We start from the raw sequence: 72089 nt of genomic DNA on the forward strand, positions 1-72089 counted from the left end.
CTGGAATTAGAGGCTGTGTTAGGGGCCAAATCAGGTCCAGTTTCTTCTGCCAGTTTGAATATTTGCAGGTTCAGATCTATTTGCAGACGCAGCTCCAACCCAAATCCTTGGACATACGCGTTCGCTGCTGAAATAAGCTGAAACTGAATCTCCAGGTTGGTTGAAGCAAACTCTCTGGCCTAAAACCATTTAAATCCAAACCGATCAGTGCATCTGCTTTGACCTGTTCCTTTGTGATGAGGAGGGCCGAATAAAGACATCTGTGATAAAATCACTCTCTGTGCGACTGTAGGGATGCTCCAATGGGAGGATGAGAGTAGGAGAAGGGCTGGGGGTGAAAGCAAGCTGTGCCCTCAGTCTCTCTGAGGAGCCAGTGAGCTACAGTAGCTGTGATAGCCAGCATCCAGAGTGAAGAATGTCACATTTATCACATCTGAGCACTTTGCCTTTCATTGCAATTACAGTAAAGCAGGCTTGAGCTATGCAGACATACTTCCCACATCCATTGACCTCGATGGGAGATCCATAGCAAATCTTAGGGCAGAACCTGCTACACAAAAGACGTGTTAAAGACAGAAGCACTGTCATGCAGAACAAGCTCTTAGAGTAGAAGAAAAGGACTCAGCGTTTGGCCAAGGAGAGGGGTCATGCACTGAGGGTGCTTTGTATTCTGGGAAGGACGTGGGACGATGACTCTCCAGGCTCATGGGGAGCAAAAGCAGAGGAATATAGGGTTTAGGGAAAGCGAAAATGCAAGAGATTCTGAGCACTATTTCGTCTGGCAGCCAAATCCACAATATGAAGGTTTCTGCAGAGGAGAGCACTTATATTTCCTTCTGTTTGATAGGAGTGTAACATTGTCCTTGAATTAACTGGAGCAATATTCCTTTGTTTGTTAACCCAACACCAGTAAGAAATCTCCTTCTGCTGTTTAGACTCAAAGTCAGTTCAAATCTAAGTATAACCAAATCAGATATCCATTGTGTGGTATGCTCCTACAGCAGGACTCAGTGGATCAGGTGAAGAAAATATTGACAAAGGTGTTTTCACCAGTATATTTTGGATTTGTAGTCATAAGGGATAACTCCCGATTCTGAAAATTAGAAACGTACACCTGTTATTGCAAGAAACTGTGGAAAGATTTGATTTATACAATTCTGTTGCATTAAATTCTACCTCTTGATACTTCCAATGCATTTTTAGCTGTTTTCTATGAAAGACTGGCAGGAACAGGACCTGTCTGATTACTTTTATTAACAATACTTGTGTTAGAGTTGGAACTCAGAAGCTCACCAGCAGCACAAAGAGAACAAGCCAAATAGTCAATATTGAAAAGGAATCTTACAGACTCCTACCTTTCAATTAAAATCAACAGCACATGCCTAAACAACTGTTAGTTAGATGTTAATTTCTATTTCAAGCTCTTTAAAAATGAGAAATAGTATGGGGGGAAAAAAACTACTAAAGAGTCATTAAGTGTTTTCATGTATTCAAACTGTTAAAAGGTCTTCAAAGCCCTGGTCCAAATACTTCCATACTGTTTAACCATTTTACCCATGGAGATAGGTTTGACTTCATTTTTCTGGCAAAGCCAATGTGAAGAAGTAAAGGGAAATAGAATGGGAGGAAAAAGGATGGAATAAGCATGGCATTAACCTTGACAATGACAATTTTCATTCATCTGTATTAAAGCTAGTATCTTCTGGTCTTTTATTCTTATGAAGGAAATAATGTAAAGTCTTGGAAAAATTTCTAGTGATTCATAACATCATATGTACACTTTACAATTTTTGTTTTGCTTTTAAATCTGAAGATTATTTGAAAACTCAGGAACCATCACAAACTTACACCCCATTTTTGAAAAATGCGTATTTGCAAAATACATCCATGTTTGGATCCAGCTGAAGTTTGATTAAATGAGTAGAGATGGGATTCACTACACCAGCAGACACCCAAACACAAGTATCCCTACACAGGCTAAGTTGGGGATTCAATTGCCCAAGGATAAGTAAGGCATCTGTCACCCCTGAGGCATCTGGGCTGGGGAGAGAGCCCAGGCCCACAGGAAGATTCGATTCTTCTCAGACTCTCCCTCATGCCAGTCAGCCTCCAAGGATGCCTTTGGTGCCCAGAGGCACCTATAAAGCCTATACTTAAGCAACTAAGCAGGTCTGCATTCCTGCTACAGGCAATGGAGATCCAAGGCTTTATTCAGTTGCCTACATGATAACACCTAAAGCAGTGTGAGAACCCCTAAGGTTCTGAGACACCTGCCCAGAGCCAGCAGATATGGCACAGGACATATGGGAACTGATGCATTTCCAGAAGGATACCCACAGACCAGGAAGGACATCCCACAGTCTCTCAGGCAGCACTCGATGTTCACAGAACTGAACGAGCTCTTTGTGAGTGGCTTCAATGGAGACTGCATTCTAGAAATTAATTGAACCAGCCATCAGCTCTCTGCTTAGGGCCAGCCTAAGCAGAGCTGCAGTGCTCAGTTCAGCACCCAGCACCCTTTGAGAAGTCACAGGTTAGTTAGTCTCCAGCTTGTCTCCAGCTGCTGTTCTAAAAGGGCATTACAGTACTGCAGGTCACATCCCAAGTGGGCCACCCCTTTGTGAATGTCTCACAGAAGTACCTCAGGTATATCTGACACAAGTTCCCCCAGACCTAGTTGGAATTAAAATACTTAGTTCATATGCAGACACCAACATGTATGAGTCTTCATCTTGAACTGAACTGCAGCCCAAAAGCTTCACAGGCACTGGAGAAAATCCTGTAATTTGCAGGGTTACATGCAGGATTTCTCTTTGAGCCCTGAATCTGTTTATAGATAAATTGAAGGGGGGTTTTTGTTTGTTTTTGGTATTTTTGGGGTTTTATTTGTTTGTTTGTCTGTTTTTGTTGTTGCTTTTTATCAATAAACATGGAAACACAAAAAACTCCCACTAAAGATGCTGCATTAACGTAAGCATGCAAATATTCCACAAAGAGGCAAATACTGGTGCATATGTGTATTGAGCTTTTAGATATGCTTTCCAAGATTCACCTCCTTTTGCTGTTTTAAAATGCTCCCACTGTTTTAGAAAAAAGTTTTCTATTTATCATCTAGGACTGAACTAGAAAGCATCGAGCTGCTCATATTAACATACGTAAATTTGTAATTTACTACTGGTCCCCTCCTGTCGTCTGTTTTCTGTGCCTCAGATGTGCAATTAACTCCATGTAGTCAGGCCCATCTGCCAACATCTACACAGAACACGACGGTACTGTTGTAAAGCAACAGAACAAATTTCCTAATCACCAATATTGCCTTGCTCTTCAGGGAAGATGGCTGGCTCTACAAGAGGAGAATTTTCGTATAGGAGCAACTTGACATCAAGACAGATCCTGGTGCAAGCAGCGTGGGTGCAGGGAGAGTGAAAGCAGAGCAATGACCTCACATCAGAGCACTGTGGCTGCCAGGATGACATCATACCCTGCAAGCTCAGGGACATGCAATACATGAGCACCACTCCTAACTGGGGAGCTGCAAACAAGTAAACCTGTTCGCACCAGCAAGAGCAAAAGATGACTCTGTTTAAAGCTTGCTTTCCTTTCTTTAGCTTACATAAGACTTTCTCTCTTTCCCTTTTCACCAGTTTTGAGCATTCAAACCCTAAATCCAGACCCAAATCTACTGGAGAAAAAGACAACAGGTGTCACACCAATTCTCTTTTCAGATAGACCCAAAAGACTTGGTTAGCCCACCACTTTGTTGTTCTTAAGTATCAAAAACTATTACTACTTTATAAATATGTTTATATTTGACAGAAATTTGAAATTTCATACATTAGCAAAAGTTTAGATGTCTCACTTGGAATAATAGCTTATGATACTTCTTTCTCTCAAATGCATTAAGTAAATTTGTCTCCAGTTGTACTAATGCAGTACTTGTATATAATTCTAGCAACCATTTAAAAACATGTTAAAAGGATTTGCCATATTGGAACATTTTAACTTTAAGTCAGAGGTGATGTTTCAGTTAGAGGTAGTTTTCCCCTCCAGAGAATGTTTTCACACATCATAGGAAGTTACTTATTACTTATAGGAATTTATTAGATTTGTTTGCTTCTTGACAATATATTCTGTATGTCATTCATTTTTATAAATGCCCAGTGAATTCTAAATTAAACTACCTTTGGGAAATCAATTTCTGTCTGTCTCAATAAATCACGGCATTCTAAGTGTAATGTCTGGATGGTGGAAATTACTTGAGTCTTGTTATGTGTCCCCAAGGCTCAGGAATTCTCTTATCAACCTTGAATGTTTTTAAGGTGGATGTTACGTAGAAGAATAAATACATGATTCAGAGAAAGGTTAAAGGAAGGTGAAAAATTTTAAGCAGGATCTCACTAAAGGAACACATGAAGCAGGGCAGATATGGTAAGAGCAGCACATAGCAATTCAGCGATTTACTTGTTATACCAAAGGCAAATCTCAGCTCCAAATCGATGTTTTGCAATGGATTAGCCAATGTGGCAGGAACAGAGATTGAAGTCTGCCCTAACCCAGCAAGAATAGGAAATGTGCTTAGTGAATATCAGCTTAAAAAACTTAAAAAAAAAAGAAAAAAAAACAACTAACTTTATTCTGTGTTAAATCAGATACTTGCAAAGACAGCAGAGACATGGCAAACCTCTGTTACACTGGAACAGGATTTGGACATATAAGCACTATTTGATGAAGGAGAAAGGGTGCTTGAGAGATTATAAGACTGCAGAAACTAAAATTGGCATAAATAAAAACGAATTTTTGAGGCTCATAATCACTTTGGGAATAGCTGCTTAAAGTGGCCATTTAGGATATAGAGGGAGCTGGTGACAAGGCCTCAGGCTGTGTCTGAGTGAGCCACCGGCTGGGAGTGGGGTAAGTATGTGCATGGCTGAGAGCCACCATTTCCCATTTGCATTGCTGGCCTCAGCCTTCCTGTGAGCAGCCCAGATCAAAGTCTCCTCAGGATGATTAGGAAAAACAGGGTTTGGGATTCTTTCTCAGTGCCCTGGATGGTAATACCCCGAGCCCCAAGTGTACTTCATTTACCCGGGAAAAACGTGGACAAGACCTCCAATGTGTGCAGAGGCGTCTGGAACCTGGACTCCTCCTCTAGAGGCTCCCGGAGCTGAGGAGCCCGGGGAAAAGCTGACTGCAAAGGCAGCTGAAGAGGTCGCAGTAGGGATGGCGAGTCAGCCTGGTCCTGAGAGCAGATCCAACATCCACTCCACCAATGCACAGACACACACGCAACGGGATTGAGATCCTGAGTGTGAGAATAGTGTCATAGGATTCCAGCAGGAAAAAGCTGGAATGGAAGAGTTAGTTTGCCAACCATGACTCAAGAAGAAACCGCTACTGTTAAAGACGGATATAGGAACTTGACAAAATAATTATTTGAAAATTGTTAAAGTTGGATTGCAACACCTAATATGCAAATATGCATATGCAACATGCATATGCATATGTATGCTCATGCAAATACATGGAATATATGGATATGCAAATATGTGGAATCACTAAACATGAACAATTCCCCTAAATATTTTTATTAGGCAACAGTATTTCTCACTTTATAGTTAGAACTTTGAAACAGATTTGAAGCCTGGTGACTTCAAATGTATACATTTTTTTAAAGAGCTTCTGAAAGTACCATGACAAAGTGACCCCGTGGACAAATGGAATTGTGCCTCTTGGCCACATCCTGCTAATACCATCTCAGCAGCCTCATCAGCAACAGAAAGAATGGGAATCCACTACTGGAGCAGAATTGAGGCAACCAGGGCCTGAAGATTTAAACGTTTAAACTGAAACACATTTTCTCTGATGACACAACTAGGAACACAGAAACAGATGTGAGAGATTTTGACGTTGTCATGAAAATATCCCAGTGCATAACGGATCCAAAAAAAAAAGGGAGGAGGAGGAATCTGAAATGCTCATGCTCTGCATCAAACCACTGCTTGTTTATTGTGACTGAGCGGCAACTCACACATCACAACTACATTTTGCAACAGCCAGCAGCACCACACACAGACTTTCTGAGCAGGTTCACATAAACCACAAGCCAGCCTGCTTCAGCATGGATGAAGAAAGTGATGCTGCCCAGTCAGGAGGGGGTTATCACCAGGCTCCTCTTGTCCCAAACACAGCCTGCCTGTACACAGGGCAGAGCAGAAGGCATTCAGAAGTGTAAATTAATTCAGATCTGGCAGAACTGGAAAGCAGATAAAACCAGTTGGCTGCACAACAGAAACATTAGTTCTAAAAGTATCAGCGTAAAGAGGCATCAAATTTAAAAACCAGGACACCTGCAGGACGTGAGTTTACAAGTCTTTTGCCTATTTAGGTATCTGTAATGAAACCTGAGACTGAAAAACTACTCAGTAAATGGGTAACGGGGACCTGATAAGAGATTGGGGTTTTTTATCACGTGAGCTGCCTTGCAGAAATTTCCACAAACAACGTGCACAGAGATACGAAGGAGTTTCAAGAGCTGAGATCGCCGGTGTGGCGTGTGACTGTTGGGTCCAGGCAGCGCCCAGGCCAGAGATGGCTCCTGGTGGCACCTTCGAGCCAGGGAGCCACCGGGCGAGGCCTGGGGCACAGGGCAGCGCCCACAGAGCTCCCGCTGTAAGGACGACGCCACCCATGACAAATCACGGGTGAAAATGTAGGAAGGGAATCTGGACACCCACTCCTGGGGGGCCCAAGACCTCGCTTCTTCCCGGCTGGGTACAGAGCCACCTGAGGGCAAACAGGTGCCCCGCGGGCAAGGCCCGGGGCGGCGGCAGCTCCTCGGGAACTGGCTCCCGACGGCCCCCGGCGCTCCCCGCTCGCCTTCCCGCGTCCGGCCCCGCGGGACCGGCCCGCTCGGCCCGGCGGGCGGGGGAGGTGGGAGGAGACGTGGGAAGGACTTCGGTTGCCACTACAAATCTGGTGACAGACCCGCCGCCGGCACATGGCGATGGGCAGGTGGGTGCGGGGCGGCGGCAGGGCCCGGGGCGGCCGTGGGGGTGAGGGTGCGGGTACTGGGCGAGCGCGGGGATGTTCGCGGCGCTCCCCCGCCACCGCCGCGCGTTTCCCCGCGGGCCCCCCCTGCCTGCCGCTGCGCTCCCCCGGGCGGGGGCGGCCCCGCGCGGCACTGACGTCGCGGAGGGGCCGCTCCGAGGCAGCGGCGGCTCGGGGCGCCCAAGATGGCGGCGGGTGAAGGGTGCGTGCGGGACCGGCGGGCGGGAGCGGCAGAGGCGCGGCGGCGCTGCCAGCCCGCCCAGGGCCGGCCTGAGGGGAGCAGGTGCCCCGCGGAGGGGAGCCCGGGGCGGGAGACACCGGCGCCTTTTCCCCGAGGAGGGACGGCAGCGGCGGCGCGGTGCCTGAGGAGGGGCACCTGAGGAGGAGGCGGGTCGAGGCGGGCGCGGCACGGCGTGGGGTCGTGGGGAGCGGGACCCTGGTATCGGGCACCCCCCCCCCCCCCCCCCGGGCAAGCAGGGGTTCTGCCGCGCTCGGCGTGCGGCGGGGGACCCCCGCATGGGGCCCGCTCCCTTAGACGTCCCTGAGGGGCCGAGAGGACGTCGAGGTGAGGGGGAGCGCGGGGAGGAGCAGTGGGCGGCGGTGAGCAGGGCCCGCTGCTCTCTACTCCTGCCCGTGTTGGCCAGAGGCGAAGTCGCGCCATGTCGCGGTGCGCCGGGACCGCCGGACCTGCGGGACCGGCCCCGCGGCACCGAGCCCTGGGCCAGCCCCGCCGGAGTGCCGGCGCTCGCAGGGGCTGTCAGAACAGGAGCTGTCAGAGCAGTCCGAGATGCTCGTTTTTCTGAACGGGATGAGCTGTCAAGTGTAACTTCAGATCAGTAGGAAGTGCCGTGTTTTTCGTGCTTGTGTGAAAGTGCTTCAAATCTGTACTGTTCCTTTGTCGTGAGGCCTCCACTGCAGGAAACGTGCGGTTATTTGCAGTAGTAGACATCGAATGTGAAGCTGTACCGCTGTCTGTGGTGTCTTGGGGTAAATGGCCACTTCTAGGCAGCGCACTGGATGTACATTCTTCAGCTTGGAAAAAAAAAATAGAGCAAAAAAAGTTAAATGGCGATCTGCACGGCTCTAAAGAAGGGAGACGGGGGGGGGGATTTCTTGTCAAAGGCTGTTCTGTTAGAAATCGGAAATATTTCACAAAATTCCTTTTGGAAGTGCTGCTTTGATTTGAAGTCTTAAATTGTTACGCCGGCAGGACTGTACTGCAGCTGGAAGTTACACACATAAATATTTCGTTGGACTGTTTTCTTAAAGATAATTTGTTTTAAAAAGCAACAAAGCAGTACATCTGCCTTCTAGTTGGTGTATTTGTTATCAAAAACTTTGAGTTAGGTACCCATGATCCCTGTGTTTTCAGATATTCAACAGGTACTTTGAGCCTGATGAAAATTAGTTTGCAAACAGTCATCTGATTTTAAAGCCAGAATATAAATGGGGCACAAGGGTGCGCGCACACACACACACACATGTGTAAACAGAATTGTAAAATTCTGTACTGCATTTCTAGTCTAATGTTTGAGACTTCTCATTTGTGTGTCAGGCAATTAATTACACGAGTAGTGACTAAAGGTAAAATACATAATTTTGTTTATAGTTACGTTTTATAAATTTATCAGCTGTGGAAATGACCCTTACATTGTTAAAATGTTGATTTTTCTTTTTTTATGGAACAGAAATAGAAGAAAATCCTCAATTTTCATGACTTCTAAGTTGGTTTTGGCATCAAGTACTTTTTCAGCTCATAAGTTACTCAAAAATGTACATTTTGCCAGCCATTCTTGAATGGAACAAAAGGAATGAGCATGTCAGTAAGGTTGAAATATGGTACAATAAAAAAAATTGCTGTTCTATATATCTTTGTTTCTAGCTTGTGAAACTTTGGTGCAAGAAAAAACTTCTGTGTATCTCTCTTTTTCCAGACAACTTAATACTTTCAATAGTGCTATTCCATATGCTAGTAGTTGTTATTTTGCTTACTACTTCAGCTCAGGTCTGTGGTAAGAGCACAGAGGGGGGCTTGATCTCTGAAGTGCTGGTCAACTAATTCAGAGTTTCTTTGTGTGTGTGCACAGAACTGAACCTCAGGAGAGAAGAATGCAGAAACCAGGGCTGAATAACTTCCTTTAGGGAATTTTAACATCAGAGCATTAGATTGTACTATTTTATTCCTGTTGCAGTTTTCAGGTGTGGGAATGAGTATGTAGTATTTTTCCTGTTTCTTCCACCATTATCTGTCATATCACTCCTGTTTTTACCCTGAGATTTTTTTGCCAAGTTTTAGTTCTAAGGTACAGTTTTTGAATGTTGTGGGTTGATGCAGTCTCAGTACTTCCAACATTCATAATGTCAGTGTGCTGCTTGACATTCATCTGAAGTTTTCTTGGTTTCACTTTTGTACTCCTAGCTTTTTTTGCAGTGTTTTCAGATATTGCTATCTTTTTTGACTAAACTGCATTTTGATTTCTTCTCTTTTTTTTTTCAAAGGAAGACTTCTCCCATGCCAAGATGTTTCCCCCCCCCCCCCCCCTCCCCCTTCCACCCTGTCTCTTTTCTCCACACATCGATGTAGGTGGGAAAATGTCATGCTGGCTTGGTTGCTGGTGGGGGATCTGGGGCTTTAGGTTTTTCTCTTCGAGGTGCTGATCTTGTGCTTTCGTAGAATTGTACTGCTTTTGCATGAAGAGCTTGAATATGCAGTCCTGATTTACACAGTGTCCAGAAATCAGTGGACTACTTTTGTCCTCAGTCCTTGCTTTGCTGAGGCATGCAAGCAGTTTTAGTCTTGAGAATGTTTTTAAAAGCGTGAAAAAAGTAATTTGATTATATAGCATTAAAAGAAAGGAAAAATAAGGCGCAGGGTTTGCACAGTGACTTTAACAAATCCAGAGAGAGTTGACCTGTCAGATTCCTCTGACTGACAGCATTGCTGTGTGTGACAGCCCTGTGGGGAGGCAGGGTTTAGTGTTCTTTTCTGGTCTGCTGGAAAAGGCTGTTACTAATATGTTATGTAGTAGAATCTATGTATGTTAGGCCAAAAACACCAAGAAGAGTCTTGTCCCTTAAAATTCTCTCTACCACATTTAATTATTGCAGCACACTTTACGTACATATTACAATTCTGAATTTTATCACTGTTACAGAAGTTCCACTTTGTTGTGGAAAAGAGGTTGTCTGACTAGAAGACATGTGATAATGCTGATGATCTTATTTATAAAGCAAACTTACCGTGCACAGCAATCTGTAGCAGAATTTAATTGGTAGCCCGCAGATAAGATTGCAGTTTAGAAGGAATGAATATTATGGGTGCAAGCAAGATGAGAAAGTTAAGCAACCATTACTTTTGTGATCTGTTGACCATGGCACACAAGAGATCTCGACCTCCCCTAATATGCTATGGCTGGCACTTGATCTGGGAGCTGCTGAATGGCCCCCTGGAGGTTGTGGTGCCTGAAGTTCTTTGGTGCCGTCCGTATGGACTGGAAACAACTCTTAGCCAGAATGAATGAGAGATTAATAGGAGCATGTGAAACTGTGTACAGTTTTTTAGTTTCTCTACAGCTGGTTCAAGCTTTTCTTCATTACAGAATAAATTCTATACAGCACATGCAATGCTGGGTGCTGACTATATGCTTTGAGAATTATTACAGCTCTTATGTTGGTATCTGTATTGTAACATTTTGAAACGCATTAGCCATGGGCCAAATAACCAAACAAAGCTATTTTTGGTTGAATCTTTTAATGACAGTTTTTATCAAAGTACCAGATGAAAATTAGAGCTTCTTTTCTTGCCAGCTGCAGCCTTTTACCTGTTTCCCTTCCTTAGTTGTGTCATGTCATTATACATTAGGATTCACTCCATCTGATGCTTATTTTACATTAACATCTGTTCTATATTGAGTAACCTATTCTTGTGTGTAGGACTGTAGAAATTGATAAATATTAGCATATTTAAGGCTAATAGCTGGAATACTTTTCTTTTTGTTCTATCCAGAGTTGTGTAAATCACTCCGTTTTGTAGTATGGCTTATGCTGTAAAGCTTAGAATCCAGGACCTCGATACTGTACAACCTAGGCCAGGTCCAGAGCATGTATTTGTAAGACCAAACTCATCTCACTTGGCATAGATTAAATATTTGACAGAACCTTGAACTCCTCAGGTGAATTAATTGTTTCATCTGGCAAGGGCTGCGCATAATGGTACTGGTGCTGTGTACTGGGCTCTTTGGCCCTTCTGGTCAGTGATGTGCTGGGCACAAATGCCCCAGATCAAATGTAATTACTCCCTGATGCATCATAGCACCATTATCATTTATCTATAGATGTTATATCTAAATGAGAGAGTCAAAGGAAATGGTAGAAATGAGAATGAATCACTGTCTCTTTAATTTTTTCTAATCAGAGACTGTTTTGGGTAAATGCACCTTATAGGAGGAAGCAAAAACAGCAGGTTTGAACAAATAGACGCAACCATACAAACTTAATAAAGGATATAAGCCAGTGGTAACCAATGATCTTTTGAAGACCTGGCTTAGAAAGTTTTTAGAAAGTTTGTGGTAACTGATGTAGATATCTCCTGTATTTGTCTTAAGAAATCAAGTTCTGCTTTGCCAAGTTAGGCTTTCAGAGGTGTTAGGATGACGTGTTAAAATGTAGGTATTTAAGATACATTATTGTAGAAATGGTATAGTGGAGTTTACTGAGCACAGAGGGGCAGTGATTTAATTAAAGGTGTGGATTAATTAAGGGTTTGAGTTGTATAAAGCCTCATTTGTCTGAATTGTTGGCACTGTGTAAACATAATAAATTTAAGTGAACTTTGCACTACTTCTGCACCTGTATGCTTAGGGGTAGAATTAATAGGAGAATTTTGGAATCACAGAATGGTGTGAATTGCAAGGGACCATAAAGATCCTGCAGTCCAATCCCCTGCCATGCACAGGGACACCTCCAATTAGACCCAGTTGTTTGAAAGTCCAATCCCACCTAGCCCTGAACAGTTCTCTGGATGGTGGCATCCAAGCCTTCTCTGAGCAGCCTTTCTCAATTGAAGTTGTGTTTGTATCCAAATTCTGTAACAGCATCTTGTAACAATATCAGTGTCCATTAATTAAAAAAAAAACAAAAAACCAGGCCTAAAATGTAGCTACTATACTTCAGTCCTGAACCACAAAGCATTGGGAATATAAACAGTGGTATGCAGGTAAGTTAGTGTGAACGTGGAACTGCTGTTGAAGGTGTTGTGTGTGTGTGTGTCGCTCCACATGACTGATTTCTTTTATGTGTTTGGTGGGACTCAGCTGGATGATGATAGTGTACCAAATTAATACTGAGATGAAGATCACTGACTCCCTCACTCCTGTGAAAGGGATACAGTTGGGTATTTATGAACTATAACTTTTTTTTTTTTTTTAGTTGCAGATTGAAATATCATGGACAGAAAATAGTTTGGATGATGTGTTTTGCCAGCATATCCCTGCAATTTCAGTTTTAACAATGGATAAGTGTAAGCACGTAGGACGTCTGCGCCTGGCCCAAGATCACTCCATTCTCAATCCTCAGAAATGGCATTGCATGGACTGCAATACTACGGAGTCCGTGTGGGCGTGCCTCAGCTGCTCTCATGTGGCCTGTGGAAGATACATTGAAGAACACGCACTAAAGCACTTTCAGGAGAGCAGCCACCCAGTGGCGTTGGAAGTAAACGAGCTGTATGTTTTCTGTTATCTCTGCGACGATTATGTTCTCAATGACAACGCAACTGGTGATTTAAAACTCTTGCGGAGTACCTTAAGTGCAATCAAGAGTCAAAACTATGACTGCACTACTCGAAGTGGGAGGACTTTGCGTTCTATGGGTACAAGTGATGATTCCTACCTTGCACACGGTGGTGCCCAAGCCATGCTTCGGAATGAAGATAGGATGTTCACAGCTCTCTGGCACCGACGGCGTGCGGTCCTTGGCAAAGTGTTCAGATCGTGGCTTGAGTTGACACCTACTGGAAAAAGGATTTTGGAAGAAGAAAGACGTCAAGAAGAAGCAGAGCTAAAAAAGGACAAAGCTAGGAAGAGAAGACAAGAACGAAAGCGTGAGCTGAAAGCAGAGATGGAAAAGATGCCTCCAAGAAAGAGCAGTCGTTTACAAAATCAGATTAGAATGTACTCAAAACCAGAGCCCCGCCCTCAAAAAACATCACAGAGCATGGCATTTTTGGCAGAGTTGAAAGAAACATATACCTCAGAAGAACTGAGATTGAAAAAAATAAGTGACTCTCCAATTAAACGAAGGCCTACGGTGACTCCTGGAGTAACAGGACTGAGAAATCTGGGAAACACGTGCTATATGAATTCTGTCCTGCAGGTATTAAGTCACTTACTTATTTTTCGAGAATGCTTTTTAAAGCTTGATCTCAACCAAACTCAGGAACTGCTGGCAACAGCAACCAGTGGTAAAACAAGATCTTCATCTAAACACCTGTCAATAGCTGCCTCAGCATTACGCGTGAACGAGAACCAAGAGAAAGTAAAGGGATCATACTCAATGAGGCGGCCTAGTTTATCCTCTGGATTAAGTGGAGGAGCATCAAAAAGTATGGAACTTATTCAGCCCAGGGAGCCCAGTTCAAAGCATATTTCTCTCTGTCATGAGTTGCATACTCTGTTCCAGGTTATGTGGTCTGGCAAGTGGGCACTAGTGTCTCCTTTTGCCATGCTTCATTCTGTGTGGAGACTAATTCCAGCCTTCAGAGGGTATGCCCAACAAGATGCTCAGGAATTTCTCTGTGAACTTTTGGATAAAGTACAGCAGGAACTGGAGACTACAGGGACCAGATACCCAGCTCTCATCCCTGCTTCTCAAAGAAAACTTATAAAGCAGGTTTTGAATGTGGTTAACAACATTTTTCATGGACAGCTATTAAGTCAGGTATGTTTTATGATTACTTTTTTAAAGATGTTTAATGATTTCTGGTTCTGGATTTACTCCAGTCAGGGACGGACATACTTCAAAGGTTTATACATTTATAACTATTGAGGGGGGAGATGGTGAGGACATACTACACAGTTTCAGAATAAATAGTACACAGTTTGAATAGAAGCCATCCTGTAAGCCGCCTGCTACCAAAAACCAGGCCATTCAAACCCAATATACCTGTTAATCATGAAAGTCTTAAATTTGTTATTTTAAAATACACCTTTCCACCTACTAAGAAATACTTGAATTTGCTGTTAAGCACCAACTCAGTCGAAGGAAAGAAGGATTTACAATTTTAAGCATCTGGCTTATCACTACTGTGCTACTAGATAAAAGGTGTTAAGGAAGGTGTTAATCTCATGTAAGTGGAAACTGATTAGGTAATGGATATCAGGATAATTTCACTAGGTAGCTTGAATTTGAGATTGATTACCAGTGAGTAATTGTATGTTGTGATTTTATGTATAGAAATACTAATACTTCTTTTCTATTGCAACACAAAGATACGGAAAGCTCTGTCAACACATGAACCAAATTTGTGGTGTGGAGGCAATGGTGGTTTTCCTTCTTTCTGCATGACCACTTTTTTTTTTCCTACTTCTCAGCTCCCTGTTAAGTATTTCAGTGTGTTCGATGCTATTATGCATATCCCAACAGTGTGTGTGTACAAATGTCTGCATACTGACTGAACAAACAAATGCTTGTTTCTGTTGAATTAATCTGAAAACTAACCACATTGCAGCAGGAACAAAAGTTGGGAAATTCCTGGCTCCTGGAATGGATCAGTAGTATACATGAATATGTTACTGAGGGAATGTGGAAGCGTTTGATGAATTTTGTGTGTAAGGGAAAGGCTTAGCACAAAAATGTCTGTTCCTGGTATTCTGACTATTTGATTGATGGTTTAATGTTTTACTATATAAAACTGGAAAAATCTAAGAGTTTTTTAACTAAGGTAGGATTATTTACTGCTATGATACCTGTAAACTTCATAGGAAGGTAACAGGGTTGTTTGCAGCATATGTCAGCCCTCAGTTATTTTAGGTTTTGTGAAACTGCTGGAAACTGTTAGATTTAACAATAAAACTCCATCACTAGCTACCTTCTATCTGGCACAGTGTACAAGCACTTCTGTGGCATACTTCCTTTCCTTGGGTAGTACCTATCTAGTATCAGTGTTGCACAACTCTAAGTGTTTAGTATATTATGTCATTAAAGAGCTTTTGTTTGAAAATTCCATTCCTCTCCAAAATAGCAATTTTGTCAGCAAAATTAAGTAACTTTATAGGAATTCTGACAAGGTTTGAATCCTCCTTACAGGATTCATTGCTGTGGTAAGAATTTTCAAGCCTCTAAAGCAGCAGCATTTCTTCTAACAGCGTTTCAGTAATAACTACTTTCACATATTTTTAGCTTTATGTGAAGAGGTTTGTGACTGGTAACCCTCCCACCTTCCTGAGACCAGGAGGGGAGTAGTGAGAATTCACTAATGAGGAGACTAAAACAAGCAAACAAACAAACAAACAAAAATACAAAACAAAAAAACCTCCTATTTTCCACACTATTGAGTAAAATAGAAAGGGAATTAAGTAGCTTTGAGGTATCCTGTGACTTCTGTGACTCCATACAGTTCTTGCTGCAGCTGCTCCATGTCTGTGTGCAGAATACAGTTTTGATGAACTCAAGAATGCCTGAAGTGAGAGGAACAAGGAAAAGATCATTGAGGCTGTTAACTCGTAATTTCTCCCTGGCTCATTAGGCAGTTCCCACGGACTGTTCAACACGTTACCCCTCCCAGTGTTCCCTTTATCTTTTGCCACTGCTTTTTTTTTTTTTTTTTTTAGTTTAGTCTTCACTTCTGGTTTTGAACATGATAAATATTGTAAGGAAAAGGTAGCCCTGAAGATTTATTCTGTGTAGAACATGTTTCAGGTCATCTTAATGATTTAGTCCCTGGTGTTTGCACATGGAAAGATGGACTTTAAAAATTCTGTTATGCAGTTGTTTTCCTTTCCTCAGTAAGATTCCTACATCATGATTTCACTCGGCATTTGTCAGAACTGCTTTAATTAAATTAACAAAAAAGGCAAGAAAACAGCCATGCAGGGCTGAAAAAAAACCCCAAACTTCTTGCTATGTCATCGCATCTTGGACAGTGTTAGCTCTTAAAAGCAAGGAGTGAATGTTTGGTCCTTACAGCCTTAGCTTTATCTACCGGCAAGATAAAGTGATACTGTGATAAATAAAGTAATAAAAATAAATTAATATGCAATACTGTGACAGTACTACAGTTTCTAGAAGATAGTTGGAATTGTTCTCAGCTGCCCTTATTAAAAACAAGACAGGATTTTGGTCTAGCATTTTAAGTTACATCTTACTTCATTGAAAAAGGGGAATTGGGAAGCGTGCTTCTGTGTGCTGTTGCCTTCTGTTTTAGAGCCCCTAAAATGTTACTATATTTAGTGGTCCGTTTTACAGAAAATACAAGTTCAATATACTTGTTTCTGTGAGATACTCAAGTGCCATGAAGTCGATCTCCCTGACCTTCAAACCTCAGTAATACTATGAACTACTCTTGATAAAGAAGTACACAGAGGATCCCTTACAGTGCTGATAAACTCTGTGTTCACTTAGGTATCACATTACTTCACATGTGCAGCTAAAGTTTTTCCCCCCTTCTTCTAGTTCAAACTTAACTTGAAGGGAAGTTATAATCCTGAGTTTGCCATCAGTCTGTTGCTATTGAAATGCCTGGTTCAGCACTAACTGAATTTAGGATATACGATTAAGAAAGATCAAGAAAGCAGAGAACTGAGTGTTTGAGAATCTTATGCAGATTACTTTTTGGTAACTAGAAGAGGTTTTGGGTGATGTCAAAACAACTGAATGTTTTATGAGGTAGTTGTTTTTGTTTTGCTCTGTTCTCAGCTGATTTAAAGTAAGCTGTCTTCATCTGCTCCTTGAAATATTTTACTATTTTATGGAGTACTAGACTAGGTAATGGGTAACTCCAGGAGTAGCATGAGCAAATTGCCTCTAGTTTTCTGTTTTATATTCATTCTACTACCCATTTTAGGATTTCAGCTTTTCACATTGTAGTACTGTGAAACTGCAATACCCGGTACATCTAAGAGAAGTAAAGATCTGCATTGTAGGTGCAAAACCCTTCTGCTCTGTTCTGTCTTTTCACATGCTAGTCTTCCTGCAGCGATTGTCTGGAGAAAGTGGCTCTCAAATCCCTTGGCACCCTGAGGAGATCCCAATATATCTATTGAAATTCTAGTTGTTTTCAGTCCCTCAGTGCTTGTACTCTTGTGGAAGGTACTTACTGTCTCCTGTCCTCAGTCCTTCAATGGGAAAGGAGAAACTACTGTGCTATGAACTCATGTGGCAGTAGCTAGCTCACAGATCTCTAAAGTACACTTCAAGAACTCAAATAAGTTAGCTGTAGTCTCAAGAGTTTTTTGGCTTGTGTTTTTTTAAATGCTACCAACTAAATAGCACAGTATGCAACAATTTTTAAAGTATCTTTATTTCAATTTTGTCCATATTAAGCAGGGAAGGGGAAAGGCGCCTTTCTAAAAATCCAGAAATTGAAATAATTTTATTGTGTGCCACATGTACTCAGAAATCACATGAGCACAAATTCTCATACAAAGATAAAATCCACCTTGAGCTTCTTTCTCCAGGCTGAACAGTCCCAGCTCTCTTAGCCTTTCCTCATAGGTCAGATGTCTCCAAGACCTTTCATCATCTTCCTGGCCCTTTTGTGGACTCCATCCAGCATATCCACGTTGAGCACTGGGCCCAGCACTTCAGTTATGTGGGAGCTGAGGAGAGGGCAGGGATCACCTGCCTGGACCTGCTGGTGATGCTCTGCCAAGTGCAGCTCCAGAGGCCATTGGCTTCCTTTGCCATAAGGGTACATTACTGGCTCACCAGGTCATTCTCTTCCCCCCCAGCCTGTTCTGGTGCCTGGGTGATTCCTGCGGTGTTTCCTTTTGTAGAGTTGCATAAGATTCCTCTTGTCCCATTTCCTGGCCCTGTCCCATTCCTGCTGGGTGGCAGTGCCCCCAGCAACCTACCAGCCACCCTGCCTGCTTTGTGTCATCTGCAGACTTCTCAGAGTTCAGAAAAATTGGCTCCAGTAATTTTTATAGCAGTCCGTGGTAGGAACTAGCTTTTAGGCATGCTTAAAACTTCCTAAGCAGTTTGGTTACTTGCTGATAATTTTTAAGATGGAATCTGAGCAAAATGCTTCCCACTGCTTCTGCTCAGTATGGCAGAATAACAGCATGTAGTGATCAGAGAATATGCCAAGTCTCAAGAAGTGAAGTAGGTTCTTACCAGTGTAGTATGTAAACTATGCTTAAAACATATTTCAGGACAGATTGTCTGAGAAAAGGGGAAATGTGATTTTTGAGTTGTTTGAAAGCCTTCAGTTTTGGGTAGTATGCTGTGCGTTAGAGTTTGGGGGATAATGCTGAGTGTGATCCATGTACTGCTGGGTATTAAGTCTCCCACTGAATAGATTGTTAAAAAGACAAGAACTTCAGGCAGGTAATGGGATGATTTGCACTTAAATCAGCTGATGTCATGTATACTGATTTCTGTATTTTGGTGTTAGTCTTTGTGTTTTCATGTTTAGCCTGACCTACAAAATGATTGTCCAGTTGTTTTCCAACTAGACGAAAGTAAGATTTAAAATCAGTCTATAAGAGGCCATTGAATCACAGACCACAGTTAGATGTGGTTATGCTTTATGTTGTTCTGCTAAATAGATACAGAAAAATTTTGATGCTGCTATATGCTTATGACTACAAAGTTCAGTTGTTTCCTTTTTTTGCTGTCATATGAATTTGGCATTGTAGCTGTATTCCAGAGATCCCCTTCAACTTCAATTACTTTTCTGTGCAAAAATTGAGTTACTAATCATTATATGTATATGTCTCATCTAGTGAAAGCACAAAAATGAGACTGGCTATTTTACTCTTAAAAACAATAAAGATAAAAAAGAGTTAGGGCAGAGGTGGTGAAGAGTTTTCCTCCATGCAAGTGCTGGGAGCATAGGCAAAACAGTTGATGATGGAGTTGGCTTTTACTGCAGCAATATGTTAACTATTTTCTTTGGCTGCATTTACACTGAATGCCATCCAGGGCAGTGGCTGTCTGTCACGTTTTTGTGGCCACAATGATGCTTGTCTGAGTAGTCTCCGTGCTTAGCTTGAATCAAGCAATTTGATCCAGCTCTTTTCAGTCTGGCCTTTGGCCCATGATTGAATACTAAGCTTTAACCAAACAATTGTATTTAGTACCCATGTTTCAAGGCATGAGAGGGTGGTCAGGGCAGAACATAAGGTAGATATTTCAGACTAGCTAAAATCTGTAATTTATTTTGCTCTAACGTGAACTTCTCATTTGCTTTGCTATAAATGACAGCATTAAAGCTTCCTATCATAGCAATTTTGAATTATAATGGGAAAGTGGAACCAAACTCAGAATTTATAATCATAAAGATAGACATCACTAACCAGATTGCTAGAGTAGACTCACTTCCCTATGACTGATGTGCATACTTACGCTGTACATAGTTACACTGGACAAATGCTTAAAGTTTTTGCCCTTTGAGTTCATGTTTGGGGTTCTTTTTGTTTTGTGTTTTATAAAATCTCATCTCACTCAACCAACTTTTGAACAGTTTTTCCAGTTTCTGCCCCTCTCATGGAGAAAGAAAATCTGGGTTGCACTGTGTGAATGATAATGGAGTATGAGATAAAGGGGTCCCATTTAGGACAGAAAGAAGAGTGATGGGAATGTCATGAAGCCAATGCCAATGGACAGGCCAGCGCAGATGGATTCCACAGAAGGCTGGGAATCCTCCTGCTTTTTGAGTAATCCAGTTGGTAAGCACAGTCCTGGCTAAGAAAAATCCTTCCACACTTGCTGCAGCCGTGCTTGGCTGTCCTTTCCCACCACATCCAGGAGCAGCAGGGAGCTCACAGGGGCTGGTGGGGTTGGGGCACTTGCTCTCGGGTGTGTCAGGTTACCGTGCTATTGGCAACTACATAAATCCCAGAGTTTTAACTCTGCTGCAGTGAGGACGGGCTTGGATTTGAGGAAGTGCAGCTGTGTATCAGTACAGGGTTTTGTCCCCACAAATCAGCCTTGCTCACAGTTGCATGACGAGAGGAGAAGCAGATTTATGGTATCTATTTGTGTTCTTCAGGTTTTTTGACTGGCAAAAAGTTGGAAGCTGCATCTATTATTATCTTCTTTTTCTCTGGGATAGTACTCATCAGCTAGTTGGGAAAGAAGATTTTAACCTAGATTATTAATATAATACAATAAATTATATTAACGCAGAATGTGTTAAAATTATTTGTATTAAGGTCACGTGTGTTCTACATCCTGAGCTCCTTAATCTTAAGTGTGCATTCATGTGCAACAAATTCTTAAGTAACTCATCAATTAAATAAACTTTTGGCCCAACAAAAGTACACATTTGTACATCAGAAATTTATTAATCATGCTGGGTTTAAGCTGGAGTGTGGTTGAACTGTGGCCAAACATACCATTTTGTCTCCCATGTCTAGATTTCAGCTCTGAATTGCTAATAATTTGTGGCTTTGAAACGTTGCCAGATGTTAGCACTTATTAAAGATGCTCCTGACAGTGTATATTAAAACAGAAGAATCTCCTTTTTTCTGCCATGCCAGTTTAAAGTTTTGTTTTCTAAGAACATGGCAGTGGCATTTTCATCTTAGAACTTAAAGCAGTTATTGGCTTTCCTAGTTGCACTGCCAAATGTTCATGCTGGGACACAAATTCACATGTGCACTAGGTGGCTAATGCAGAGATGAACTGTTGCAGCTACCAAGTGCAGTTACAAGAACACCTAGGAGGAAGATGCCATGAGCTAACAGATAGGTCCTTATATAAATAATCATGAAATACCAAAGCAGGGTGAATAATTACCTAACCTTCAGAGGAAAACAAAGGAGCATCTGAACAAAACCGAGTGTACTTTCACCCTTGTGTAGGCTTACTAACCAAACTGAAGGGAACTACACTGAACTGGTGTAGAACAGCAGCAGCATAAAGGGGTCCCTGTGAAATAACAATCTGTGGATGTCACATGATTTTTCATTCCATTATTATTTTATCTTTGTGTTAGCTGTTCCAAACAACTTGTGGTATTTTCCTAAATAGGAAGCATGCAACACCTCATGTGTTGTCTTTCCAGCTTAGAAGAGCTACTGCTTTTAACTTATTTTCTTAAGTATTGAATGTTACAATGAATTAATTGTGTCCTGCTGTAGTATTTGCATTTTCCAGGTTGACTCACTTCACGTCTCTACATTTTATTTATGTTGTCTTACTGCTTGTCCTTTCCCTAGTGTGACGGTGGAACCACTTACTGAAAGAAGAAATAAATTATTTTTACCTGTTAATTTTTCTTTGAAGAAGTGTGCTTCCTAATCCAGGCTTCCCTGGAAGACTTACAAAGTAAGAAGGATATGACTTTAAAATCCCCAGCTGTTCCTTTTTGTTTGTTTTTGTTTTTCTTTTGTGTGTGTATGTTTTTTATTAATTTTGATTTATTTTTAAATTAACCTATATTGCAATTTCTCATGTAAATTTTCCTTTTGGAGAAAAGACTCCTGAGACTTCACCAGCTGCTTTCTTTTGGATGGTCCCAGACAGAACATTTTGACACTGTTTTTGTTTCTCAGTAAAACATAAGAACACTTACTTGTTTGTGATAATAGTTTTGGACATGCTGCTTCAGAGAAAGGAAATTAGGTGTATCATCTCTGTTGTTAAATGACTTTGTCTTGTCTTTGGTTACCCTTGGTTATCTCTAGGAAGAATAATCTCTTTTTAGAGCTATGTTATGGTATATGTTTAGCAAAGTGCATTTTTGAGTGTAAGCAGCTGGCGAAATACCTTTTTTACAGGTTACATGTCTCGCCTGTGACAATAAATCAAATACCATAGAACCTTTCTGGGACCTGTCCCTGGAATTTCCCGAGAGGTATCACTGCAATGGCAAGGAGATGTCGTCTCAGTATCCATGTCTGCTGACAGAAATGCTGGCCAAGTTTACAGAAACTGAAGCTTTGGAAGGAAAGATATATGCATGTGATCAGTGCAACAGTGAGTAAAGGCAGTATGTACTCATGCATATGTTCTCTGTGTAAATTATAAGCTGACAGTGCAAGTATAGAAGTCTTAAAAGTGTATTGCAAAGACCACCTTCTGTGCCCTGTGTGGTCACTTGACAGCTGTTACTTGCCCCCTAGAAGATTCAGTTGTTTAAAAGGTGTTTTGAAGTGTGATGCTTCCTTGGATACAGCCTCATGACACCCTAATGGGGTTTCTAGTACTCCCAGCTGAAGAAGCCATCACCTTTTTAAATTAAGGTGACTAATGTAAGTGACCACAAGTATTTTTTACTTGCATCATAAAATAATCCTTGCAAAACGGCTCTCAGAGCGTATCCTTTTTAAGGAGGCATGTACCCTAGATATTTAGGTCCACAGAAATTCTGTGGATAAATCTTAGACTGAAATACAAAGCTGTTACCAAGATTTGTATTGTGTAACTGTGTGTTTGACCTCAGCAAAACGAAGGAAGTTTTCTTCTAAACCAGTTATACTCACAGAAGCTCAGAAGCAGCTTATGGTGTGTCGGCTACCTCAGGTTCTCAGATTACACCTTAAACGGTTTAGGTAAGTAGTACCACAACAAAAAGTGTTGCAAACTGACAGATTCAGTCTTGCTCTACGTTGCTTAGGATCAATGTTTTTCAGCATCAGTTTCATTTCCCTTTACTAGTATGGTGAGAAATAGTTACTAGAAACTTCTTTTTCTTGTTCACTTGAAACATCAGTAAGATACATTGTTATAAGTAGGGAATTCACTTTTTGGATTTCAGATACTTGCTGTTTTAGTACCAAAAATATTTCACCCTTGTTTTCAGTCAAAACCTACTAACCTTGCTCTGAACTCTATTAGTAAAAATTGATCTTGTGATGTGTTGAGGTAGAGTAGGATGCTTATAATCACCAATGCACAATCCTGGACTGTATTCAGTCAAAGTCTCAGATAACCTTCCTATATTCAAATGCATAAATACATTTAGCCTCAGAGTAGGGAAGTGGACACTGCATCTCTGTGAAGTCGTAGCCCAACATCAGTACCCTTGTACAAAGGAAGCTGAAAATGAGATAGAATAAATGAGAAATACCAAAGAGGTATAATGGGTGGGAAATACTTCCTATTCACCACTGCACAGATCTTAACATGGATGTTTCAGAAGATGAGAATGGTAGGTACCATAGACACATGTAAAAGGCCTTGAAATAAAGAAGTGAAAGAGGAAGCCCAGAGAAAAAAAGCCTGGCATTTATTTTGTGCACAGAATAGTAATGAAAATATTATGTTCTGTTCAAACATAATTCAGAGTGCTGTGCTCCTTCTTTAAAAAAAACCTGTAAGTTTTCCTTTGATTTAACTTTCCAGGTGGTCAGGACGCAATCACCGTGAGAAGATTGGTGTACATGTTAGTTTTGATCAAATGCTAAACATGGAGCCTTATTGCTGCAGGGAATCCCTCAAATCTCTCCTGCCCGACTGCTTCATCTATGACTTGTCTGCTGTGGTAATGCATCACGGGAAAGGATTTGGCTCAGGGCACTACACTGCCTACTGCTACAATTCCGAAGGAGGTAGGAACCAGCTGGGAAATGAGCAGTGAGGGGGAAAGGGTTGTTCCTAACTCTAAACTGATACAATGGCTGTCTTTTCTCAAAAGCAAAAGGGAATCAATTGTAGCTGATCTTCCTGGAATGGGAAGTGCAGCTCTGTAGACCAACAGTTCTGGTTTTTTATTGCCTTGTCAAATGTGTTCTAGCTAGAAGCTGTCTTGTAAATGTGAGGAGGCTAGGCTGGGCTTTTAAAACATTTTAAAACATTGATCTGATAAACCAGATCAACTGAAAGTTTTTACTATTTGTACACAACACGTTAAATGGGACCAAACATTAATTAATTATTAAATATGATTACTTGAAATCAGTGTCCTGATGACATTTTTTTTCTGGTGTATTCCCTTATTATAGGATTTTGGGTACACTGCAATGATTCAAAACTCAACATGTGCACTATGGAAGAAGTATGCAAAGCTCAAGCCTACATTTTGTTTTACAGCCAACGACTTACTCAGGCAAATGGACATGGTAGAGTCCCCTGTCCTAGCACAGCTGAAAGTCAGCAGCACACAGAATTAGCTGGCTGTTCCACGGACAACAGTAGCAGCTAATCCAAAGCCAGTTAACCGTGTACATGTTAAAGGTTTAAATTGTCGTAACTATGTATTTTTAAAAGGAAGTACTTTTTGTACTTTTTCAATGTTTATATAGTTTCGTATTAGTTGAAGTACTCTTTACAATGGTTAGCAAAAGTTTTTATTGACAATAAGTAACGTTCTAAGTACCTAGAATTTCAATACAGCTATTTTTTTAAGGAAGAGATTGCTATGTGCATTTAAATTTACCTCAGGCTATTTTTTTAAGCTGGTTTTGTATTTTGATAATATTTTTGAATTGGTTTAGAGAATTTACTTCAGTGGGCAACTGATATTTTTCTGGTTAATTTTCTGTATATGCTTGTGTACATTTTATAGTATAGTTCTAATGATACCATGATTCTTACTGTCTTGCAGGAATTGCTACTAGGTCTTAGAATACTGACATTCACCAGCAAGGAATGTTAAAACATGTCAGATAGTAACTAAATTTTTGTAGGCAACTTTCTTTGAAATTATTTTGCAAGATTGAAGGGCTATAGAAAAGATACACTGATAGAATTTCTTAAAATCTGAACTTGAGGAAATAGAGCACAAAGTTATTTTCTTGTAAGTATGTAAGAGGAGTGTTTAATAACACAAGAATGTATCTTTACCAAGACTTGCATGTTTTAGCCTTAACAAACCTGACAACTTAAAGCTCAAGTGCCAAATTCAAAGTAATTTAACAACTAGGGGCTTTTTTAATTCCAAAATTTTGAAAAGTTTTCTTAAACAAGTAAAACCTCAGTAACCCCCCAACAATAAAACCACACTCACTCACCCCACTGTCATTGCTACAAGAACATTAGCATCCCTTTTCTGAATTGGACCAGCTTACTTTAAGCTCTAGCAGGCATTGTGTGTCCCAGTCATCTCTGAACAAACAGCTGATGAAAAGCAGCTGCAATGTTCGCATGAAAGCATTTTCAGTCTGGTTTCATTATCCACAACTGCTGTACCTTATACTACATGGTCCTACCACTAGCATTAACAGAACTGTGCAGTGAGGAGAATTTAACAAGCAGGAATATCAATCCTCCACTTACAGTAGTTAATGCCAATTAAATTTTAATTGTGAAGTTATTTTGTGTAAGTCCTATGCAAATTGTTACCTCATCTTCTGCGAAGTTTATACCTCAATAAAATGCCTTGATATGGACAGAAAAGTGTGTGTGTGTACTGGAATCAATTCCTACATTATCATTAAATTTTTAAAAATTATTTGTAGATTTTATCTGATGGGTTAAGGCATCAACTACACAACTGCTTTGGCCATCTGTCAGTGATTTACCAGCTGGTTTTATTAATGACTTCTGCTATCATTTCTGTTTCTGAAGGATGCTGTATTGTAGCAAGCATATAGCAGCCTCAGATCTCAAACTTCTTCTATTGTGCTCATCTTAATTAATTGTGAAAAACAGTTCATGTTTTGGTTTGGGGAAGTTTTTGGTGGGTTGGGTTTTATGTTTTATTTATGTTTTTCTTTTTTTAGCCAGAAGCCACGTGCTGAGGTGAGTGATCAGACAAATGCACTTGTTATGGCTTTTCAGTCTTTCAAATACTTTCCTCTGCTGTCCTTGCTGGTGAGGAAATGAATGTAATTTAAACACTTTTTCCTACTTACAAATAGTGCAGAAAATTTGCCTTTCAGGCTTCTGATACTTTTTCTTCCTCCAAGCACATCTCTTAGGAGATCCATAGGGGTCTTCAGAGACTGTCTTTGTATGTGTAAGAGAGCAATTTGGGTGTGAGAGTTCATTAGTCTCAATCTTCACTATTGAGCACATACTCAGTCCCTTAGAAGGACTCTTACCCTACCATCTTTACTAGAATGATTGCCCAGGCTGTTATTCCAGCTATTCCCCTGCATTGCAGTATAGATGGTTAAGTCTCAAGGCTTTCTCTGAAAGACATCATTAGCTCTGCAAAAGCAATTCAGATTTCTTCCCATTGCTGCTCTTGGGTAGAACAAGAGAAGGGGAGGCGAAGGAGCTCTAGTCCTCTTAATCAAGGCAGTGGGGAGGGTAGAGATGATTAGTGCAGTCCACCACAAGGCTGGGCTAATTCAGGTGTTCTTCACAGCTTCTTCTTCCATTCTCAATACTTAGCTAGTTCAGGTAATGGGCTCTTCAGCCTTTAACAGATTAAGGCTGCTGACCTCCTTTGCCATAAGAGCATATTATTGGCACATGGACAGCTTCTACCCCCAGGCCTTCTTGGGGCAGCTGCATCCCACCCAGCCTATGATTCCTGCCCAGGAGCAGGAGTGGTGATTCCCCTTGTAGAGCTGCATAAGGTTCCTCTTGTCTCATTTCCTGGGCCTGTCATGCTCCCCTTGTGTGGCAGTGCCCCCAGCTGGCTTACTAGCCACTCCTGCTTTGTGGCATCTGCAAATTTGCTGAGACATCCCAGGTGGTGATTGATCTCTTCATCCTGACAGCACATGCCTTCACTTTTCTCTAGTGGCAGAGAAGGTTTCTGCAGAGCCCTCTCCCATTTAAGGGATTCAGAGATTTAGCCTTACTGAAAGAACAAAAAAAAGTACTTTCAAAAACTGGGGACACAGGCACTTCCAAAACAACTAGGTAAAAAATTTACTGTTCATTTGAACTGCTGACTACCCTACAGGCTTTTTCCTAGAGGCCAGTTCCTTTGTTAAAGAAGGGAGATGTAAACATCAGTAGAAATGCAAAGCAAAGCTAAAATGAGTATGACTTTTGAGTTATAAGAATTGGGTGCCTGTCATGGCAAAAACACAAGTCAAAAATGATAAGAGTCACAGCAGAGTTATCTGTTTTTTCTTTTACTTTAAAAATACTGAAACATTCAAAATTATGAAAACAGAAAAGCCTCTTGAATCCTCATAGAAAAAAAGCTATGTATAATTTATAATCATATTTAAAAAGTATAACCTGCTTCAAAGTATGCCATGCTTTTCTCAAGCTACATGGCCTTTAATCTCTAAACACACCTTCATGGAAGTGTTTAGACTGAGGAAAATATACTGCCCATCTCCCAGTCTGGACAGCTGACTCATGTTCCACAGAAGGCCAAGTATGAACAGTGCATAATCCTGGGAAATGAAGAACAATGAAAAGCCTTACTCTTTTTTTTTTTTTTTTTAAGAAAGTAGAACTTCCTCTATCTCCACAAAAAAACCAAAATAAGTTCCAGTTATGTTTACACATACCATCTGTGTTTTTGTTCTGAAATACAAGTAGCATTTTGACAGACTGAAGCAAACATGACACAACCACATAGAAAGATGCAGCAGCAGTTTTCATGCTAGAACAGGAACTCCACTTGCCTCCCCACATGCCCTATTTCAGCCTCCTCTTTGAAACGTTCTTATACTCACCCAGCTGTGTTGTACTCACCAGACCTGTCTTACCCACACCTGAGAAGCATGGTAGTTGAGTCTAAAATTAGGAAAATCTTAGGCCATGCCTTCCCTAAAAGGACACGTCACTCAGGGTCAAGCTGTACAAGCTCTAATGATGTGTCACACAAGAGCTGTGTGAAAGAAAAACCCTGCCAAGTAGCTTTTTGAATTCTGGCTCCTAATAATTTCTACAAAAACTATCACCCTTTCTGGTGCTGCATGTAAAAGGAACAAGATAACCCCATCTTCTGGGTGTCTGAAAACAGACTTCAACATCTGGCTCAAAAGTCTTTTGGCAAACTTTTGTCAAGTGACAAAGAGAACATAGTTCACTTACCAGACAGCACAGCCAGGACTTTCAACATAGCAACAGGAAAAGGCAGCCTGAAGAGCATGAAAGCAGTAGGGAATTAATTTATTTTAAGCAGATAGAAATAGGACTTGCCTTTTATACTGCTGGGCAGGAGGATGCACTTGTATTCAGATACACCCAGTTCAATGAATGGGCAGTAATCATCATGCTCTACAAGTAATCTTCGGAGTAATTTCCCCTGCAACTTGTTACACATTATTACCAGTTTCCACATGTGAACTAACAAAGAGCCAACAAGTTAAAAAGTTGAGGCCATAGTCCAAACTAGATCTGCTAGTCTGGGTCTATAACATTCAGGTAAAAAAACAAAAACAAACCAAAACCAAAAAAACCAAGGGAAAAAAACCACATCAATCTGTAAAACCAAATGGTTCTAAAGTGACCATCAGTGAAGTTAAGAAAGTCTTAAGCTGTAGAAACAGTACCAAGTCCCACTGAGCTACTACTAAACAGGCACCCTCTAGAGAGAAAAGTCTGGAAATTGCCAATAAGCAGGCGAGAATTGAAACAGATTTGTCTTGCTTGTTTCTAGCAGACTTGGTACAAAAATAGGTGAGCTGGAATCCGCAAGAATCTGCTTGTATCACATCAAGAAGTGCGGAAGAGTATGCTCTTGTTGGCATAAATAAAAATAGCAGCAGCAATGTACCCAGCAACTCCACTCACCACAGATTCTTTCCAGTGCCAGCTTTCACTTTGCAATGCACAAGCACCTACACTAGCTGCTGTTTCTTGGGAAGCTGAGACACACATAACCACACAGCTGCATAAATTAAAATTCATTGCTAGGATGCCAAGATTCCCAAACAGCAACAGCAGAAATACACATTTCAGTATCCCATTTCTGCAAGTTCAAACAGTACCAAATTTAAAAAATACTTGTAATTGGGAAAAAAACCCCACCAGTGTCTATTACTATTAAACTGTAGGCAGTACATGACACTGCTCCCCTGTAAACTGCAGCTCACATAATCAAGTTTGAAAGGACAAAAACCAGCTTTTACCCAAAGACAGGAGAGAACTGGTATTTCTAAGCTAACATGAACTCTTCTACAGAGACAGGCTGTGACTATAAAGGAGCAGGTGAAGTGTCTTGTTTCCTAAACATTTAAGGCACTGTTACTGACCTACTAACAGCTGTCATCTTTATCACCAGTACCTACTGAAAATTTTAAAATGCAAGTAATGACGTAAAGATACAGTATTGGAAGACCCATTGCATACAGACCTGCAGAGGCACAGGATTTAGTTTACCTGTACAAATGAGATTCAACACTCAGATTTCACTGCAGCAGCAGGAAGTCAGATAATGACTTTTTATGTCAAGAAAACATCAAACACTCCAGATTATTTTGTCTGCATGAAGTAACTTTTAACACTCAAAAATAGCTTTCCTTGTCTGTGCACGAGGGCATGACAATAGCAAAGACTTTGTAGGCACATACACTAAATCTGAGTTGACTTCAGCCCGAAGCTGGATGTTGATGGCACCAGCAGAGACCACCAGCTGCATCTGACATGTTCTAATATAGATAAAAGACTGGCACACTCAAAACCTTTGCCACACACACCTGTACTGTAGTAGTCACATTTTGTCTTGTAAAGTGTTGATGACTTCTTGCCCTGTATCCCACCACTGACAAGACTATTTAAACAAGCATGAAAGGCCAAGTTTTATAGGAAGTGTTAAGACAAGGTCCAGTTTCAAGACAAGAAATGGCAAATCAAGTTTGTAAAATATTTAATAGAGCAGTTTCCCAGTGGACTCCTGACCAGAATCATAACCAGACTTCTAAAAAGTATATATATTTTCAGATTTGAAAATTTATCTTTTATTTTTTACAAAATGGATTTCAGGAAGTTTAAAAGGCAATATCATAGAGGACTGGGGCACAGAGATCAGGTGTAGTCATTCAAAGCATTCAAGTAGGAATACGGTCATATAAATATTTGAAAAGCATCTTTTATCATAAATGTTCAGAACAAAATGTATAACTCATTCCAAACTAAAAATTGAGCTTTATAGCACATCTTTCCCTGAACAGAAAAAATAAGTAACTTTTGAAATATTTCTAAAGGCCTGAAAGCTTTTTCCGTGGTTAGTTACAATTAGAAGACTTGCCTTAGATTAAACTGCTTCCTTTCCAAATACGGAAAGTATTAACATCGGTCCACTGTTAAAACAGCCAATGTGTTGCAAATTAATTCTGGTATAGTACGTTCCAAGAAAGCCTAGAGTACAAAGGTGCTGAGGTGGCTGTGAGTTAGTAGTCGTCCCCCCTGCTGACGACCTCCTTGCAGGTGGGGCGCAGCAGGATGGTGTGCTCGAACTGCGCCGTGTAGGAGCCCTTGATGTCGCACAGGGGCGGGTACGGATCCACGATGCCCAGGTCGCACAGGTTCTTCAGCGCCATCAGGTATTTGCTCTCCCCCAGGCGATCCAGCCACCGGCGGCAGAAGGCGAGAGTACCAAAGTTTTCATTGATAACATTTAGCAAGTGTTTTGCTCTTGGAAGCCTTGAAGGAAAAAAGAACAAACGAGAATGTGTGGGAGAAGAAAGAGGTATCGCCAGCACGCACTCACTACAGAAATAAAACGCACCAATTAAGAATAAGGTTCGACCGCAAGGTCTTTTCAGACTGCCTAGACTTGAGATGTCTTTCTACATCATGTGTTCTCCTTGGAAAATAAAGTACTCTCCTCCTGCAAATCTTTCAAAGCAGACTGTGAACTTATCTGTAAGCTAAACTAAACAAAGGGACAGGAATCTTGCTCTTAAAAAAATAAAATTTTCTTTTATAAAGAAAACCAGAATTATTCCTGATCCAGAGCGATCAGTAATCTGAATTAATTCTGGCAGAAGCTTGGTGGTTTAAAATGCTGAGTTTTCACTTCTGAAAGGCAAATACTCAGTAAGCTTTTTATTCATACTTCTTACAATACACAGACATTAAATCTATGTATTTATAGATCTACTAAGAACTAAGCTTATTTGCAGTCAAACATTCCCTTTGCCATCTTTAGTCTAATTCTTCCCACCCCCTCTCACGTTCCTAGTATGTGCTATGGAAAAGCAAGTCTGCCTGCCATGTTTCCAAAAGTCTTCGCTTCAGATAATATGCTGCACTCCTAGAAATGCCCGAGTGAACATCTAGTGAAACTAAAAATGAGTGATTTCTTCCTTTCATAGCAATGCACTAAAGCAGGAACTCAAAACTCTCAAAATATCCATAAAATAAAACACAGTGTGAATAGCTTAACAGATTCTGGAAACAGCAGTAAGACAAAGATTGTGGCACACAACCACAGTACAGATATTGACTAAAAAATGCCACTATATATTTAATACACAGATGAATACAGAATATAATATATATATATTACTAATCATGAAAAAATAACAGTAGGAAGATTGCTAAAAAAAAACAACATAGAATTCTGAAAAGATATTTTCTCAATTTTCAGTTCCTTGGAAATAATTCTGTATTGTTCCATGTTAACAATGGGACTGTATTTTGTAACAATACTGCTAGTACTGCCCTTTGAGTCCTCTGACAGCCTTATTAACAATTGAAGAACATGCTTTGTATCAAATTTGAATCCCAAAGGGGTGGTAGCTCTATCAAAATACACCAGCAAAATCCAACCTTATTGGCACATGCCCGACATCAAAGTTCTTCATATAATGAGAACACTCCATATCATCATGAACAACACCTTTTCCTGTGCTACCGAAGGTTTCTATAGCATACACTTCTCCTTCCTAAGGAGAGAAAAAAGGAACATGTTGCACTATGAAGATGTCACATGTCATTCTGATACAGTATCTCAGTATCACAACTTCTGAACACAAGTAATTAAATATTACTAGATCAAGTCGCCAAATCAATGTAGAAAAAAATTCCACATGGAGATTTTCACACAGTAAGAATTACAGCTATCTTCAAAGCATCAACTGTTTACATTAGTACCATTTTATTTCAAGCCAGAAGCATCACCATGTTTCTACTCTAAATTTCTCAAAGCCCTTGCAGTTAAGCATTGTCAAGGCATACATCTAACATAGCTAAGAAACTACATTTGTTAACTGGAAGTACTTCTGTGCTATTCAGATACAAGTCCTAGGAAATGTATAGTTTAGACATAGCAAATACATGTTGATTACAGACACTTACTGCACTGATGAACTTTTCTGCCCAATTTCTGCAAGAATTTTCTGGTAACAGGTGCTAGTATAAACCCTTAACCTGCTCATTTCCATTCCACAAGATGACTTTCTTCAAGAAATGAACGTGATATGTATCTGCAAGGGCATTATCAGAATTCTAGCCAAGAACATACTGAAATGCCATTATACAGACTCATTTCTGCCACGTGCATTCAAACATCCTTAACAGCAGGACTGTGACAGGGACTTAACAAGCTGGGGCATGAAACACAGAGGGACCCTATGAGTTGTACTGTTTATTGCATTAAGCTACTTTTGAAGTCACAAGCCCAAAATAAGAAGTCATATGAAAAGCAGCAACACAGGCTTCAAATTCAAGACAAAGTCTTGAAGATGTCTCTGAAAATTCAACTAACTCATTAAAAAACCACAAATCCTCAAAAACCCACACACAGTGCTGCCACAAGTTTCACTTAACACCCACTTTTTCTGAATAAGGATCATCAGAGGCTCTTTTAGTCACAAAAATCTCATTGCAGTTTGATACTGTAATTAGTGCAGTACAGTAAGACCTTGGCTACGCTCCACATTCTTCATTGCCAAGCTCACTGTGTATAATGATATAGGATTGTGTCCCAAGTAACCTACAGAAGCTAAATAAATTAAAAAATGTCTTCTTCCTAAAACCAAACCATTAACTCAGTCAAACTAAGAAGAACACACAAGTTCTTCTAGCTTCCTTTTCCAATACTCTTAGTCCCTTTGCACAGTCTTATAGGTAAGATGATAGTTCAAACTCGTTTTTGTGCACATCATAGGTCAACAACTATGATATAAGTTTTGGGTGATGAAAGTGAGGCTACCTCAAAAAACAATCCTGTCCAGGCCACACCTGTGCCTATTCAGCTCTTACAAGTCTTATCTGTCCTGACAGACTTAGTGGTGATCATTAATGATGAGGCTCAGAACGAAATTGAAAGCTTCCTGTCTCATCACCCATCTTTTAAATCTTATCTCATTAGAACAAGAGCTTCAGTGAAAATTGTGGCTAAATCTCAGGTTCCATGTTTGAATACTTCCTTCCCAGCTGCTACTTTGTCACATCATGTACAGCCATTACCCTTCCCCTGCTCCAGAACACTATCCAAACAACATCTTTCAACTAACCTCTCAAATTAATTACAAATGCATTTAATTATTTTGTATCTGCAGAGATAAAACTGCACTGGAAGCTTTAAAAAAACAAACCATATCTAACAGTACTAACAAAAAGTTATCCAAAACTACACTATGGATGTATTTATGAAGAATTACCTGAGTGAGAGAAGATTTCATTACAGAAGAAAAACAAGGAGAATGAATAATCTTCAAGTCATTCAGGAAAAGTCTGATTTCCTGAATGCCAGTTCACCCCTAAATATTAATTTCTGTCCTTTTCCATGCTCCTAAATGCAATATTCCAGTGCTCCATTTAATAACATATGCACACAGAGACATAAATATGCAGGAGTTTCAGTAAGTATTACTATGGCATTCAGATTTCAACAGTGGTGGGTTTGTTTGTTTGGTGGTTTGTTTTTTAAATAGCAGGGTTCCAGCGCTTCAATTTCAGGAAGTGTTAGATACCTGAACATTCCAGGGCTAAAATGAAGAAGCCACTGAGACAAAACTACTCCTGTACAGGAGCATTACACAGTACAGCAGTTATTCCACTGCAACTGGAATTCACAAAGTCCATAAAAACTACAAACTGAAAGTTCACAGGAAATGCTATTCTTGCAATTATACTGGAGAAATTTAACAGAAAGAATAAGAACTCACCTCCATTCTTGTGGCTTCTCCTCCTTTCACAATGGGTACTGTTTTTCCTGCATGTATCCTATATGGCCCAATGGAGTGTCCATTCAAATTGCGAATTGGCTTCACTTTGGAAGAAAACATCAATATTACAGGCAATTTCCTAATTACCAAAATGGTAAAGCCTTTACAGCAATGTGGTTTGTTACCCCACATACAAGTATGTTAGTGAGTCGTCATATTGCAGAGGAACCACAGAACCATCCACATATCTTGTATAAAGAACAGCCAAGAAACAAGTCAGTTTTGTATGCTTTAGAAAGGCTTCATTATTAAAAAGCAGCAACTACAAAAGCAATAAAACCTTATTAATAAGCAAAACAGCAAGTATCAAATTATCTATACAGTTCAAAATTGTTGTTTAGCATTCATCTTATCTGTTAAAGATATAATACTTGGAAGGACAAGCCAAGAACATTTCTCCAAAGGAAAGGCAAGCCAGCCATAAACATGTTATTTATGCAAGACTCATACCACACTTCTGGCAGAAAAGTCTTTTCAATATCCTACATCAAGATTAATATTTGTACAAATCTACATACAGATACATATTTCCAAAACAACTATCCCTATACAAAGAAAAGAACTTGCCTTGGTATGTTTTGCCATCAATTTCAACTTCATAAGACTCCATAACTTCTTGTATGGCCTCTCCCACATCACAGAGACGTACATCTATTCCAGCACACTGAAAATAAAGTGCAAATATAAATGGAAAATAATCACAACATTTACTAAAAAAGACTTTGCAAATTACTTACATAATGATCATACCTTTATTCCAGTATTTGTGGCATCCTTTACAGCTTGTAATAGTCTGTCATATTTTGGATTGAATGTGACTGTAAAAGCACAGTCAATAATACGACCTGAAATCAGCAGAAGTTAGTTAGCTTCATAGTATCCGCACCGAAGAACATTCTCAAAGTTTTAATTAATAAATGAAAACTAACCACTAATATGTGTTCCAAAATCTATTTTGCAAATATCATTGTATTGCAGGACTGTTGGATCTCCAGCATTGGGAGTGTAGTGGGCAGCACAATTATTCAGAGAACACCCCGTAGGAAATGCAAGACCTGCATTTAAACCATTCTCCTTTATCAGCTTACGTGAGCAGTCTTCTAGTTTTTCACTAAAAGGCAGAGGGGAGGGAGAAGGAAAAAAAAGGAGTTGTCATTAGTACTTCTTATGATGACTTCAAATAAATCAATGCAAGAGCAAAACCTCAGAAAAATATTAAAGCAGATATTTTTATGTCAGATGAAACTATCTGTATGCTAAGCAGACACACAACCCTAGGCTGAAAAACACAGGCACAACACAACAATCCTCCGTTCTTTGTGTTGTTTCCTCTACCCTTTCTTGGGCAAAAATGAGTCCTTCTCTATTGTTTTTAGTCTAAATTTAAAATAATTACCCTTACAAATTACATTTAACCCATTCTTCCTGCGAAGCAGAGGTTAGACAACCAAAGTTTAGGCAAATGCAATGCATTCTTTACAATTACAGTGATTTAAAAGGAGGTGGAAAAAAGGAGGCAAAGCCTCTTATTTTTTAAAAACCTTTGATTATAAAAGGACCTTTTTAAAAAAACCTGAATTATAATGAGGACAAAACAAAACCTTGTGAGACTACCGTTTGTTTTTTGGCTTTTGTCTAATCTCAAGATGCTAGCTTTTGCAAATCCACAAATACATGTCCACCGGTGCATTCTCCTTCAGTGTCAGTGAATGAGGAAAACTGCAGCTCACTGCAGTGCACCAAACTCTGATTTTAAGAAAGCCAGAGAAGTATGAAAAAAGAGAGCTTATTTTTGATCAGCAAGGCCCTATAGTCTGAGGTACTTTAGGAAGAATAGTCATATTTTGAGAAAATGACTGCTTAAAACACTCAAACTGTGTAATTCACTATGATAGATTTGTTTCACCCAGACTAGTGAGCTGCCTTCCTTCTACTTTCCCTCATATTATATTATGTCTTTCTGTTATCCTTGCACAGTTACCTTGGGGATCAGCTCTCATTAGCTTTCTCACTATCCTACTCTTGTCAGCACAGTCCTCAGTCACACCAGGCTGAAAGCACCTGATTTTGGAAGCTAAACTGTTCTGGATCAGTGCAGTACTTGGACAGTAGACATTCAATCTAGATAAACTGAAGAACAGAAAAGTAATAGTTGGAAGAGTCACAAAAATCAGTCCAGGCTAATTATTTCTTTAACCTTAATCAAATTCACGTTCATCTGAATCCATTTGCTCGGTTATTTCTTACTAACTGAGAATTATAAAAACCCACTGTGTTTCCACCATCAGCCAGTCAGTGAAGACTAAACACAGTCCAAAAACCTTCCTGCCCTGGACTGAACACACAACCATGCAGGTTTTATGCCTCTTTGCCCAGTCCCAGGCACAAACTGCACCCGCACTGTCCACATGGCATTTCATGACAACTCTGGCAAGCAGCAGCAGTGCAACTGCTATTGCTGCTTCTGCCAGCACTGCTGCAGAGTAGCAAAGGCACTGAAATCTAAATGAAGCATATAATCAAAGTAAGTGAACATCCTGGAAAGCTTAGTAAAAAGTTCAGTATAATCCCAGGCCCTGTAAAGATGCATAATCTAAAAATACAAGAGGAAGCTCGAAAGAAATAATTTGCAACACTGCTTGTGTACTTCAAACACAAATCTCCCCAACACTCATTACACAGTGATTTAAGCACACAAAACTGAGCCTAAATCTCTCCCCCTCTGGAAAATGAAGAAAAATCTACAGCAGAGGTTTTCCAGAAAATGTATGTCCTCACCAGATTTCTATCATTGTCATTCCAGGTTTTATCCAGCTCATAACGTATTTCCTCACTTGTCTGTGTGCCTCTGCAGCCTCCCGAAAATCATTCCAGATTTCCTCACTGGCTTGGTCTAGTGCTTTCTTTTCTTCACTAGTTGTTCTCCAAGCAGCAGTTCGCCTTAAAAATAAAGGAAATGTTTCACACAAGTTACTGTAATCACAGCAGTCATTACAACTTCTGTCTAAAGCCTGCAAAGTGTTTATGAACCAGTCAAGTCTACATTCCCTCGTATAACAAAAGATCCTGACTTATACGATTTTCTGAATAAAGGAAGCTTATAAAAAAACCCAAAACTATCAATACCACAGACTAGCAGCTGTGAAAGGTAGTGACATCCTACCAAAGGCCCAGACAAGCAGGGTGCTTGACAGATGCCCCAGTTTTCAAGGAGACAGAACAGGCATGTAAAGTGCATAGTAATGCCTCCAATTCCACCTCAAGTTTAGCCAGGCAAAAAGCTTCAACAGGCTCTACTCATGCAAAAAGTTTACTTTTTCACAATCTTATTCTTTCAGATAGCATTGCTCCTGTATTGAGATGAACCTCAGCACTCTAGTGTGGCTGCTTGGCCCAGAAATTGTTGCTGACACAGACAATAAGCATCTTCAAAATTTAAGAGCTTGCAGGTTCAGTATTATTTTCATTCATGCTCAGAATATGTAGGTAATAACACCAAACACAGTCCATGGTAACTATGACACATGCCAGAATGTTACTTTCTAAATGGGCTGAATGGTGAGTTAATATTTGTTATGGGAGTGCACCACTCATAGTGGCTCTTCGGTAGATTCATAGAGCAAACACACAAATATTTTTTAATATAGGATTAAGTATAAGATTAGCTTTGAATATATTTTGCATTACACAATAATCCAATGCATCTAAGGTTCAATAAAAGCAAACAAGCATAATTTAAGTACACCAACAAATATAAGAACTTAGCTACAAGACTACTCTGACTACAAAGTAGAGATAACCCTTCAAATGGTGAAGCTGCAGCTACATAATAGAGCAAAAAACCCTAGTGATGACTCAAAGAACTCTGTACATGCTATACAAGACAAAAACTACTAAGAACAATACACAGCTACACATGCTGGCAGATGGGCATTAAAACAAAATGTGTGGTGGAGTGACCAAAGAAATACACTGGTTATCAAACTGAGAAATTAATGCAAATAAGTTGATTTTACGCAAGCAGTTGAGTACACAGAGTGCAAAGGATTAGTTTTTGAAATACAAAGGTGTAGCTTCTTACCTGTTTCATAAACATGTAACTTAGCTCCACTTTGAGTTTTCTTTACAGCCAAAAAACAGGTACAAGTGTGCCAAGAGACTATGCCCTACAGTTTTGCTGCATTTTGAACTAAGAATATATACTTATATATAAATTTGTAAGCATATATATTTATACTGAGTATTTCAAGAGTTGAAAACATAGAGGGGGATAAGAGGCTATTCCATAAATCTTTCTCAGGATGATCAGAGGACGCAAAATATTTTGAGACCCTTTTTATTGTTTCCATTGAACCTTCTGCTCCTTTTCATACAAAAGTGCAAAGGAAAAATCCCATTTACCTTTATGAGTGGTTTTATTGCTCCATCAACAAGCATCACACATACTACTCTTATAATTTGCCTCAATCTGGCAAATTCTACCAGAAGAAGAAAGCAATGGGCTGCAACACCTGGGCCCCCACACTGCCACTAGAAACCTGGACTTCTGCCAGCACAGTAGTCATTGAAGATGAAAAGGTGCACTGCAGAGAAACACTGGGGACACAGACTCAAGGATCCTTTCAGACTGTTCTGGATTCCAGCAGCGAACACCCCTTGGTAGCAAGAACTGCTGACAGAGTCTGGGCAGCTGCTCTGCCATCTGTCACAGACTTGAGTGCAAACTCCAGCAAACTGGCAAGAAGCCATCCTCACTCTGTCTTACGGTATTTCAGCATATAGTCACCTCATGCAAGTCAATTGGGGGACAGAACTGCCTCTACATGTAAAAACACTATCAGACCCAAAGCATTTTGCTGATAAAGCTGCACTACTGTCACCTGGGAGCTCAGGAAGGGAGGCAACAAGAATTTCTGCTAGGTCTAAGCACTTCAGGACACATGAAAAATCAGATGGTCAGATAAAGGCCTCACACTAAACATCAAGTCCTCCAACAGATACATGGACTAACAACCTTTTGACAGTTTCCTAATGTGCTGCCTGCCACATGCCAGCTGAAGAAATTCAACTCTTACTCCAAGCCATTTTGTCCAGCTTTTCACTCCAGTTCACAGCCTGCAGTTTTCATTAGCACAAATCTTTACAGGATCATGCTGTAAACTAGACTCTAGTGATCAAAGAATTCCAGAAAATAATTTCCCCATATTATCTTCACCCAGATAACCCAGTCATGATGGAGAGAAGGGATGCCATCCAGAGGGACCAGTAGAGGCTCGAGATGGGCCTGTGTGAACTTTATGAAGTTCAACAAGGCCAAGTGAAAGGTTCTGCAGCCTCAGTCAGGACAATCCCATACAAGAACAGGCCGGGTAAAGAATGGATTGAGAACAGCTCTGAGGAGAAGGATTTGGGGGTGTTGGTGGAAAGAAGCTCCACATGACCCAGCAATGTGCACTCACAACCCAGAAAGCCAAATCATACACTGGGCTGCATTAAAAACAGCGTGGCCAGCAGGTCAAGGATGGTGACTCTGTCCCTCTACTCCATTCTTGTGAGACCCCACCTGGAGTATACATTCAGCTGTGGGCCCCTCAACATAAGAAAGATGTGGAACTGTTTCAGTGAGTGCAGAGGAGGATCACCATGATGATGGCTGTAACACTCCTATGAAGACAGGCTGAGAAGAGTAGGGGCCGTTCAGCCTGGAGAAGGCTCTGGGGAGACCAAATAGCACCTTCCAGAACCTAAAAGGGAGAGCTTTTTTCCAGGGTCATGTAGTGACAAGGCAAGGAGTAATGGCTATAAACTGAAAGATGGTCTGCTTAGATTAGAAGCTAGGGAGAAATCCTTTACTGTGAGGGTGTTGTGGAACAGGTTGCCCAGAGAAGTTGTGGAAAGTGCCCTTGCCCATGGCAGGGGGATTGGAACTAGCTGACCTTCAATGTACCTTCCAAAGCAAACCAGTCTGTGACTCTGTAACAGCAGAGGCAGAAACGAGTAGGCAGGGTCAAGAATTCCTTAATTCTTAACAAAACTAGTATATCATGATGTCTTGCTTATTTATTTTCTGCCCTCCCAGTTGTATCATTTCAAATTTCCACATCTTCAAGAAAAACCAGAAGCTCAAAAAAAACTCAAATTGGAGATATAAAAGTGCTAAACCTGTTAGTCTGCTGTCTATGGAAGTATTGATTATCTGCCTCTTTTTTTTGCTGACATTTAAATGACACCCACCTATAGTTGAACTTCACACAAAATACACAATTGTAGGTTGATGAGAGGTAACTTTAGAAAGCAAATTACATCAACAGTTAAGAATAGAAGTGGAACTCTTAAAAATATCAAAGACAAAACCCTACTGACCTCAGCATGAAGATGACATGCCACAAAAATGCTCCACCAATATATAAAATGAAGCTATTACTCATGAATATGAAACATGAATATGACACATCCTGGCATTAAAGTCAGCTACTAATTTAAGTAGTTGCTTATATGGGGAAATACTTAAGTAGCATAGTAAAATTTAAATATTTAAATTAGGAAGAACTCTAAGCATATATTTACTTAAGCACATTACATGAAGAAACTATTTGAAGTTGCTCAGAAGCTCATATTCTTCCTCCACAGCATAACATCACAGTACAGAAAAGATGCCCCACTTAAACCCTTTTATGAAAGGAGGTTTGTTTTTATGGCTTTTGTCCTTTTTCTTTCCAATAAATAGTAGTTAAACCAGAGCAAATATTTTAATCTTCAAGAGCTCAGTATGTAGGAGAGGTGTAAAAATAGTGTGTTATTTGTTAATAATTTGTTAATAATTTGTTAATTCGCATGCTTAAGCTGTTTATTATCCATTCCTGGTTTACTTAAACCATATTCTTATGAAGATGCTACATGTTAAATGCTTAACTCTAAAACATTAAAGAATCAGTCCTGAATCAGCCTGTCAGAACTACTCTGTGCAAGCTCTTCATTAGTGTGCTGATCTTGTGCATGCAGACAAGGCATCAATTTATAAATAAATAGGAGTACACCTTGTGTTCAAGTTGAAAAAGAAAAAGCTTCCTTAAAAACAAATTTTCATCTCATAAAAATGAAACCATATTATCTGAACACAATTTATAAAGGGTACTGGACTCTTACTCGTTTTACTTATGTTCTATGAGAAACAGGCATTGGCTTTAAATAACCAATAAAAAAAAACAACACTTCAAAGTAATTTCATTTGGAAGAAAAAGTAATTGAAAACTAGACAATGCTTTCAGACATACTAATATTTACCTACTCTCTCTCTTTGGTTTAAACTATTTTTCCAGAGCTTTGATTCAATATTTCCTGGGAAGTTTCAGCGTTTTCAGTAATGCTTTGTCCTTTCATTCAAGTTTGCATACAATTCAAGCTAATTCTATGCCACACATCCTGTGTCTTTCCCAGGTAAAATATGACCTTCCACAACACTTCACACAGGCAAACAAAAAATCAGGAAAACTCGTTCAAGTGGGTATGCCCTAACAATGCATAAACAGTTGCCTCCCATAAAAACATAAGGGTGCAGATCTCTGGAACCACTGGAAGCTGTTACTTGTTCAGTGTAATTGCACATTATTCCCACATCACTATTTTACAATGTTTACAAAAACAAGTGAGGTTACAATAACTATATATTCATTCCAAGGGAGTGAAGCAAAGTACAGAATATACCATGTAGGCTTTTAAATTAAATGGAGAGACTGACACGTTTCTACCAAAAAACAAGCAACAAAAAGTTGGCATCTCAATGGTCACAAAACTGCTGTATAATAGTGTCTCACCTCCCTGAACTTTAAACCTTCATTCACGTCTAATTCACACAATGTTTTTCTTACAAGCTGCCTACTGAAAGTCTGTTGGTACCCCGGGTCTTGAGGGCCCCCTGCCTCATGCCAATTCGGCTCATACTAGATACACCTTAAATAAAAGGGTAGGGAAAGAAACATTTCTGGCCTGAAGACCTGTATTCATTGAGTTCCTGGATAACCCAGTTAAAGAAAAAAAGGACAAAACCCAAAGCACATGACTAACTTTGTCCATTTAATTGTACATCAATTTTTTTTTCACCACATCAAAATAAAAGCATTTATTTCAAAACACTCACCCATCTTGTGTTGGTGGATATTCACATTCTTCTCCCTTTGGGAATACATTGCTGGGAAATAGATCACATATTGGAATAGAAGGTGGATCTGTCTGGACCTTAGCTGTTGAGTATAATTTAAGGAAGTGTTACACAAGGGACTCTTGAAATACAACCATCTTATATCAACCATAAAAGTTAAACAGCAGAAGTTATTTAAGATCCCCTTAACTGCAATCTGGGCTTCTACCAAGACAACACTGTATCACAATGCCCTCATAAGACTTTATATTTAGCCAATGAATGCCTTCAATGATGTGCAGGGATACAAGAAAGAAGACAACTCTGCCAGACAGCCTACAAGCACAAACTGCACCCCTAAATTTGTTTCAGCTGCAAGAACAGCACCTGCACAACTTAATACCAAATATTCACATAGTCTGTATTTCTGTGCTTGATACCTACGTCCTTTCTTCTTTTTCTTCTTCTTCTTCTTTTTCCCAGTTGCTCCATCTCCTTCAGCCTCTCCATCTAGAGGAAAGAAAATGCTCAGCTGAATATAAAATAACCTTAAAAGAACCAAAGAAGTTTGAATAAAACGTAAAAGTATCTGGGTTATCTAGAAATACTTCTCTAACAGCAGAATGTAATGGATTAAAAGACAACATCCAGAAGCTAGCACCAAACCATCAGCATTTTCAGTCCCTACACCAAACACACACTTAAGAAAATACCTTTGAAAGTTGACAACAAACATATTACCAAACAGGGAACAGAGAGAGCTCAGGTAAAGCATTTTCAGAAAGTCCTACCTCATATTCTTCTGTTCTCAATTCAGGCAAATAGATGCCTGGAATTGTTGAAGGACATAAGAGAAAACTGCATTAGACACAACACCTAACAAAAAGCTTGAAACTACTGCTTCCACCCCATCTTCTGATGCTTCAGCTAAAAGAACTTACTACATCTTAAAAGATAAAGACCTAAAAGAAGAAAAGATAATAGCACTCTAGGCCAGGATAAGTTTAATCTTGAGATAACAGGGAAGGTCATTAAAAACACTCAGCAAAAGCACTGAATGTGGGAGATACAAAGGGGGGGTCAAACACTGGAACAGGTTTCCCAGAGAGGTGGAAGATGCCCCATCCCTGGAAACAGTCAGGGTCAGGCTGAATGGGGCTTTGAGAAACATGATCTAGCTGAAGATGTCCCAGCTCACTGCAGAAGCTTGGATCAGATGACCTTTAAAGGTCCCTTCCAACCCAAAACATTCTATGCATCTACACCACTGGTTTGCAGCGGAGGTTTGCAGGGAGCACAGCAGGTCAGCACCAAGAATCAGTCACACCATTTACAGTCACATCTGGGAGATAACAACAACCCTCTGAGACTTCACATTTGACTACATCTAATGTCTACTTACTTCATACTCAGTATCTCAGATGCTATCAGCTACCTAAACCTTCTGGTCCTAAACACAAATTCTTTTCAAAGCAGACAAGTACTAGTCATCTACACATAGAACATTTTCAACATTTTCAACTACAGCAAAAAGTAAAATTAAAAGAACTTACAGAATCAAGTCAAAGCACTCAATGTTGAGTGTGTTTATAAAGAAGCTTGTATTTAAAAATAAAACCAAACCCAAACAATGACCAGCTGCTGCAGTCAGTAGATTTCAAGCCTCTCATGATGGTCAATATCATGGGCAATTTTAAGCCTTGAGTGCTGTAATCCTGCAGCTGGGGCAAATTTCAGCAATGTCACTCCTACCCCTCCCCAGCTCATTTTTGCATTAAATATCTTAATTTAAGTTTCTGTAAAAAATTGCAAATATAAATATTTTGTATCTGTAACATAGTCCCAACCTACCAGATTCTTCATCAATCTGTATTCCATAGGCAACCAAAAATTCTTAGCAGAGCTTATACATTTCTTTAAAAGGTGATAATTTTGTCACATTTGTCTTGACCTTGAGCAGTGCCCAAACCAATCATAAAGAAATCAAACATACTCAGGTTCATTCATCAAGTGACTGTTGCATTTTTTAAAAGGCTAGGCCTAAACTGAAGTGGAAAAAAGCCCAGCATTTCTCAAATATTTTTGCTGTTGCTATCTGCATACTGTGGCTTTTTCATACATCACTGCACGTGAAACTGCCAACTGTGAGCCAAACTAACCCTGTCTATGCTTTCATGTCCTTGAAGACTGCTGCAGACTAACTGTGCTGCCAGAAACATAACTACTGCATCTGACCAATACTCTGTTTGTCTTCAGGTTATTTAGCTGCTAAGGAAAAAAAAAAAAAACTGTCACCAGTACAGCAATTTCAGATCTTTGCAAAACAGAAGTCCAACCCTGTATCATTTTGGTATAGCCATTTAACAACCTAGTACAGTATCACGCAAAAATGTTACGTATCAGCATATTTTAACATGGTAAGGGGAAATCCAAAGAGCACTTCCTAATCTCTCCTAGAGTTCAAAAGTTATAGTCTCCTTTTTAAGGCCACTCAGTTACAGGCTTATCAAGACAAAAAAAAAAAAAAAAAAAAAAAAAAAAAAAAAAAAAAAAAAAAGAAAAGAAAAAACAGAGTATGCATTTTATTGATTTTAATCTCATGCAGTATGTCTTAAAGAAACAATTCTGAAACTACACAATTAAGATGGCAAATAGTGAGAACCAGTACAGGCAAGAACACAGCTGTCTTCAAAAAGCTTTAATTAGTTTTTAATTTTTCTGCAAAAGCATCAGTTTTACTAAAAACACATCCAAGTCTCACATGTGGAAAAAAGGGAAGATTATGAATTCAGTCTTAGCATCACTTCATTTTTTATGCTAATACTGTACAAAGGATAAGAGTACAGCATTTGATCTGCAACTATCATTGTTGTTTCTCCTGAGATTGAAATCATTAGAATAGTTCAGAGTTCTAAGATTTCTTTTCATTATATGCAGTTTTCACTGCCCTCCTCAATACTTCTTCCTCAAGTTGCAATGATGGCAAAGCACAAACTGCATTAATTTCAACTCCACAGCCTGAAAGATACCACCAAGCAAACCATAAGAATACATTTCTATGCAAAGTAACTGCATTAAACTTGATGCTGTAGATTGGTAATGGTCAAAGATAAATTTGTTACTTAATATGTCTCGGCACTCTGATTCAATTTTTTAAAACTTCCATACCCAATTCATTAAAATGAAATTCTGGAAGGACAAATTCCAGCAAATCAACTAAGAAGATTTCTAAGCAGACTGCTCAAAGTGCTGAGCCAACTTTATATGCTAATTCAGAAAAATGAAACTAAATTACTAATTTAAGAAATGTGTTTTCTTAAACATCCATTTCTGTTGAGAACCATCCATCAAACCAAAGGAAATACAGCACCTTTATCCAATTCCTACAGAAAAGATAGACCCAGTCTGGATTTCAGTACAGACACTTTCAAGGCTCTTGCTTAGAAAATCAGCTACACAGCACATGCAACACACAAAGCATGTGTCTTCCTTATGTATTAATCTCCACTCAATTCAATTTGAATGAAAAATTGCAATTTCAGATGAGCAGGTTTCAAGTCACTGGTAAAGACTCTAAAACCTATTAAGATGCTCCCTTAAAATTTTCTCTGTATGTTTTGTTCTAAGCCAAAGAGAGACAAAATTTGGAATACAAGTATCTACTGACCATGGTAACGCAAGTGAGAATGATTTATAGCTTACCTTATCTCAAACTAAACATTTCCCTTCAGTAGGTTGATCCTTGAAAACACAAACCTTTAACAAAGCTTGTACTCATTGTATTTTTTATATGTATGCCTGTGCAACAGCAAAATCATTAACAAAAATGCAGAAAGTATAGATAATTGCATCTCACCTCTCCAAAAAGAAATCCTATCAAAATCAAACCAAGTAAGGCATCTGTAAGCAGTCTGTTAAAAGGGAGTCTCCGAAGAAGATGAAACTGGAAATGTTAAGAGAAAATGTAAGTTATACTTGCCATCATCATCATCGTCTTTTTCTTTCTCCTCCAGTGCTTGCTTGTCCAATTGTTTTGCTATATCATCAAGAGCACCTTCCATTTCTTTATCCGTTTCTTGTCCTGTTTGTAAAGTTAAAGTACGACTTACAGTAAAACATTAGCTTCCCGTTAGTAATCAATACCCTCCAAAACTTTATAAAAACATTATGTTGTAGTCATCCTACAAACACCTGAGCACCTAATGCTTTCTTCTGTTGTAAAGCAGCCCCAAAGTGTAAGGCTGTAGGACAGTACTGTGACGGGTGCTATTAATGAAATCTGCATATAAAGGTAGATTACCCTAACACTTCTGATTACTTTTTTCTGCCAGGGTAACTAATTTTTCTTCCCATAGCAGCAGCCTGCTCTTGTGAGATAATATGGGCGTGAAGTAGGTAATTATAAACACGCAGCACGATCATCGCTAACTGATGGCCTGCTAAAACAAACCCAAACCATCGCGCCTTTATGCTATTTGCCCAGACTTGCTCCAGCTCTCTCCGAAAGCTTGGGAGGGGTGCAGAGCCTCCATGAGGCGGGACGACTTTTACAGCAGTCTTACTTACACCTTTCTTCCCCCGGGACATAGGAGAGGCTGAGGGAAGAGGTGGCTTCTTTTGCGCACACCGGAGCGGGGAGGACATCCCCAGGCCCAACCGAACGGCAGCAGCATCCTCCGGGAACCGCGAGCCCCCTCCGAGTCGCCGGTATCCCCCTTATCCCGCACCGCTGCCACGGGCTGGGACAGCGGCCTCGGCGGCGCCCCGCACCCGCACGCCGGGACCCTCAAGCCACCCCCGTCCGCCCACCGCCGCGCCCGGTGTGTGCCGGCCCGCGGCCCCTCACACCGCCCAGCCCGTCAGCGCACGGTCGCGGCGCGGCCCGGCCCGGCTCCTACCCGCGGGGCCCACTCTGCCCTTCTTCTTCTTCTTGCGCTTCTTCTTGGCGCCATCCTCGGCGCCGAGCCCGGCCGCGCCGTCCCTGTCCTCGGGCTCGGGGGGCAGCTCGCCGTTCAGGTGCTGCTCCCGCTCCTCCACGCCCGCCATGTCGCCGCGGCCGCGCCGCCTCGCGCGCACGGAGTGAGCCCAGCAGAGAGCGGCGGGGCCGGCGCCACGCTCTGTGGTACGCGCGGGGCACGCCGGGACGGCGGAGGACTCCGCCGGGAGGGCGGGGGGGCGGCCTCAGCCGCGCACGCGCGGGCCCGTGAGGGGGAGGCAGGGGCGGGGCACTCGCGGGTGAGCCGCGAGATAAGAAATGGAAGAAAGAAATCATATAAAAACAGCCTTTTCCCTCAGGAGGAGCAGCTGGTACATTCCCTTCCAGCATGTAAGATTGTTAGGGTTTTACCCTTTGAGGGCACAGAGGAAATGTGACTTACACGGGAGATAACTGGTATACAGAAGGAAAATAATACAAGGGGAGGGGGGGGAAATCACTTGTTCCAAATCACGTAGAGCAAAAAAAGGAAGACTCTAGTACATGATTAAGGACGCTGCCTTGTCCCATTTCTACTATTACGAAGAAAACCAAGGCAAAATGCCAATATTGCCAGCATCCACTTATGAAGCATTAAATCAGCCTAATCCTTAAAATTAATTTACTGAGTTTATATTTTTCACAGGTTTTCTACTACGACAACCATGCTGGCTGAAAAGTACTTTTCCTCTTTGGTATACTTGAATATAACACAGTACAATACAGTGCCATTATAACTTATATAAAGGTTAAAGACAGGCCTCATGTTGCATAGCCATGCTTTAAAATGCTTCTGCAGGCAGGTCTTTGCTTAAGAAAACTGGTAATGCCTTGTTCCTCACTGAGGTACAAATTCTGCTCCCTTGGTCCCACCAAGGCCAGCTGTTTCCATCTGCCCCTTCCCTGCCTCACAGCCATAGGCATTTCCTTGTTCCTGACCTGATGCGTTTCCCAGCAAGAACAGAACTCAGAAAGACTGAGCTAATGCTCTAGTGCTGATCAAAGTCTCCATCCTGCTCCAGGCAAGTGTCCCAGCAGCATGGTATCCACTGCTTCACGCTGAGAATGAGTGACATAAAAGCATGTGCACTAATGCTGCCTGGAACACTCTGGGATTATTGCTTTCTATTCTAGCTTTCTAATTAGGCAGAAGCAGAATCTAGAGAGCTGGTTTAGAATTTCCTGAATTCTCCATTTTGAGTCATCTCATATCTTCCTGTTGTGCATTTATTGTAGTTGGGTACTGTAATGGTCCCAGGATATCCGACAGCAGTGATTTTGTGGTTTGCTTTAATCCATTAGTATCTCATACATCAGACTGCTGTACTACTCTCTCTAACTCCCCCGGTGCCTTTGACAGCTTGAAAAAGAGTGCTTGTGCTCCTGTTCCACTCAACCTGGTGTGTGCCAAAATAGACAGGTTGCCAGACCATGGATTTTGTTGACTCTAGAAGTGAAGTGACAGATAAAGGAGTCCTTAAAGTCTACAGAAGCCCAGGGAAGACAGATGGAGAGATATTGGCCAGACATAGATAAAATAAGAATACATCTCATGCAGGAGCTGCAAACATGAGATCTGGAAATGCATCAGAGGAAAAAAAAAATCACAAGCAGAATAAACGTTTCTGTGATCAGCTAACTAACAAGGGCAGTTTTCTCAGAGCATTGTTTCTTTCCTCCCCAGAATGACTCTGGCACCATTCATAGTCACTGTGATAACCCATCAGAGAGGGAGAGATGGCTTCTGCCTCATGGTTCAGCAGTTCTGCCTGTATCTGTTTAGGTGGGGACATTTCTTTGAGCTGCTGTTGTCTACTCAACTGATGGTTGTTTAGAAAGTGTGTCCAAGTGTCATTATGTTTGGGTGTGTTATTCCACCAGTTTTGTCTGAAAAATCAACCTTTGCATGAACCACCTTTCTTTTAAAAAGTAGGCTGAAAATAAATTGTAGAGTGGTGTCGCACTTAACTTTACACAGAATATAATAAAACCCAGCAGAGTGAAAGCAAACTGTTAGTGAGTTAGAAGAAGCAGCATTAACTGGGTGTCTCTACAGTTTGAGATGGTGTTATTGGACCCAGGCTCTGTTCATCAGGATATCAGCAAAGAGGGCACGTTGGACAAAGTAAAGTTAAGCATTTTCCAGGTTATGCTACTTCCAGACCCAGAATTAGCACTACATGTAAGGGAATATATAAGAGATAACTAAGAGGGGAGTAGTGTGATAACCCATGTGCAAAAATAAGAATGTTTTATTAAAAAAAATTGCAAAGTGGGAGTAAGAAGCTGGCCTGACTGCACTGTCAAAGCAAACATTAACATGAACAGGCTGACAACTCATTCCACGTTCCCCATCTGGCTCCTCTTAAGAGTATCCAAGCTCATGGGTGCAGAGAGAGGGAGACACATCTTGTAGAATGCCCTTACCAGCTCAGAGATTATTGTCCTTCTATTATTGCCAGTCAGCTGTTCCCAGCGTTTAATACACATTATATTAATAGATGCTATTTTTCCCAATAGCATGCTGTACTAGACTGCATGATAAGGTGAAAGTACCAGCCAGACCACAGGCCAGGAGAGACCTGTGATACCATTTATAGCTGGAGGTTTTTGTTTTCTCACTATTGGTTTTTCTTAACCAACCTCCCAGACAAAGGCAGCCAGTGGCTGGGGAATTAAGGGAAGGGCTGAATGCAGTCCAAAACATTCAGCAGGACTTGAAACACTTTCATGAAAAACAACACAGAGAGTCACCTCCTCTTATTTTTCTTCTAAGGAGACTGCTCCAATTGCACTATTTTCCAAGCAAATGACGTTATGATCTTCAGTAAAAGATTTTTTTTAGAGTGTGTTATGTTTTCTTTTTGTGTTTTGTTTTCAAATCATATGTAAGTGTCAGGAAATGGCATGGAATGGAGTGGGGGGAGCTGTCTCTGACAGCTGTGGTTTTATCCTGGAAAAAGGGTGAGCAAGGACAACTAGGGAGTAAGTGGCCTATATCAGCCCCCAGTAGTGTTGAACAGCGGGATGTTATATTTGTTTCTGTTTGCATTTCTGGGACTGATGCCATTATTTATGTGTTTATGACACTTTAATACTCTTTTTCCTAGCTTAGGGCCAAAACTTACAGTCCTTACTCAGCTGTAAAACTTCACCGAAGTCAATGAAAAAATTTTTATGACTAGAGGCCTAATATTAGGCCTGAATGCTGGAAGTGGACAAGGAAAATGTTCCCTGTATGAGAGCAAATATTTTTTATGGACTCTAGAAGGAAAGATATTCCCTGTCACCCATTGCTAAGGACAAACGATTTTTGTACTTCCTCAGTCATCTAAAATTTTCTTATCGCTTAAATGAAGTATCTAGATCAAAGTGGCAAAACTAGGCAAAAAATTCACATTTAACTCTGTTCACTGTGACCTTTTTTCCATATTCCTTAGTGATTGCTTTTTCTTTCTTTTTGCCAAACACCAGTTAGATTACAGCCTTTCAGCCATAATCCAAACATACTGCCTTGCCTCAGCTGGTGTCCCAACATCTGTGTCCCTTGGAGGACAGGTTTCAAGGGTTGTATGAGTGTTTCTGAAAAGAAGCAAATTTCATCTCTCTGAGTGGTGAAAGTCAGCGTGAGAAGCACAGACTGGTGTGTATGTGTGTACTCAGAACTGGGACAAAGCAAATACTTCTCAGTTTGCATCAATAAATGCATGCTGTGAAATACAAAAGTAAGTCAGCTTATGGCCTTCCTTAGAGCTTATTTTTCAAATTGCTTTTAAACTACAAGATTCACATGAACAAAACAAGTCAGTGCCTCAGGAAGATTCCTTATATTTCTGTGACAAGAAGCAATTGCATTAGGCTGGTATGCAGAAACATACATTAGGGCATGCTGCAGTGAGCATCTCCCTGACAGCACATCTCTGTGCCTGTGTCTAGTCTTGGTAAGGGGTGAAAGGCTACAGAGAACCAAGTGTCCCTAGACTGCTGGTTTCAAAAAAAGAATTGTTATTTATCATAGAGTCATAAAAATTACTTTTTATAATAAAAGCATCTTTCTTGAGGTACTCACTGAGCCATAACTTCAGATGGAAGCAGTCTTCTTTTTCAGATAACTAACTGAGACATTGTATATCCTCAGAAATAACTGCAGGTCATATCTCCTGAAAACCCTAGTTTAGAGTGGTATGAACCTAAATTATCAGAAAGTTGTATTTTGAACTTGAGATTTGTAATCAATTTTATATCATTTAATACAGTGATGTATTAATGTGTTCCCATTCACATAGTGAAGGTTCTTTTCTTATCTGAAGAAAATTTTCAAGACCTCACACAGAAAGTAATTTCTCAGCTTCACTGTTAGCATGGAAAGCACTAACAATTTCTTTTCCACAGCCTGCTGACACCAATTTTTCTCTTGGGGTTGCTCCACCCCTTCTTCATTCTGGGGAGTAATGGAGGTAATGTTTACTGCTGCAGTGCAGGAGACAGTACCTCTATATTTCTTTCACCAGGTATTTTCTTTTATATCCAGGATAGGCTTCTATTTCACCTTCACACCTCCTCCAGTCTTAAATTGTAAACAGTCATTCATTTTGCTGTAGATGAAAACTAGAATGAAACAGAAAGGCAAGAAGCCAGAACTGTTCTTGCATTTCTCTATAGGTCTTCCCCCTGACTTTAGTGCCAGGTAATGGTGTGACACCATTAGTGGTGGGAGCAAGGAAGTTTCTGTCAACTACTTTTTCAAGGAAGGCACAAAAATTACCCCCAAAGTAGATGTGGCCAAGACAGAGCAGGAGAGATAGGGGAAGCACAGGGCCAGAGCTGTCACTCTGCCATGCAGTGTGAGCAGAGAGAAAAGTGGGAAGGTGACAGTGTCCTACATCTAACCCTACCTCTTGAGCTGTGATACCTAATGTCATTTCTGCTGTCAGCACTTAATGAGTTTAATATATTTAACTTAAAAACCTTGAACAGTTAGTTATATAATGCCACATTTGTTTTGTCCTACTGTTCTAATGCTTTGTTCGACTGTTATGGCTTGGACTGAACAATAGCACATTGCTGGGTGCAGAGCTCTCTGGATTTCATGGAATTCACATCTGCCGACTAATGTACTGGGAACCAGTGTACACAGCATTCCTCTGGGGTGTGACTCCCCAGGATAACTGGGTTTTAAGTTCAGGTCTCATCACATTTGCTTTAAACTGGAATTTTTGTTCCAAGGACAAACCTTGTTTTGCCAAACTTGCTTTGAAATTTCAGAAATTTACTCCAGATTGTTTCAGTTTATGAATTGATTCATGTGCATTTAGAGTGAAAGAAGCTACCATTGAAACTGGAAAGGGTAACTGTGTGGTTACAGCTATGCTTGTTTGTGTTTAGAAGCTTGAAGGCTAAGACTTTTCTTGGTAAACTTTTCTTTGTATTTTAGATTTTAAAACTAAAAGAAAAAGTGTTAAGAATTTTTCCACATTGGCAGGCCTCTAATTATAACAAATATGGCCCTCTCAAAACCATGGAAAATCACAGTTTCCAAACTGGGAAAGAGAAAAGGTCCAACAGAAAATAGGATAGATAGAATCAGTAGCTACTGGAGAAGACTTTTTTTAGACACTCAGAGTTTTGTTACATTGAAAAGCTCTTTGCATGTTACATCTAAGAAAAGAACATTTTGGATTTATTTTATTTCCATTCTCTGGGGCAAGAGAAAATAATTTTGCATAGGAGAGGAGAAATCAATAACCATGTTAAATTACATTGTAGTGCACTTGAGCAGGTGTAGTCCAAAGCATACACTGTCTGTGCAAGGATCCTGGTTTGTCACTGGCTGCACTGAATTTCCTTATGCTGCCCTGCACAGGTGTTTCTGAGCTTGATCTAGGAGTGTGTTCCTAGCAGAGGAAATGTGGCTCAGTCTCAGCTGTGTAGGGGTGGCTGCCAGGCTCTTCACATATGATTGTGGCAGCAAAGATAACCCATCTGTTCTCTGGGGTTTTTAACTTCTACTGGTCTCACTGAATAATACAGCTTTTTTTTCTCATCAGCTCAATTCAAGGCAGTTATGTCATCTGTACAGGGGAGCGTACAGAAAGGCATGAAGATGCTTTCTTAAAGAGTGATGCAATGACAGAAGAGCAATACCAGTTTTATGATGTGTCCCTGTGTAAAACCATGATGTAGGGCTCAAACCCAAGGATCTGCCCAATATCTGATCCCACAGGCAGATGGGAACTCACCACTGAACATGTTGAATAAGTCCGTGGCTGCCAGCATGTTGCAGGAACTTGGAGAGAGGTTGCAGCTCCTTGCTGGGTATGAGACTGATAACATACTAACCTGGAGCTGGAGAGAACTCAGTGAGAGGATTGATTACCATAATTAGCCCCAGAAGTCACTAGTGTACAAAAGTGTGGGAACCAGCTGAAGCCAAGTCTCAGGGGAGGTTGAAAGTGGTGCTCTTCAATCCAAATGTACAGAGTGTGAAATCAATGCCATCAGAAGAGAACAATGCAAGAAAAGCTTTGCTTTACCAGCCTGCACTATAAAGGAAGAAAGAAAACCTGAGAAAGCACCAAACATGTCTCTCTGAAGTAAAGGTAAGGTCATGCTGTGTAAATGTGCTGTGTTGTAATGTTTGGCCTCCAAAGGGTAGAAAACACTTTCTCTTAAGTCTACACTCTCAGCTGGCTGATTAGGCCAACATGCTCCACTTTATAGCTTGTTATACTGCAGTTCTCTGCATAGCAGTGTTTTAGGACATGATGAAATAACTTTGCAGCTGAAGCAAGAGGTACAAACACTTAGAAGAACAAAGCCAGTGAAACTGGGCATTGTTTCAAAACATTTATCAAAGCATTTTTAGTCTCCTCTTTCAAGGTGAGTGATAGAGTCATAACATATTGCGCCAGCAGAAATATTTGCATCCAGAGCATTTCATTCAGCAAGTGTAAGTAATCCTCAGTGCAGAACCACAGGTTGGGGTCAAGCCCATTCTAGTTCTCTAGGTGCTACTGCAGTCTCCCCCTTAAAAAAAAAAAGAACAACAAAAACAAAACAAAAACAAAATCAAACAAAAACAAACAAACAAACAAACCCAAAATGAAAACCCCTTGGGTTTATGTTTTTGAAAGAAGGCTCACCCTTCAATGTATGATCCTAAGCACTGCAATCTGTTTTCTTCCCCTCTAGCTCCTGCTGTGCAAATTGATGCCAGTCAGGCACCCATCACAATTGGCTTCTCACTCTCATCCAACATCTGTGAAGAAAGAGGTGAGAGTTATATGGATCTTAGCAGAGGTGGTTAGAATTATGCAATACCTGAACAGCAATTCTGAATGTCTGATTTAACTGAAGTATGGATTAACATAAGGGAGAACTTGTCAAACAATAACTCTCCTTGATTTTTGGATATAATCTTTTTTAAAATATCCAGTCTTTCCCTGATTATCTCTGATCATCTGCCAGCGAGGTTTTCTATAGAGCCACTGCAGATCCACTACTTTTTGCTAGTAGAGTACAGGGTGACTAACTTCTTTCAGATGTTATATTAAACCTTTTCCTACTGGAAACAATTTGATCACATGTATTTGACATAATTCCACTTTTACTCCAAATGGGAGAACTAATGGACTAACTGAAAAATTCTTCACAAGGCATTATATCAGTTCTGCCTAAAACATGGACAAATTTGATGATCTGAAGGGAAGAACTGCTTACTCTGCACTGATAATTTGATTTCTTTAAGGACATTGCCATATTAAAAAAAAATAATCCATTGTCCATTTTCTTCCTAATGCTGGCCATGAAGTTGGTCAGGTGCCACTGGGGCTGCAGAACTGAAAATTCTTGGCTGGTGAAGGTTAAAAGTGCTGCAGTCCATCCTAGCGTGGAGGATCAGCTCCATAACCAAATAAATGGGCACTGAACAAAATGATACCATCTCTTCTGTTTTCTGAAAATGTGGCACCCACTTCCTTCTGGCTGTAACAAATCATTTCCAAAATGCTCCAGTGTAGAGTTGCAAGCTGTTGGTGTCTCTGAACTATTAAGTTTGCAAGACTATTGATTCCACCTTTAGCTCTTGTGCTCACAGGCAGCCTCTTACTCTTCTGTATCAGCAATCTCAAGATTGTGCACACTTCCTTTCAGCACTGTGCCAGTGCATCTGCCATTGCTCTGTATAGTCTGGCAGCTGTTGGAGTTCTCTTTATCATAGATGAACACCTAAAGGGTTGAGACAATCAGCTTCCACTAACCTGTCCATACCCTTTCCTGTCTCTTGGGAGCTCCCATTTGCTTGGTCTGTCATCACAGGTTTATTTTCTTAATTTGGTAAAGGGAACGCCCAGCAGCAGGTCATGAATTTCCGTGTCTACAACACTTACCCACTAAGTTCTTGTTTCTGAATAATTTACTGAGTAAAAAAATAAAATAAAAATCTCCCATAGCACAGCTGCAACCACATTTGTCATACAGGACAGGCTCTAGTCTTCTTCATGCTGCTTATATTTAAGCCTTCTGTCATAGTACAAGGTACCCTTAACACCCTGGAGGATCCCCATACAGAACTGGCCAAGTGTTTAAAATGTATGGTAGCTTCCAAACACATCAGCCATTCCCTGATTACCAACTAGAGTGCTTTAATAGTGTCAAGGAATGGAGGAGATATCAGGATAGTTAAGATTTACACTGTCTGATCAATTCTCCAAGGAAGAAACACTGAAATTTACAAAGCAGGCTAGGTTTAAATGAAAAATATCTTTTCTGATAAGACATTGTAAGTATTACTTACTAGTTAATAAAGTTCTCTTGTATAATTTTGTATCTGCAGCACAGTTTCTGAATTTCTACTGTTGCATCTTGCTTCTTAACTGACAGTTCCTGTACCCAGGCAAAATTATAAGCATGTTAGTCTTACATGGAAAATCATCATTCATAATATTAGGTTTAATAGCAAGTGGCTGTCTAAAATCTAGCTGTTTTCCATGTGTGGAGTTTATATGCTACAATGTATTGTATAATACAGTACACTGGCATATTATTCCTCATGGAACAGGTTATTATCACTGCTTGACTCCTTGGGGAACTGAGTAGCCCAAAGTCCAAAAGAATTGATGCTGCAGCAAAACATGGAGTTTTCATTTTTTGGCTGGCCTCTGTATGTCACTTTCCAATTGCTATGTAATGTGTTTGCAAAGCCAAGAAAAAGAAGAGCAACAAAAAAGCTTATTGTTTGGGGCTTATAGAGGAAACATAATGTTTTGTGATTATTTAAAGGAGTGCTGTTGTCTTCCCACCTATGAGACCTATGTCTTAGAATTACCTGTTTTAGAGAACTGTATCTGTCATTTACCATCGTGGATTCTGGATCCTGGCCTGCAATAGTTATAAGAAGAGCTCAGAGCTCATCCAAGCATTAAGAATACCTGAGACTCTCTGTGGTGCAGCTGCTCTGGGGTCTTCCATACTACTGCATTCCCCAAAGCTCTGCAATTAGCTGATTTAATAATCTAGTTGAAGATAACTTTTATGGCACAAATAGATCATGAGGTCTCCTTACAAGCAAAGTGCTCCCTTTCACAGGACCTGAGCATGTTTGCAAGGATTTTCAGACCCTGCTGGCCCATCAGGTTGGAAGTAAAATGCTGCTTCTGATACTGCTATATGCTGATGCTGTCACCAGATTCCCTTGTTAATGCCATGAGAGCTGGCTTAGTATTCTTAAATATTTATGCTTAGACTGGTCAGCAAAAAGTTTATACTGGGCAATATTTTATGGCAAAATTGGAACAGCAAGAAAGATTGGCTTGAAGAAATAACATTACTTTGATTTTTATCAGCTGATGTTTTCCCTAATTAGCTCACCTCAAAATTGACTAGCATCTGTGCTCATTTTGTCCTTTAATGGTTTTGTTTCCCTAATACTACTGTGATGACCTGCACAATTTTATAACTGCTTCAGGACTAACAGATAAATGTACTGGAGGCATGTACTCGTACAGACACATAGAACAGTGCACATAGAGTGTCTGTTTGAAAAGCATGTCAGCCAAAGACAGAACTAAATGCGTGCTTCCTAGGTTTGGGTTAGTTTAGCCAGCCTCAAACTCTCTCTGCTTCCTTCTCAAGATCAATCATGGTACTTAAATAATTGTAAATTTGGCTGTTAGATAAAGAAATTTAAAAATATTTAAACTATTGTTCTTTCTCAGAAGGATGAAGTAATCAATGGCAATGAAGAGCAGCACAACAGGTATATGGGATCCAAGATAGTGAAGGTGAAGTAAAAGAATCAGATAGACATTTAAAGTTGACTGCTCCTCACAGTCAAAGGATTTCTGCTATGTATGTGTGTACGTTGGTGTGGTCATTTCTGATGCCAGCTTAAGCACAGGCTACTTACATGATCTTGGACATCTTACTAGATCCCTTTCTATCTGAGACTAATGTATTTAATAATATTTACCATCAATCTTTACAGAGATCCTCAGGATTATCACTGTTTAAAAGACTGTAAAATCATATAATTCCTTGCAGAGAGGTCTTAAGGAAAGGTCATTGATGAAACAAAACAGAAATTGCCACTTAAGGCTGATACTGCTTGGGGAGGGAACTGGGAGATCAGCAGGTTGTGCTTTGTCAGGTGGGTGAATTTTGTAATGAGAGCTCTGCTCATCTTCCATTCTTCCCAGCTTGCTTGTTCAAGGAAGGACATTAGTGACTTCACTTATCCATATGCAGCTGGGCCTGATACCCAGGATACAGAGCTGATAGAGAGTGGTTAGTCCCTGTGTTTTCTGCAGAGACATATAATAGAAACCATAAAACTAGAGAGTAGTAACTCCTTGATCTCATTTTAGCTGTCCTCTGAATATCTTGCTGTTTGCCAAAGCTCTGCAAACTCTCACGGGGGGTTTCTATACCAGTATATTTAGCCCTGATCCAGGTCTCACTATGGTTGGAACTTGCACCCCTTTCAGACACGGCAGCATCTGCCTTCCTAGCAGGCAGAGAGGTGCACTGTGAGCACTTCCTTGAAGCTGCAAACTAGTGCAGAGAGCATGAAGCTATACAAGGATATGAACTATATGAACAATAATGGACATGAGAGAGGTGGTATGTTGTGCAATCTAACTTTTTTTCTGCAGTCTGGAGTCATATCTTAGTTTATTGTCTAACAATGGGCTGGGTTTATCTGGTTGATTGTTTTTCATCTACCCTCTTCACTCAAAAACATAAAACTGGGCAGAGTCTTTGACGGACAGAATTTTGCTCAGACAAATGAAGAGTCCATGGAGAGTTTGGCATTGGAGGATATTGACTTGAGAAGAGGAAAACCACCACTTCTAGCTTGTATGCAAGTCAGGTGGAGGTGAAGAACCTTGTCTCCTCTACAAGTCCCTTCTAGAAGTCAAATGCCACCATTTTTTCAAGCAGCCCCAAAGCACTATGTTATCTAAATTGTTAAGATAGATGGAAATAGCTTTGAAAATTGAACTTCCTATTTGTTGTGAGGACAGGAAGCACTTTGGCTTACTAGAAAATTTAAATATACAAAGGAGACCAGAAGGCAAGTGGGAACCAGACTTCTGGGTGCCTGAAATACATGACACGAGCTGCAGATGGATATTTCAGAGACAAATTGCAGGTACGCTCTTGTCTCCTTCACCACTTCTTAGTGCCTCACAATGCAGTGAAGTACAATGCATCATATAGGTCATAGAAAGAGCAGATGAAATGCTATTTATTCTAGGTATTGTTCAATTATAATTATGATTTTTCATATTAAAAATAACTGGCATAACTTTATGGAGAAAGTGACCTAACCCTGAAAAGTTTATATACAAAAAGCAACTGAGATATATCTGAGTGACCACCACCTAATAGTTGCAGTTGTTTGGCTTCTCTGATTATATGCATCTGACTTCTGTAAGTCTCTTCCAGCTCCTTTTTCTAGTCTGTTTTTAATTAGGATAAAAATTAAGACTATAATTATTTTTTTGAGATCTTAGTAGATGCCTTCTTCAAGAAAAGTAATTTAAAAAGTGTTGCTCATGGTTCTATATTTTAATCCTGGTTCTGTTTCTTTCACTGGGGTTCATTCATTCTCCCAGGTTTGTGTTATGCCATCTTGTTAAAACAATTGCAAGGATTTGTTTGGATGCTTATCCTTCTATACAGCTTTCTTTGAGTGTGGATCTCCTATCTAAAGGGGTCTGTTGTTAAACTGCAGGATGAACGCTGGTGTTTTCTATATCCTCTGTGTGAATTTCAAATGCAGCTGTAAAAACAGATCCCTTCTTTTGGGAAAGCTAGCACACAGGTGATTTCCTCTGAAGATTCAGGTCCACCAGACCTTGTAAACTGAATATCAGGATTTTTCTTCTGGATAATGTTGTTAGCATCCATATTATTCTTAATATATATTAAATATAGAGACATAAAAATGTTCCCCAAATGGCCAACTGAGGGCACATACATGCATGATATCTACATGCTATTTGACCTTATTTTTATTTCCTTTAAATTTTACAATAGATTTTGAAGTTTTAGAACTCTGAGGAATTTACTAGTGATTGGAGATGGTGTTAATATCACAGCATTTAACACCAGTTCCTTTTTAATTTTAATTACTAAATTAAGAATTTAACCCAACTCTAGTCTCTATCACAGGGATAAAAATTTATATCTGCCTCATAGGCCTGTACCATGAGAAAAGTCAGATGAAAGAGCAGATATGTGAAGTAGCTCTTTAATTAAGGACTCATAGATCAAAGAAAGTTTCTTGGATTGCGTGGCTCCACTGAGATACACCGGGAAAAACAGGTTTTGTATTTCTGATTGTTTACAGCAACAGCTGTAACAGTGATGCTTAATTAGGAAGGAGGTCTGGTGACTAATAAAAATAAATGGTCAGAGAATGGAAATGGCCTTGGGAGGGCAGGCATGCCCAGTCAGGTATAGCACAGGTAATATTTATTTAATATTTATTGCTTTACTTTTCTTGCTGTTGTTCTTAACTCTTCCCTCCACCCCCTCCATTTTCTCATCTTCTGTTCTCTCTCAGGTGTCTTAATTGCAGGGAACATGATGCTTGTATTTCTTTAGCATATCATAGAATCAGATAATTGTTTGGGTCAGAAGGAACCTTAAAAACCATTGAGCTCCAACCCTTCCAACCCTTCTGTCATGGGCAGGGACACTTTTCACTGGACCAGGTTGCTCAGGGCCCCATCCAGCCCAGGCTTGGACATTTCCAGGAATGGGACATCCACAATTTCTCTTGTCACCCTGTTCTTTACAAAGAACATCTCTCCCAACAGTACCTACATGAGGGGGTACCTTTACCTCTGTTCTACTCAAGTAGCATCTTGGCAAGAGGAAGGAAAAGCAAACTGCCTGGAACTATTTTAATTCAGGACTTCAACAGCTGAAAGCATCTTGTAAATGTCTTTTCTGAGCTTGGGAAAATGAATGAGCCATTCCTCATTTTGCTTTTGGGCATATTCGCTAGCAGGCAATTTTTTACCTTACTTCAGGCCTCATACATTTTTCACTGAAGTCTGTGAAAAGGCTCTTGCTGCTTTTTAGTTACCAGAGCTGGTCATAACATGCTGCAAAAATTCCAGAAATTTGTTACCCCATGCCTTCAGGGATGGAGTTTGTAAAACAAGCCCTTTATTTACAGGGGTTGAATCAGTGATTTTTTTAAAATTCTTGCTACCCACTACAGAGCTACTGGCACCATGCCTAGTATTTTATACCAGGCCTACGTGAGGCCCTGACAGAATGACAGGTGTCCAATACCCAATTCCTTGTTTGGCTCATACTACCAGGCTGGCAACTGATATAAAGGAATAACTTCAAACAAATGGCAATAAAATCCTGAACAGCTGCCATGACTGTTTCAAAAGGTGAATATTCTTACTTGGATTTGGTTTATTTTTTTCTATAAACTGATTTTTGTTTATTTGGTAAAATATGCAGGCACATTCAAATCTTCATGATATTCGAAAATATGTTGCATCTACAGTTTTGGTATTTACTGAGTCTGCAAAATGGAAGGTATATAAATACTGAAAGAGTTTGTGCTATCAAATACAGATTAAAGAATATCACATATCATAGAAAATAATATATATATTATATATATTATTATATATATATATAATATACCAGATTAATTTGATGTTTTCAGGAGCCTGATGAAAATGTTAATGAATCTAGTAAAGCTGCTAATTTTTCAATATAACATTTGAATGGGTAGGAGTTCTAGAGGCTGGAAAAGGCTGGTGCAAACTGACTTTTGGATTAAATAGCAACAGTTCCAAGACACCTGCTTGGTGTCAACAGGGCATTCTTCATGGTCCGTGTGCACAGACAATGCTAAAGCTTTAGTGACCACAATTTTAAGGAAGAACTTTGTATGCACTAAAATGTTACTTTTTTTACTGGGGTCTAAAGACTCTCCAAATCCTGCCCACTGTAGTTAAAGGGAAAGCAAGGACTAGAAGTTCCCAAGTCTGTCCATGTCTGACTCCACAGCCTCTGCCTCTGAAGTATACCTGGCTTGAGATGTAGGAGAGATCAGGTCTTCCTGCTATACCACCTTCCAAAACATGCACTGTGTCAGTACATTTACTTCAGGCAGAAGTCATCAGACAAGGGTCTCGGAGCTGTCTCTCTCCACAGTTCTTGAGCCACAAGCTAACTTTGCAGGATTTAAATGAGAATGACAGCACTAATACTTGTTTGTAGACTTAAGCCTTAAGTAATTGCTAATTTCCATACCTATGACCAACTGTCTTGGATCATCCTTTGAGAATTTAGTCTGCTTCTTCCATCCAAATATAAATATGAAAGCTTGTTAGAGTTAGTAAATATTTTTTTTTTTTTTACCCTTTAAAGTTAATGAATTTATCACAGTGAGGATTGCAGGGCGCTTTGGAATTAGCTTCTACATGTAGCAACATGGAGGTGTGTGCTTGTCTTTGGCACTGCTGCAGGGTGTGGCTCCTCCAGTTTGAAGGGCTGGTGTGTTGTAACTGCTACAGGATTGAATTTTGTGAAGGCTGTTTAAAAAGATTATTTTCTCTGCAGACTCTGGAATTGATGAGCTTTCCCATGAAATACACCTCCCAAGTTTATTTCCTTTTAAATGTGCTAACTGTCTTGCCACTGACTGATGAAGAACTTCTAGAGATTTAATATAAACTCCTGCAGATTTGTGCCAATGTCCACCGACTATAGATCTGGCCCAAAGGGACAGTTATTTCTGTGTAGTTAGGTTCCTATTCCTGCCCTTTTTCACAGTCTAGTTTCCTTAATTATTTATTCTCTATCCACAATTTTTGATTAAGTCTCTACCACCCTACATCCAGTGTATTTAGGTGCAGCCAGAACACAGCTGAATATTCATTTTTCCTCTGAAAGGATGGTGAAATATTATCTGTAGTTTATCCGGAATTCTCTGATCTACTGAAGAAAATACTAAGTATACTGGCTGCCCATACAGAGGTAGCTATAATTTATTGTGGTGTAGGATGTGGGTATGGAATGAAGTCCCAAGAAATCCTGATTGATATCTTTCTAGTCTTCACTTTGATGCAGTGTGCTGTCTGTCCTTTTAGGTGAACTATCCAGCCAAAACTCTACATGTTTATGACAAACGCTGTCTTATAGTTAGGTTGAAACGTGCTTTGGTGAAATAGATTTTTTGAGTGATTTGCCAGTCAGGAAAAATATATTTATGAAACAATTGGCAAAGCAGAAGGAATCTATGAACCAAGTAAAACAAAAATAGAATTCTGTTTGTTTAGATTTTATTTCCCTCCTTCTGTTATGTATGAAACCATTTAGCCTAGAAAAGGTAAAAGCATGCATTGCATATAGGAAGCATATATACATCTTATTAATTTGAAGAGGAATTTTGATTTACTCCTGAACTTCTGGGAAATTCAATTTTTCAGTTATTAAATGACACCTTCTAAAATGCCCATAATGTGTAACTCACAGGTTTGGATATTAGAACACAATCCATGAGGCTACTACTAATATACTACTATATTTAGCAAAAAAACTCCTAACTTCTCACTTGCACAGCTTTCTGCTTACATGGACAAGGAAACAGTCTAAGTGAGGGAAGAATAGCTACTAAATGAACATATTCAAAATCTAACCTATCTTTTATTTGTTTGGAAACAAAAGTTCAAACTATATTTCATAAACTAACTTCAGTTTTTTGAAAATGGATATGGAAAGTGATATTTGCTTGCATCATAATATCATCTGTAGTTAAGGGCATTTTAAATACCTGTAATAGTTATTTCATGATGGATTAGCTGGAAACACTGAAAATGGTCTAAACTTCGTGATAAATCAGAATTTGTCTTTGTTCTCTGTCCTTTGTTTCTTATTAATGATCTTTCCTCTGAATTTCAAACAGTGCTTCTTACTTATAGTCAGAAAAAAATCTCTCAATTAATATTCTTCTCTTCCAAAAATCAACTAACCTTTTTTTGATAGCAATAAAATAGCTTTAGTTTTTTCCAGCTGTCAGCAATTCAAATAGTTAAAGACAGTACACAGCAAAACTTCATAAACTAGCAAATATTTAATTACAATGAAATCTGTGAGTAATTGTAAGAGGAGTGATAAATACTCTCTTTAAATGTAAGCATAGCAGGCGGTTGTCTTTCTCCACAGTGTGGATTCTAAGATTAGTACCCTTGTTTTTGGAGTCCTGTTAGTGTCTGCTTTCACATCTGTCTGTGAAGTTTCTGCACCCCAAGAACTCTCTCACACTAGACATGGTCATCTTCATGAGGAGCTGGGCAGTAGGCAACATAATTCATATCCTGCTCAAGGTTACATCTTTAGATACCAGCTAATCCTTTCAATTCTGTCTGCCCTGAGTAAACATAGCATAATCAGAGATCATTAAAACCAGATATATTGCCATTACCTGTCATTTAGTAGTTCTTTGCATCCATATTTTCTACTAGTAGAAAATACTTTTCCTCAAAACTGCAATTATTTGGACAAACTGTTGGAAAGATTGAAATTTAGGGGAGATTAGAGTTCATGATAAGAAAATTCTTCTGATTCTTGGCTACGTAGCCTTTAAGTATGTTTAGCCACAGAATCTTTGTATTAATTTCTTCTGAAAGGACTTATGTAAGATATATTTCACATATGCAAATCTGAAAAAAGATTAGTATTTGCAGGATTTAAATTACTAGTCACACTGTCACATGGTAGAATCTCTAATATTTTTAGAGAATATGTTGGCATGCAAACCAAGATTTTGTTAAAAAGAAGAAAAAAAAATAGTTAAAATTTATGTGATTCTGTAATAGTGTGATTAACTTCCACTATTAGCTCTCCGTTTTGTATCACAGAGTAGATGAGTTACAAGTGCAAAAACACTATCAGTTCCCAAATCAAGGCCTACTTTGTCACTAATTTCAGCAGCTGTGGTGTATTTTGGGAATTGACTGCATACACCTTCAGAAAATGTCTGACCTTCCTCTGCAGCCCTTAAGGAAGGGCATAATTCAGTCTGCAGATGCTCTCTCAATTACCTCAGGTATGCAGAGATCACAAGGGAAGGGGAAAGACAACAGCCAAGCTCCCAAGTAAGAAACTCCTCTCCTTATAGATCAGATGCTCCTCCTCACAGCATGTAGTAGGAGCCATACTCTTACCCTTTCAGGTGAATGAGTGGGACAAGGAGAAGAGATAAAATAACCTGGTCACTAACTGGTTCTTTTCTGACTGCTTACTTATGCCACGCAGTAAGGATTTACACTCTTTTTTAATGTTGTGTTTTTATCAGTACCTCAGAGTCTTCATATGACATTCTAAAAGCAGCAACAATAATGAAGCTGCAGTTGTGAAGGTTTGGAAAAATGCCCATATTAGATCTTTAAATACTATTTTAGCAAATAGGATTTTTTTTTTTTTGCATTGTAAGACACATTTGTGATAGTAGTCTCCAAAAAACTCTGCCTGGGAGCAATGCTTCTCTAAATCAGCATTTATGAAGATGCAAGCCCTATGTGACTTGTTCTTGATATGCTCTAGCCTTTCAAGTGCCGCCACCTGACAAGTGTAATATATAGAAAATCTGAGCTTCAGACTTGCTTTCTCAGAGTTTGTTTAGAGCCATAGTCATACTACTTTGTTTGTCCTCTTAAAAATGTGTAAGGGCAGCCAGAAAAACAGAGGGAATATTGTTTACAGCATCTTTCCTGAGTCCTTTCCTTTTCAAGTACAAGATGGTCTATATTTGATTTTAAATAATCTGCTAGTCTCAGATAAATGTCTTTTCATTCAATCTATTAAAGCAAGGAGGTTTGCAATACCCTTGGCAATCCTCTGAAACCTGACTTCACCCAGACATGGCACATCTTGCTAATGCAAGTTGCTCATCTGTTTCATTTTGCCATTAAACCTTCCCTTACTTACTGTTATTTTCTTATGCAGAGCTTCTGTTAAACCGAATAGTAACATCAAAACAGAGAAGCTGCCTTGGCTGGACTCTATGTAAATAACAGAAGGAAAGTACTGCATGTCATTAATTCACAGTGAGGAATCTAAACTCAGGTTGGACAGTGATGTCTCCAATGCAAACACTGCTGGTGTTTACTAGCAGTTTATTTCTGCATATAGTTAAGTAGTTCACCTGTTCCTCCAAGCCATGACATCATTGCATGGGATGAATTGTGTGTGGGTAAGAAGAGTAGCAGCTTTTTCAAACTTAAATAATGTTCTGCTGTCCTTCATGTTGTGTCTGCAGTTTCTCATAACAGAACAAGGTGACATGATATCTCACTGTATCTTTGGTGGCTCAAGGTTCCCATGTGTCTTTGAGGCAAGCCTGCTTTTATTGATACCTTTCCTATGGGTGAATAGCAGCAGTGATTTTTTTACAAACTCCACAATGTCTGAAAATGAGCAAAATTAAAGGAACAAGAGAGGAGTGAACAAGAGCAGAGTGGCAGGTATTTATTGACGACATGATGTCTTTCATTAGAGGTGTAAAAATAAGGCTCTGGATCTTGGCATTCCTGTTGCCTGCTTTACAGGACCAAACAACCTACAGAATCCCCCCAGTTTACAAAGGACTTCTTAAACAAATTAGTCTTCACCACACTTGTAAAAGACAAATAATACCAACACACATAGCACATCCACATGAATATAAAATGAGTATACTACAATCAACTGCCTGAGATAAGAGGTGCCTACGAGACCTTCAAATAATTAGGGAGTAACCTTTGAAGTCTGCTCTTGGCTGCTACCAAAGCCTGCCTGGTTAGCTCATCTAGTTAAAGCACATCCTTCTTTCTCCTGTTGGCTGGATTTCAGAGGCTGTTTTGGCAGAAACCAGGGGATCTGCAGCATTCCTTCTTGCATCAGGCCTTAAGAAACACCTGAAATGCTGGGATGACTGCACTCCTTAGATAATAGGGGATGACTGGGCCTAGGCCTCTCATTTGTAGAGATGTTACGCTCCTCTTCGATCTGTACTTGGTTTATTTGTTAATCTAACTTGGTAACACCCTCTCTGATACTTTATCTTTCTCATGGCAGGGACAAGATGTGGGTAACATCCCAGGCTGCTGAACCTACTGTGCTTCACAGAATTATGGGAGAAGAAGGAAAGATGTACAGCTGAAGTAAACATAAGATTCCCTGTCTGCCACACCAGGAGTGTGATCACCTCACTGACAATCAAATGTCCATTAAGGAGCAGATCAAAATAGTCTGTCTCATCTTCAAAAACCAAATACTTCTGAAGACAGAACAGCAGCTGTATGAAGGAAGAACAAGAACAGAAGTGTGCCTTGTGCTCAGGTGGGTTTTACCAGATGGTAGATAGTTCTCCAACACACGTTTAAAAACTTTAAAGAGATTTTTTTGTTTTAATAATTTTAGGTTTATCTGGTTGCTTAACTGTCTAAAAGGTCTCACCAGAAATGTCTAACTGCCAGCAATTCTCAATATGTTTTCTACAGGAAATTAGGAAATTTATATAAAAAAAAAGTATTTCCAGAGGAGAACAAAAGTTTAGAAACACTAGAATTTGCTACTAAAAAAATTCCGGTCTCTGAAAACTAAATATTACTTGAATCCTTATCTTTGAAGATGGAATAAATTGCCATTCCTAGCTTATATTAATTCCTCACATCATTCTTTTTTTCTGGAACAGCTGAGGGAGTAACCCTGAACAATCCCTTAATGTAAAGCAGGGTCCTAAAACCTGAAAATTCTATGGCAGAGTACCAGGAAACTCTGTGGTATGTGTGCAACTTCTGTGGCATTGTGGGACCCTAAGTTCAGTAACCAAAAGAAGCTTTTGCTTTAGTTGAGCAGAAATCTGTCATTTGGTTAGCAGTGTGACAAAGTATCATTTTGTTGCTATTGAAACATTTTGGTTTTCAGGAATCAGCACTTTCTAATAAAAATGAATGAAAAAACATTCCACACAGAAGCGTGTTGATAGAAAATTTCAAACCAGATCATTTTCCTTACAGTATAAACTTGGTGAGTAGTGATTTAATGAAAGACACAGTCCTCCCTTCACATGGCCAAGTATTAAGGAAACACGCAGCACAAAATTTATTTTTGTAAGTCTGTATGTAGAAAGACTGGAAATACGAATAAAGTTTGGAAAGGCAAAAAAGCAAAACATAAGTAATACAATGAACACTTTAAAACAAGGAATGAGGGATTTTTGTGTCAATGTTCCCTGAATGTTGTCTGTTACCTGAAAATTTCTCAATGGAGTTAACAGTAGAAGTGGTAGTAGAGCCTGAACAGGCATTTTCATCATCTTGGTATAGAGGGGTACAACAGTAAACATCAGTGACTTCTGTATTCAAAATGTTCCATCTGTCACTAGATATGAGTGGAGCTGCACTGAAATTTAAATGTTAAGAAGATTTGAGTCTGCATACATGCAGCTTCAGTACCAGTTAAGGCATTCAAATTACTTCTTTCACTGTGTCTTATTTTTCCAGTTCTTGAGAAACTGGTCACACAGCAACTATCATTTCTGATTTGCATTTTAAAAGTCAGCATAGAAGAAGTGACGTTCTGGCCTTCATGAAGTCTTTGAGAGAATTCCCATGCATTTCAGCACTTAACAGGATTTTTAGCCCAAGAATCAAGGGCTAAATCTGAATTAAATATCTGCCTTTAAGAGGAAGAAAGTAAGGATGTTTTCAGACCTAAATTTTCATATTTTTCCTTTCTCCTGGAAGCCTGACCCAAAAACCTGTTTGGGAAATAAGTGGAAAAAAAGGTTTGTGTATTGCCTCCTCAACTCACAGTGCTGGTCCTGTTGGTCCGGTTGGTCCCTGTCCACTAAGAGTAGGAGCATAAGATTTTGAAAGCCTGTGTTCCAGAGGGTTATGACAAATTATAAGAAAGTTGCACAGGGGCTAGCTACCTCCCCTGTGCTTGCAACTATGAATCAACAATGCAACTATGAATCTAAGTTTTATAAATCAGAAGAGCTTTTAATTATAGATAGAGTTAAATAGATTTGCAAAGATAAATTGAAACATTTAGAAGCCCCTGTCATCAAAATTAGAGTGTAAATAAGTATTGCTATCTGATCTGAGAGAGAAATTTGAGTTCATAAGGGCTTATTTAGAAAGAATGTTACTAGCTTAATTGTTCAAGCAAAATTTACCACCTACTTAATTATATACTTGTACTTCCCTTGTTGCTTCTGGGTTGTCCAGATTCCCTTCACCCCCGCACATTCAATATAAATTCTGATGACACATTTACAGATTGTAAGGGTTCCTTATTAGAAAAGAGACCTAACAAGGCTCCCGGCAGGTTTTTGGGATGTTAAAACTGTTACAGTCATTATGTAACTTTCAATGCCACTTCTGTGATCTGATTACAAATGAATGACTGCACTTTGAGAGCATTTGAGCCATCAGGAGAGTAGAATGCTAATCTTTGCTCTTCAGGAGTACTGACTGTTGTCCCAGCAGCCTTGAGTCTTCTTTATCTATTAGCAGTTCAGGAATTTCAATGCATCAGGTCATTCTCATTCCACCTGCACAGGGCAAGAAGCTCATGCCAGTTGCGACAGCACTAGAAAAGGAACATGATTTATATGATCTAGTCACCTCTGTGCACTTAACCACATTTCTGCTTCATCTCTGGCAAGAAGTCATGATGTACATCACTCAACAGCATGTTTTAGTCTTTAAAAAAATAAGAAACCTTCCATTTTCCAACACTGAGTCTTCGCAAATCAGGAAAACGTGTAAGATGGAACATGCACTGATGCTAGTTTTAAGTACTCACATAGTTTTCATACATGATGTGGAAACACTAGAAGTTTTTGTAAGAGATTAACTTACAGTGATTTATTTCATTGAAGTTTTGCATGCAAGGCATACATTACATGTTTTGAAATACATTACTGTTGAAACACTGTGAAGAGAGGATTCTCCAGATCTTCTTCACCCCTGTTGACATGCTGTTTGCCTCTGTTGCAAGCTGTTATTAGGCTGCAAAAATGCAATTATGTTTTGCATTGCACAGAATTGCATTAAATAGGATTTTGATAACTCCCACACCTTTCTGTAAACACCAGTACAAACAGTGTTTTGCTAGGTTATTTTAATTACTTTCTTTCAGTAGGGAGAGCACCCACAAATTGTTGTTTGGTTATCCTTTGCTCAATTCTTACTAACGGTGAGGAACGTGCACTGCTTCCTGTCTTTGCTCTGTACATTTTAGTACCAGCCATGGCAATAGAACAGAGGTACTTTTAAACATCCTGTCCTCTTCACTATGGCAAAATTATGTCTGTTTTTGTCACTTAGGAAACAAGCTCTTCTGGAGAAAGATAAATTTCTCTACATGACGCCTATCTGCGATCAGCCTCTTTGTCCACTGGGTGACACCAGCAGCCTATGTGACATTTGTTAGCTGCGCAAAGTGCCACAGAGCACATATCTGGAGAAGATTTAACCATAGAGCTGCTCTTTTCTGGGTAACACTAGGAACATTGTCTTTCCTCTCTGGTGGAAAAATGAGATAAATTAATAAGAAAACCAAAATGCAGGAAAAAAACTAAAACATCTTCCAAACCTACTACATGTAGTTTACAAGGCTGAAGGAGACAAAGTGAGAAAATACTCCATAAAATACACAATGAACTGAAGACCTGTTGTACAAACTCATTAAGAGGACATGCTTGAAAATTAATGACCCACAGCTGATGAAAATGATTGTGAAGAGCTCTGAGTATCTCAGGTAACAAATTACTGACATGCAGTTTGATTCTGTCCTGTGTTACCTTTTTTGCATTCCCATATGGAAATAATTTATCGGTTTTGAAAGAAAGATCATGAAAACATGCAATTTTTCTGGCTGATAAACTGATTAATCCTTAGAACAACTTACAAACTACTTTAAAAATAATTTAAAGACATTCTCATTTATGTGCAACAGTTTGTTTTTGCTGTTGATTTTGTCATTTTCACTTTACCTGTAATTCACTGCTACCAGTACATGCTCGATGTCTGTCCTCCTCTGATACAGATCCAAACAAAAGATGCTTGAGGAGTAAAACCTAAAACCTAATCAGCCTGTCAGCATGGTCTTAATTACTTGTTTTAAAAGCTGAATGGTAAAGGCAAAGTGGCTGGTTCTTTTGCTTCAACAAGAAACTAACTGTTGTTTGTGGAAGAATGGAGTTTGTTTTTAGAAGGAATGTGTTAATAATCCTTCCTGTCAACACTCCTGTTGTCTCTCAGATGGTAAATAATCAGCCCATGAGCCTATTTCACCTGGTTACCATTCCTATGGCCTTTCAGCTGATAGAGTGAACATCCCATAGAAACTGAGCTCTTTGCTGTTTCCAGGGGATATTCAACCCATCTTCAAGCAATTCCCAGACAGACTCACCCAGCTATTCCTATGCTCAGCTGGAACAGCTTTAACCTACCAAGAGCAGTAATAGCTCAGAACAGTTTCCCAGGACTGGCTTGTTACACTTGCCCAAAGCCATACTGCAGGATACTGACAGTCTCTGAGGATAGAAAGGCACTAAGGAAACCTGCCAGAAGTAGAGCTCCAGCTGTCCCTGTGTTACTGCATACAGTAGGGATTTGCAAATACCAGAAGAAAGGTAAGAATTTTCAAATGCAACTCTGCCAGAAGTTTTTCACAAGTTGGAAAGGGTCACAGTTATTTCCAGAGCAGCTCAAAAACAAAGTAATAAATAATATTCAGAAGTTCTGGATTCTAAAATAGACTATGGTACTTTTCTGTTGGACAGCAGCACAGCCTCTGCTGAAGATCTGGGACTGCCCTGGTTGCAGTTTAAAAGTAATAGTCATAAAGAATGAAGTCACCACATTTCGGGTAGACTACAACTCCCCTTTTCTGTATTTCTGAAAAATTTGTCATGTGCCACAGATGACAAAATTTCAGGTCACACTCGATTGTCTGGAATGTTCAAAGCTTGTTACAGACAGCTCCAGAAGCATTGTGCAATACTCGCTAATTGATAATCAGTTGGTGTATGAAATTAGTAGTCAGCTAGTCACCAAGTGCAGAGTAATTTACATGGGGAAAAAGAAACAGAATTATTCATAAAGATGCAAAATGGATACAATAGCTTTTAACACTGAAGTAAGAGATCTAAGACATTCACTGACAAATCCCTGAAAACTTTTGATCATTCTTTATAATGCAAGCACAATTTTAGTCAAAGGGTAAATAAAACATTCTTGAGATTCTGGTA

General features: G+C 39.8%; 3 protein-coding genes across 6 annotated transcripts; 1 reads left to right on the forward strand and 2 right to left on the reverse strand.

The window, feature by feature from the left end:
* Positions 1 to 6964: 6964 nt before the first annotated feature.
* LOC134043801 (uncharacterized) lies at positions 6965 to 7708 on the reverse strand. The gene has a single exon (XM_062492533.1). The coding sequence runs from the start codon at positions 7706 to 7708 to the stop codon at positions 6965 to 6967; it is 744 nt and encodes a 247-aa protein (XP_062348517.1).
* Positions 7709 to 11964: 4256 nt separating this feature from the next.
* Positions 11965 to 24355, forward strand: USP44 (ubiquitin specific peptidase 44). Its single transcript, XM_062491432.1, has 5 exons — positions 11965 to 13983; positions 21990 to 22188; positions 22655 to 22763; positions 23557 to 23762; positions 24156 to 24355. The coding sequence occupies exons 1-5, from the start codon at positions 12556 to 12558 to the stop codon at positions 24353 to 24355; spliced, it is 2142 nt and encodes a 713-aa protein (XP_062347416.1). The 5' UTR covers positions 11965 to 12555.
* Positions 24356 to 29861: 5506 nt separating this feature from the next.
* On the reverse strand, positions 29862 to 47434 carry METAP2 (methionyl aminopeptidase 2). 4 transcript variants are annotated; one of them, XM_062492371.1, is made up of 11 exons: positions 47240 to 47434; positions 46304 to 46419; positions 42769 to 42834; positions 42325 to 42427; positions 36966 to 37127; positions 35117 to 35298; positions 34938 to 35032; positions 34755 to 34851; positions 34128 to 34231; positions 31786 to 31901; positions 29862 to 30654 (listed from the first exon to the last, which is right to left on the reverse strand). In XM_062492371.1, exons 1-11 carry the CDS (start codon positions 47368 to 47370, stop codon positions 30402 to 30404), a joined length of 1425 nt encoding a protein of 474 aa, XP_062348355.1. In that variant the 5' UTR covers positions 47371 to 47434; the 3' UTR covers positions 29862 to 30401. The 4 variants fall into 4 exon arrangements, with proteins under 4 accessions (XP_062348355.1, XP_062348353.1, XP_062348354.1 ...); XM_062492369.1 differs by having other exon boundaries at positions 46304 to 46405; positions 47223 to 47434; XM_062492370.1 differs by having other exon boundaries at positions 46304 to 46405; positions 47217 to 47434.
* Positions 47435 to 72089: the final 24655 nt, after the last annotated feature.

Source organism: Cinclus cinclus, chromosome 4 (genome assembly GCF_963662255.1).
Source record: "Cinclus cinclus chromosome 4, bCinCin1.1, whole genome shotgun sequence".
NCBI classification, from domain to species: domain Eukaryota; kingdom Metazoa; phylum Chordata; class Aves; order Passeriformes; family Cinclidae; genus Cinclus; species Cinclus cinclus.

Bases quoted from the DNA above. Each gene is read 5' to 3' on its own strand.
- LOC134043801 (XM_062492533.1), bottom strand. From the start codon at position 7,708: ATGGCGCGACTTCGCCTCTGGCCAACACGGGCAGGAGTAGAGAGCAGC.
- METAP2 (XM_062492370.1), bottom strand. From the start codon at position 47,370: ATGGCGGGCGTGGAGGAGCGGGAGCAGCACCTGAACGGCGAGCTGCCC. The intron at 42,428-42,768 runs GTAGGTATCAAG...TATACTCAACAG, and splicing joins GAAGAAAAAGAAGAAAGGAC to CTAAGGTCCAGACAGATCCA. The intron at 34,852-34,937 runs GTATGATCATTA...CTTTATTTTCAG, and splicing joins CCACAAATACTGGAATAAAG to TGTGCTGGAATAGATGTACG.
- USP44 (XM_062491432.1), top strand. From the start codon at position 12,556: ATGGATAAGTGTAAGCACGTAGGACGTCTGCGCCTGGCCCAAGATCAC. The intron at 13,984-21,989 runs GTATGTTTTATG...CCTTTTTTACAG, and splicing joins ATGGACAGCTATTAAGTCAG to GTTACATGTCTCGCCTGTGA. The intron at 23,763-24,155 runs GTAGGAACCAGC...CCCTTATTATAG, and splicing joins CTGCTACAATTCCGAAGGAG to GATTTTGGGTACACTGCAAT.